Below are 72,089 nucleotides of genomic sequence, written 5' to 3'. Positions count from 1 at the left end.
TGTGTGGGATCGATTGATTTGTAGTTATTTATTACAAATACATGTGAAAAAAATATATATTGCAGTTTCAACTTTAACATAGGACGTTTAAGATGATCTTAGTGTTTAGATCACTTTGTAAAACGGGGCCTAGTAGGTGGAAAAGTTTTTTAGGATCGGCGAAAATAGCGAAACAAATTAGGGTCGATCGAGTAACGTATTTTTTATTTGGCCTAATACATTGTGTATATTTTTCGTGCATACGAAATTATTAGAAAGTAAAAATGATTTGGGCTATTCAAAACATTAGAACGACAACAAACACATTGTTTCTACAGATACTGACATTTTAAACAGAAAAATATCTTTAATATACAATTTTAGTAATTAAAAAAGAATCTGTTAGTCATAAACATAATGCAATGGAGGTAAACTCAGGACAGTCCCTTTAAAACATTTCTGGCGTCTAAAACTGTTTTCTATCAGTTTAGCAAAGAGTACTGTTTAACGCTGACGTATAGTGTTGTGTTTTTTCTACACCTGCAAAACCGAAGTGCAACAACCAAGTAGCACTCATGGTTAGCAATTATCCATCTGTGTATAATTTATCATGAACGTTCACGAGTATGACAGGGACTCCCGGTAACGGAGAAATGCCCGGTGTTTGTAAGCGAACAGGTAAGAGACAGGTTATGTTGTACCGAAACAGAGTTTCGAGGGGGCACTTTAGAAATACACATCGACTATCAGTCGACCAACTGAATTATATAAACACACACACACACACACACACACACACACACACACACATACACACACAGATACACACACACACACACACACACACAGAGACACACACAGGGGCACACACACACAGAAACACACACAGATACACACACACAGACACACACACAGACACACACAGACACACACACACTCGCAGACACACACACACACACACAGACACACAGACACACACACACACACATAGACAGATACACACATACAGACACACACACACATACACACACACATACACACACAGACACACACACACACACACACATAGAGACACACACACACACATACACAGACACACACACAGACACACACACATACACACACATACACACACGCACACACATACACACATACACACAGAGACACACACACACACACACACACACACACACAGACACACACACACACATACACAGACACACACACACATATACACATACACACACACACACACACACACACAGACACACACACAGACACACATACACACACACAAAGTAGAATCTCGTTGGGTCGAACTCGGAAGGCAACGCTCGAACCAAAACGAAGTCCCGAGTTACACTTATACGATTTTGACCGTATGGTTGGGTCGAACTACCCGTTCACCTATATCATATAATCACATATGTGTGTGTATGTGTGTGCATGCGTATGCGTGTTTGAGTGTGCGTGTGTGTGTGAGTATGTGTGTGCGCGTGTGCGTACGTGTGTGAGTATGCGTGCGTGCGTGTGTGTGTGTGTGTGTGTGTGTGTATAATCACCAATAAAACAACGTAAACAGCTGTGAAAGAGAATCATAAAAGAGATAAGTTGCGTTGTAGCAACTCAGAGTTCGAGTCAAAGTTCAAGCTGCACTTCAAATAGTTATGGAATGAATGAATAAACGAATGAATGAATGAATGTTTAACCCACACTATGTATGTATGTATGTACGTACGTACGTATTTATGTATGATTTTATAAACTTTAATACAGTTTTTAAAATAAAGTTTGATAAGGGAGGGGGCATGGCCCCCGTGTCCCCACCCACTCCTCCAAAGGGAGGATCATGAGGATCTATCCCCCAAACACATTTCAAGTACCTCCTTTTTTTAACAATTTGTTCACAATGTTTTATTTCACGAATGCCAAACTTTTACTGAAGTGTCCTTTTTCGAAAGTTAAAGTTAAGTTTTGTTTTGTTTACCGACACGACTAGATCACATTGATTTATTGATCATCAGCTATTTGATGTCAAATTTTGGGTATTTTTGGCATATAGTCCTGGAGAGAAAACCCGCTACATTTTACATTAGTAGCAACAGGCCTCTGGAAATTGCGAGAACGGTCGTTTTGTTCGTGCATTGCTCGCGCAAATTTAATTTCGCGTAACCTTTTTTTATTTTGCGCAAAATTTGGAAGACCATTTACATGGATACAACAGGTTACGCAAAAATAAAATGGGTTACATGGATTTATTTCTGCGTAGCCGATAAATAGGTCTGTAGCAAGGATTTTTTTATATGCACAATCCCACAGACAGGATCACACATACCACGGACAGTCGGCATTTGATATACCAATCGTGGTGCACTAGCAAGAGCGAAAAATAACCTAATGGACCCACCGACGAATATCGATCCCAGACTAAACGCGCATCAGGTGAGCGCTTTACCACTGCGCTACGTCCGGCCCCTTTTTCAAACGTTTGTCCATGTACCCTTTTACCCTTGTTCCCCATTTCCTTAAACTTAACACTGGTGAATGTTTGCTGAATTAGCGATTCTCGAGGAAAACCCACGACTATGTTGCCACCCCTGCACCACGACACATGTAAGGGTTAGTACTTACGGATATCTGCCGCCGATTAGTTATACAAATATTATTATCTACAAGATGTAACCGGTTTACGCACAAGGAAGTTCAGATGGGCTGTGCTTATCGTGTACAAGGCTTTGCCCCCAAAATATGACCGCCGTGTAAAGCTCTATCCTAACCGGCCGCGCGCGACGTGAGCGATTATTTTAGAAATCATTGATTTCAATTGCCGTATCCTAACCGCACGCGTGCGACACGACATATAAATCTGTCGCGTCGCGCGCATGCAGTTAGGATGCTTCAATTGAAATCAGTGGTTTCTAAAAAAAATCGCTCGCGTCTCTCGCGTCACACGCGGCCGGTTAGGATGCTCCTTTAGACAGCCTTCCCTTGACCAGTCGGTAGAACGCTCGTCTGAGTTGCTTGCATCGTAGGCTCGAACCACCTCAGTGGACCCATTTTCTAAGGCCGTGGTGTGTGCTATCCTGCCTGTGGAACGTGCATATAAAACATTCCTTGTTGGTAATGGAAAAATGTAGCGGGTTTCCTCTAAGAATACGAGTCAAAAAATTACCTAATGTCTGACATGCAATTAATAAATCAATGTGCTCTAGTGGTGTTGTTAAACAAAACAAATGTTAACTTTATTAGCCGGGTATATACATATTATATAGCTATATTTAGCTACATTTGTGACAAATATGGCAATCTTCACAACGGTTGTAATGACATAATGTGGCATTGGGTAAGTACAAAGAAGGCTGTCGGCAGTACACATCAAAGGAGGTCAGAACGATGGAAAACTATTAAAAAACGGTATTTTTTGCAGGAAGATTAAAAATGAGGTATCACACGTATCAGTTTTATTAAAAAATACTAACTTCATTGGCAAAGGTAATTGATTTGGTTCAACAGAAGTGACAAAACCTATACACAACAAAGTGGGGTGGTAATCACCTGGTTCGAAGTTTCTGCGATCTCTTATTCCTGAAATTGCCTGGAATTCCAAAAATCATATTCCATGCCCTAAAAAATCTTGAAATTTAGTCCTTTGAAAATTAAAAAAAAAGTGAAGAAAGAAAGAAAGCTAGATAGATATTTCATCCGGAGCAACACTGGCTGTCAAGCTTTGGGGTTCCAAAGAAGACTTGATAGAAACAGCGTTTTTTTATCACCACAACCGGACTCCAAATCTAAAGCATGATCAACTATAGCTTGAACGCAGAAGAAGAAGAAGAAGATATTTCATCCTGACTTTAATAAAAGATAACCAGCTCTAAACTTGATTATTTTAACCCAAGCTGGAGTTATAGAATAAGACTAGTTCGAGTATCCTCTAGCCATTTCCTGTCCATATAATGACCCGACATATAAATAGCATAGAGTATTAGAAGACACTCGAGCCAAGGGTAAACTTAGCCGCCTATTATCAACAATCTAGTTTCAGATTTTATGCCAGACTATAATGAGAATCAAGATACTCTAGTTGTGGTGCAAAAAGTCCTCAAAATAGCCGGCCAACGTTATTATCAACTTGAGATTGAATTTCTTTTGCGTTGTTTGGCACACCTTTCCAAACAAACATATTACATTGCATCTGCAGTGTCATAATGACCAGTCAGCTGAAATGAAACAAAATAGCATCAGAAAAGAAATTTAAGGTTAGAACTTGGAACATAATATATCTATACTGAAAAACAAAAAACCCCGAGAATATATATTTTGTTTAACTTTCATGATCAAATTGATTCGGTAAATAAACGATCAAAATGGGCCTAAAAGTTTGTTTGTTTTAGCGACACCACTAGAGCAAATTGATTTATTAATAATCGGCTGTTAGATTTCAAACACTGGATGATTTTGACATATAGTCTTAAAGTAACAAGGGATCATTTATATGTACTATCCTCCCAGACAGGATAGCACATACCACGGGCTTTGATATACCAGTCGTGGTGCACTGGCTGGAACGAAGGCCAAACTAAATAATTGATAATAAATTTAACAAAAGATTATATTCGTGTTCCTTTTATGGTTCAGTATATTCGACCATGAATGTTTCTACGATATGCAATATTGTAGTATACTACTCAGGCCCGTACCCCGGGGATGGGGGTTGCGACGGGTTCGTACGCACCACCAAATTACCAAAGGTCCACATTTTGTTACCCTCGAGTACTAGAGTCCCAATATGTTGGACTCGTGGAGGCCTTGGGGGTGGGTGGGTGGGGTGGGGGGGTATTGCGATTAATCAGTCAACCATTTCTCATGTGCTTACAGCTACCAGATGTTCAAACACGCCTGTCATGGGCTCTCTCCCTCTCTCTGTATCTCTGTCTGTCTTTGTCTGTCTGTCATTCTCTCTCTCTCTCTCTCTCTCTCTCTCTCTCTCTCTCTCTCTCTCTCTCTCTCTCTCAGTTGTCTAGAGAGATAGATGTACTCTTTTGCTGAAACTAATTATAGCACTCGCATTCAAAGAAAGTGTACGCGCAAATAGGTTACTGACCGCTACAGCACGTATTCTAACACATGATTATCGATTACCGGTAGCTGCACCATAATACCGTAAAACCTTGAATACAAACCGGGGGCCTCGGTCTATATTTGGAACCTGACAATTAGTAGCCTATTCGTGACGTTGCTCCAACATCTGGACCGCGTTCAGCCAGACCGAGCAGAAAAACGTCCGCTGGACTGGTTTTTGTACGCTTCACGGTAAACCAAATATGGCCACGTCGGGAACCAATAAAATAATTAGCGAACGTTAGCGAAACCTTTGCTGGCTGAACTTCAGGCTGGGCTGACAGCAGCCTGAATCTACCACATTACTGTCGTTTGTCTTATCAATCACTGCATTACCCGTGAGCTTTACAAACTGTGAATGTTAATTGTGAGTAACTTATACCTCGACATCATTGTTTCTCGTATCTTAGTACAGATCCAGCGAACCTTAGTGTGTCAACAACACACTTAATCTCCTCAATGGCTGTTTCTAGGCCAATGTAATCAGTTAATTCTGACAGGGCCAACAATCTATTAACTCTTACTACTAATACTAGACCACTAAATCATACTACGCCAATAATACACGGACTTTTACTAGTCCAGTAGCTCAGAGAAGCTTACTAAGCAAATAACTAGCTGGATTTGCGAATTGAATCATATTTTACTGATGATAGGTGTGGCTTTTTTTTTTAGGATTTCCTTTAGATCTATCAACTTACTGTAGTATTTTACTGATGATAGGTGTGGCTTTTTTTTTTAGGATTTCCTTTAGATCTATCAACTTACTGTAGTTACAATCTCTAAATCACATTCGAACGCTGTTGTAGTGAAATTTACTTCTTCGATGCAGGGTGCAACCGCCGAATTCCTATATAAAAGATTACTGAAATATATTTCCGAATTTGCCTTATGTATCTTGTTGCCAAACTAACACAGAAAATACACACAATCAATCTCTCTCTCTCTCTCTCTCTCTCTCTCTCTCTCTCTCTCTCTCTCTCTCTCTCTCTCTCTCTCTCTCTCTCTCTCTCTCTCTCTCTCTCTCTTTTACATCACATTCAAACGCAGATGTAGTGAAATTGACACCTTCGTTGTGGATGCAACTGCGGAATGTCTATAAAAGAGATTACTGAACTATATTTTCGAATTTGCCGTCTGCATCCTGTTGCCAAATTGCTATGCAAAATACCCCCATCAAACGCAGTTGTAAAATTGGCACGTTCGTTGTGGGGTGCAACCACAGAATTCCTATATAAGATATTATTGAAATATACTTTCGAATTCGCCTTCTACATTTTTACTTTTCTTCTAGGTCACATTCAAATGCAGTTAAAGTAAAATTGACATCCAATTTGAGGGGTGCAACCGCAGAATTTCTGTATAAGACATTAATGGAATATATTTCCGAATTTGCCTTCTGTACCTTGTTGCCAAACTGTTACAAACAATAACTTTCTTCATTGTTGTATCATTTATATATCTACAGCAATTAAAATAAAACAATGTTTTTAGTTCTAAAATTATTACAGCGAAAACAGACGGGTTTATTAAACCTTTAGATGTGTTTGTATTTTGTATACTAATTAAATCTAGTAGAATATATCTTGTAAGCCTTAAGTATTTTCCACGAAACCAGAAAAAAAACATTATTACAAAAACGAGCGTACAAGATATTTGAAATGTATACATATATACTGAAGAAAAAACCCTACAAAAATGTGTTTTCAAATCAGGTTTTACAAGAAATTTGAAATGCGTAGCGTACATAGATCTAAAAAAAAACATAATTAAGAAAATTAGTTTACAAATCAGGTTTTACAAGAAATTTGAAATGCATACATGAATATACATGAAAAAAATTAACTACCAAAATGAGTTTACAAATCGTGTTTTGCATGAAATTTAAATTGCATACATATAACTGAAATTCACATCATTACCAAAATGAGTACGAATAATTTTTTACAAGAAATCTGAAATGCTTACATATACTATTATTAACGAGGGCAGGCTGACAAGTTCATAGGCCGACTATGAAGGAGTAATGCCAGAGCAATGATACTTTGTCTGTGTTAATTTCAAGTCTTCTGATTACTATCTGTATTCTCTAATCGTATATTAAAACAGGTCACAAGATTTGCTATTAATGAAGAAATAAAAAATAATAATGAAACGAAACGAAAAGAAAAAAAAAGTAAAAAGGTCCCAAATAAAGTTAACTGAACTACTAGTATTTGACTTTGGACACTACGACGCATATTTAACGGAAGACATAAAGACAGACGTCGGTCATAAAAGCGATCCATTTTTCCATTGACCTACATTAGTTGACAGACAGAAGGTTATTTCGCAATATCTTTCTACCTGTCTTATTGACCAAGTTTTCTTGCTCCACTGACCTACACAGCCGACAGGTATTTCGCAATCTCTGCCTCTCACAGCCAGTTTAAACAAAGTGTTAAGTAAACTGAACCCTTAAACTTTGCAACAGGAAGAGAACCCGTTAGATATAGGCCCGTGTACAGTGTATCACTAGTTCATTTTCGTTTGATATAGGCATGTATGTACAGTAAATCTATAATTGCAGTACATTTTGCAGTAGGCCTGTATACAATAAAGCTATGCTTGTTGTAGGTTTGTGTGGAATACATTTATATCTCGGTGTATTATTCTAAGCCTGTGTGCCAAATTTCAGTCCATCTTCCAATAAACCTCTTTACAATAAATTTAATAAAGCTATACTTCAGTTAGTATTGCTTTAGGTCTGTGTACAATGCATTTATATGTCAATATCTTATTGTTAGCATGTGTACAATATTTCAGTCCAATTTCCAGTAGGCCTGTATACAGTAAAGCTATACTTTAATCAATACTGTTTTTGGTCTATGTGCAGTACATTTGTATTTCAATCTCTTGTTATACGCACCTAGCACATAAAATAGTGTAGATACAAATATTGCAAATATAAAACCAACTTGTATTTTAAAAAAAATTCTGCAGACATGCATTCAATAAACATTCATTTCCATATATTTGGATATTCTTGGTTTTTGTTTTTGTTTTGTTTTGTTGTTTTGTTGTTTTTTGGTGTTTTCTTTCTTTGTTTGTGTGTTTTTATGTGTTTTCTTAATATATATTTTTTATACCATAAACATATGTTCAGTAATATATTGAATTACTAAACAGTTCAGAATCGACGACTACTTTTATTACTTGTTCTGCGGATTACATCCAACGTAATAAAGCGAAGAATGGCGCATCACAGGTACAATGAATTGGTGATCTTTAATTATTAGGACTATTTTATAAACTACTCTAGATGACCTAGGAAAAAGAAACTGGCCTGTACCTGCTTGATTATAAACTTGTTAAAAATATTTTGAAGACACATATGGAAAAACAAGTTACAAAAAACGCCACGACATACATTTTCCTGATTTTGGAACAGTTAATATAATTTTAATATTATTACGAACTTTAAACTAGCAGATGTACACTCAGACTGACACATGTACTATTACTAATACCAGGAAGTCCTACGTTATCCTAACTTCGGATCGCTCCTAATTGACGTTAATATACAGACTTCCTTCACATACTTGCTTAACATGTTTGCTTGACACATAACACTGGCTATAACAATATAATTTATGAAATTCGGTCGGTAAATTTGAAAGTAACAGGTTCAGTTTCAAACCAGCTCATTTTTCCATTGTTTTTGCCCGAACACCAAAATTTGCTCCACCACTGGGAGGGGGGGGGGGTCTATCCCCCCTTCCCGACTTATAACGCACTAGGTTCACATAAGCCTGTAAACCAGTATGCGTAATAGGTACTGTTTAAATGATGCAACTGAACAAAATTGCAAAATGCATTTGAATTACACAAACACATGTTGATCTAGATCAATTTTTACTTTTGATATCATATAACACTAGCCTGAGTTCGTTCACATCTCAGCACATTTTAAACTTCGACTATTTGATGCCTAACATATGGTTGTTTCGACATTTGGTCGATAGACAGAGGAGGAAACCCGTTGTCTCCACATGGACTGCTATGCACTTCCCCACAGGCAAGACAGTAGGTCTACATATCACGATCTTTGGTGAACTAGTCGTGGGGAACAGGTTGTAACGAGAAGAAAACAACAACCCGAGTCCATTGACGGCGATCGATCCTGCGACCTATCTAACACCAAGCGAGCGCTCTTCTACAGAGTTACATCCCATCCCCAATGTAAAGAAAGAAATGTTTTATTTAACGACGCACTCAACACATTTTATTTACGGTTTTATGGCGTCAGACATATGGTTGAGAGAGGAAATCTGCTGTCTCCACTTCATGGGCTATTCTTTTCGATTAACAGCATGGGATCTTTATATGCACCATACCACAGACAGGGTAGTACATACCACGGCCTTTGATATACCAGTCGTGGTGCACTGGCTGGAACGAGAAATAGCCCAATGGGCCCACCGACGGGGATCGATCCTAGACCGACCGCGCATCAGGCGTGCACTTTACCACTGGGCTACGTCCCGCCCCAAGAAGGAAAAAAAAAGAAAAAAACAACAACAGGAAAAAAAAACCCACTCCGAGTTCATTGAGGGCGATCGATCCTGCGACTTATCTCACCTCAAGCGAGCGCTCTTCTATTGAGATACATCCCATCCCCTATGTAAGTCAAGTTTTAAACAATTGTATTATAGGGCATCTTGACATTGAATATTATTAAACTGAAGAGTCTTCAACCACCCCCCGAGCTAGAAATAGAAGGTTTGGACGGTGATAAACTTCAAAATGTCATATTTATGATACTTATTTTCGGTACTGAGGTCTATTTTTAGAGTTACAGCCTGCTCCGGGAAGTTAAGACAGGTTTGTTTTAGGCCAACTTTATAAACCTATTTTATGTCCACCCATTATTTTAGTAGTTGTTAAAAGGTAGTGGTTAACATATTACCCTCCCGCTCCACTCCAGGGAAACAAACCCCCCCCCCCCCAACCCCCCCCCCCCCCAAAAAAAAACCCAACAACACACACACAAAAAAACCAACAACAAACAAACAACAACAACAAACAACAACAAACAACAACAATAAAAAAACAAAAACAATAATAAAAACATACAAAAAGAAATATTAAACATAAGTAGCTAACACGAATCGAAGAATCAAACGTTAAGCGAAATTTAAAAAACAAAAAGACAGTTTATTCTATTTAGCAAACATATTATTGCAGTTTTAATTAGAATATATACATAAAATATACATGTAATAGAAAGAAAAAAAATATTACCAACCGATCTGCTATTAAAAGGACTGTTTAGGTTACAATAAACCTTTTTTTTTTCTCTTCTTTTTTTCTGGCCTTAAGCTTGTGTAAATTTTATCAACACTTTTTGACAAGCATTCAAGGGACCCATGAGTAAGCGCTAATTACGCTGCCAGCTATAACAAAGACGTGGACTTGTAAGTCAAGTTCTTTTTAAGCTTTCCAGAAATAAACTTTTAACTTTATTGTTTCGGACTGTGCGGTTGGTCGTTTTGTTACTAAAAATGTTATACGTAAAGAATGTTATCGCAAATGTCTAAAAGTAACTTTCAAAGTAGAGTAACTTGTTGAGGCGCTACAAATTGCTGACTCCGCCGTATTTTTCCGTTTTAAATTCGGTGTTTTCTGATATATACAGATATAGATATAAATATAGATATATAAATACAGTGTACGTGTATAAATTTATGCAAATGGGTGGGTTAGAATAATCGTTCTACTAAAATTACTCGATTAAATACATAAATGAATGAATGAATGAATGAATGAATGATTGAATACATAAATAGATGAATGAATGAATAGACGAATAGATGAATTAATGAATGAATGAGTGAATGAAGAGAACATGCATATTTAATAGAAAGAAATGTTTTATTTAACGACGCACTCAACACATTCTATTTACGTTTATATGGTGTCAGACATATGGTTAAGGACCACACAGATATTGAGAGAGGAAACCCGCTGTCGCCACTTCATGGGCTACTCTTTTCGATTAGCAGCAAGGGATCTTTTAAATGCACCATCCCACAGACAGGATAGTACATACCACGGCTTTTGTTACACCAGTTGTGGAGCACTGGCTGGAACGAGAAATAGCCCAATGGACCCACCGACGGGGATCGATCCTAGACCGACCGCGCATCGTGCGAGCGCTATACCACTGGGCTACGTCCCGCCCCTTGCATATTTAATAGATAAACTTGATTTATTATATGGGTTAGTGAAATAATGGATTGACTATAAGGATAAATTTACTATCGATCAGAGACCAATCCAGGACAATCAAAAAGAGACCTTTGAATCTTTGAAGTTATTTAGACCACATTTGGTAATGATAAAATACAATAGTAAATAGTTTGTGAATGTATTGCAATATTAAACCTCGATGTAGGGTGTGGGGTGTAGACACCGCGCCGTGGTCACAGGTACCCCCAAGCAGAAACCCGAGTACTAATACTATAGTTGCGTATGTGTACTCTTTATAATATAGCATAACTATAGTACCCTCGACGTTATTGGTTGGGGGTACCTGTGTCCCTGGTTATATATATAACGATATGATAGATCTGTGGATGAAACACTGTATAATCGCAAACTGTAACAATTTACAATCCTCTCAATACGCCTTTAGAGCATGCGAAATTCATCAGAATATGTATAGGTCTATTATATGATTTAAGTGCAAGGTATGAAGGCATAGTTTTAATTAATATTAAACTGATACGAAAGTTTACTTGTTAATTTAAAAGTGCAATTTGTTTTTAGCTTGAGAAGACTATATATTACTGTGCCCTATTTCTTTTGTTACTGCCCCTCCCATATTTCTTTGTTATTGTCTCCCCACCCCCAGCTTGTTATTTTATGTTACACGTGACCCGTCTTTCCACATTGCATCATCAGTCAGATAACATCCGTGAAAACATTTCTTTATAAGAGTCCTACTCCGATACCGTTCCTTATATACGAGGACGTAAACAAGTCTACGATAGACGTACATTGTAACTGCGTCCTGCTTACGTCGGGAATGTTTTGACGTGTATGTTGCGTAGGTCTGCGCGCGCAGGAAGATCGCAGAGTTCCGAGAGAAATGGCTGTAACAAAAATAGAAGGGAAAAAACATAGCGCGTTCTACTAATATTATCATCATTGGCAAGGGATTTTCTCAAAATCTTCTCGCATACCGGAACATAATTATACACATTGCTTCACTATATATATATATATATATATATATATATATATATATATATATAGACAGATTTTTATATACATTTATTTATTCATTCATTCATTTTATATTTGCCACCCACAACTTTCATTAAAAGTTTAACTTGGTTTTCTTGCTTATATCCAGTTAAGGTTTAAGCACGCTGTGCTAGACACGCATCTCAGTTATCTGGGGTTAATAGTTGAGAGAGAAACCGATATGATTGCTTTGCATAATACCTTGACACGGTAAAAGCCTGTGTGGAATTCGAACCCAGTACCCATTAGACTTAAGTCTGATGGTCAAACAACTACGTCTCCAAGGTCCATTTTTAAAGGGACATTCCTGAGTTGGCTGCAATTTGTAAGATGTTATCGACTAACAGATACTTTTTAACGATTGTAATTACATATTAAATATATTTTTCTGCATAAAACATTAGCGGCTGTATATTAAACGTGTTTGTGATCGTTCTAATATTTGTACTAGGTTAAATTTCATTTTATTTCCTAAAATATTTTTTTTTCGTACGTACGAAATTATTGAAGACAAAATCCAGTTTGGGCTTCTTACAAATTTTAAGACGACCAGAAACACAATGAATATATAGACACTGATATATTAAACAAGAAAATATATTTAATATGTAAGTTTAATCGTAGAAATATTTTATTAGTCGGAAACATCTTACAATGCAGCAAACTCAGGAATGCCCCTTTAAGACACTGGCGTGAACAAGCTTTTGTATTATAACTGGTTGGGTAATCCGTATTAAGAACTTAAATTTATTTTGTTTAACGACATCAACAGAGCTAACTGATTAGACCCAAGTAGTAATCGGCCATCAGATGACACGTAGTCTTTAAAGGAACAATCGATACATTTTGCCACAGATAATGAGAAAGGAAACCCGCTGCCGCCACTCCATGGGCTACTCTTTTTCGATTAGCAGCAAAGGATCTTTTAAGTGCATCACTGCACAGGCAGGATAGTACATAACACAGCCTTTGTTACACTAGTTGTAGAGCACTGGCTGGAACGAGACATAGTCCAATTGGCCCATCGATGGGGATCGAATGTAGACGGACCACACATGAAGCTCGACTAGTATAAGGCGTGTTTGCGTCGTAGGATCGAACCACCTTGCAGTGGATCCTTTCTCTGGTTCGGGTTTTCCCGTCCCAGCCAGTGTCCCACGACTGGTATATCAAAGGCCGTGGTATGTGCTGTCCTGTCTGTGGGAAAGTGCATTTAAAAGATCCCTTGCTGCTGATGACAAAACATGTAATGGGTTTCTTCCAAAGGCTACGAGTCAAAATTACCAAATGTTCGACATCCACTAGCCGATTATTAAAAAAATCAATGTGCTCTAGTGGTGTCGTTAAACAGAGAAAACTTTAACTTTACAACTGGGAACTTACACTCCGCTCCTATAAAAACGTGTATATGATTTAAAGTAGCATATTAGTGCCAATTCTTCATTCCAGGAATTCCCACAGCAGTTCTATTAGCCAGATAGCATGGCAAAGGGATGTTCCGGGTAATGGGGAGGGATGGGGCGTGGGGGCTGGTGGGGATGGATAGCGGGAGGCACCGTAATTACTATTTTATATCTGGTGGGTTTATTACAGGCTTTTTTAATGCAAAGGCCTGTATGATTTAAAAAAAAAAAAACATTTGCTGGTGGTGTTTAGGCCTATACAAAAGACAAAAGCCTCCCTCCCTTGATCATTTCTTGAACAGACCTAAATTGAAAAGCTCTAAATAGGCTAATAACGTTAAACAACTAAAGACACAGGAACGATTAAAGTTATAGCGTATCATGTAATTATATTCAGTCAAGCGATGAATAATAGATCAAAGTTTAGTGGTGATTAAAGCGATTCACATTCTTTGTACATACACCTTGTAACTTGTAACACTGTGTGTTTACGTTCAGTTATAGTCTATCACATTCTTTGTACATACACCTTGTAACTTGTAACACTGTGTGTTTACGTTCAGTTATAGTCTATCACATTCTTTGTACATACACCTTGTAACTTGTAACACTGTGTGTTTACGTTCAGTTATAGTCTATCACATTCTTTGTACATACACCTTGTAACTTGTAACACTGTGTGTTTACGTTCAGTTATAGTCTATCACATTCTTTGTACATACACCTTGTAACTTGTAACACTGTGTGTTTACGTTCAGTTATAGTCTATCACATTCTTTGTACATACACCTTGTAACTTGTAACACTGTGTGTTTACGTTCAGTTATAGTCTATCACATTCTTTGTACATACACCTTGTAACTTGTAACACTGTGTGTTTACGTTCAGTTATAGTCTATCACATTCTTTGTACATACACCTTGTAACTTGTAACACTGTGTGTTTACGTTCAGTTATAGTCTATCACATTCTTTGTACATACACCTTGTAACTTGTAACACTGTGTGTTTACGTTCAGTTATAGTCTATCACATTCTTTGTACATACACCTTGTAACTTGTAACACTGTGTGTTTACGTTCAGTTATAGTCTATCACATTCTTTGTACATACACCTTGTAACTTGTAACACTGTGTGTTTACGTTCAGTTATAGTCTATCACATTCTTTGTACATACACCTTGTAACTTGTAACACTGTGTGTTTACGTTCAGTTATAGTCTATCACATTCTTTGTACATACACCTTGTAACTTGTAACACTGTGTGTTTACGTTCAGTTATAGTCTATCACATTCTTTGTACATACACCTTGTAACTTGTAACACTGTGTGTTTACGTTCAGTTATAGTCTATCACATTCTTTGTACATACACCTTGTAACTTGTAACACTGTGTGTTTACGTTCAGTTATAGTCTATCACATTCTTTGTACATACACCTTGTAACTTGTAACACTGTGTGTTTACGTTCAGTTATAGTCTATCACATTCTTTGTACATACACCTTGTAACTTGTAACACTGTGTGTTTACGTTCAGTTATAGTCTATCACATTCTTTGTGCATACACCTTGTAACTTGTAACACTGTGTGTTTACGTTCAGTTATAGTCTATCACATTCTTTGTGCATACACCTTGTAACTTGTAACACTGTGTGTTTACGTTCAGTTATAGTCTATCACATTCTTTGTGCATACACCTTGTAACTTGTAACACTGTGTGTTTACGTTCAGTTATAGTCTATCACATTCTTTGTGCATACACCTTGTAACTTGTAACACTGTGTGTTTACGTTCAGTTATAGTCTATCACATTCTTTGTGCATACACCTTGTAACTTGTAACACTGTGTGTTTACGTTCAGTTATAGTCTATCACATTCTTTGTGCATACACCTTGTAACTTGTAACACTGTGTGTTTACGTTCAGTTATAGTCTATCACATTCTTTGTGCATACACCTTGTAACTTGTAACACTGTGTGTTTACGTTCAGTTATAGTCTATCACATTCTTTGTACATACACCTTGTAACTTGTAACACTGTGTGTTTACGTTCAGTTATAGTCTATCACATTCTTTGTACATACACCTTGTAACTTGTAACACTGTGTGTTTACGTTCAGTTATAGTCTATCACATTCTTTGTACATACACCTTGTAACTTGTAACACTGTGTGTTTACGTTCAGTTATAGTCTATCACATTCTTTGTACATACACCTTGTAACTTGTAACACTGTGTGTTTACGTTCAGTTATAGTCTATCACATTCTTTGTACATACACCTTGTAACTTGTAACACTGTGTGTTTACGTTCAGTTATAGTCTATCACATTCTTTGTACATACACCTTGTAACTTGTAACACTGTGTGTTTACGTTCAGTTATAGTCTATCACATTCTTTGTACATACACCTTGTAACTTGTAACACTGTGTGTTTACGTTCAGTTATAGTCTATCACATTCTTTGTACATACACCTTGTAACTTGTAACACTGTGTGTTTACGTTCAGTTATAGTCTATCACATTCTTTGTACATACACCTTGTAACTTGTAACACTGTGTGTTTACGTTCAGTTATAGTCTATCACATTCTTTGTACATACACCTTGTAACTTGTAACACTGTGTGTTTACGTTCAGTTATAGTCTATCACATTCTTTGTACATACACCTTGTAACTTGTAACACTGTGTGTTTACGTTCAGTTATAGTCTATCACATTCTTTGTACATACACCTTGTAACTTGTAACACTGTGTGTTTACGTTCAGTTATAGTCTATCACATTCTTTGTACATACACCTTGTAACTTGTAACACTGTGTGTTTACGTTCAGTTATAGTCTATCACATTCTTTGTACATACACCTTGTAACTTGTAACACTGTGTGTTTACGTTCAGTTATAGTCTATCACATTCTTTGTACATACACCTTGTAACTTGTAACACTGTGTGTTTACGTTCAGTTATAGTCTATCACATTCTTTGTACATACACCTTGTAACTTGTAACACTGTGTGTTTACGTTCAGTTATAGTCTATCACATTCTTTGTACATACACCTTGTAACTTGTAACACTGTGTGTTTACGTTCAGTTATAGTCTATCACATTCTTTGTACATACACCTTGTAACTTGTAACACTGTGTGTTTACGTTCAGTTATAGTCTATCACATTCTTTGTACATACACCTTGTAACTTGTAACACTGTGTGTTTACGTTCAGTTATAGTCTATCACATTCTTTGTACATACACCTTGTAACTTGTAACACTGTGTGTTTACGTTCAGTTATAGTCTATCACATTCTTTGTACATACACCTTGTAACTTGTAACACTGTGTGTTTACGTTCAGTTATAGTCTATCACATTCTTTGTACATACACCTTGTAACTTGTAACACTGTGTGTTTACGTTCAGTTATAGTCTATCACATTCTTTGTACATACACCTTGTAACTTGTAACACTGTGTGTTTACGTTCAGTTATAGTCTATCACATTCTTTGTACATACACCTTGTAACTTGTAACACTGTGTGTTTACGTTCAGTTATAGTCTATCACATTCTTTGTACATACACCTTGTAACTTGTAACACTGTGTGTTTACGTTCAGTTATAGTCTATCACATTCTTTGTACATACACCTTGTAACTTGTAACACTGTGTGTTTACGTTCAGTTATAGTCTATCACATTCTTTGTACATACACCTTGTAACTTGTAACACTGTGTGTTTACGTTCAGTTATAGTCTATCACATTCTTTGTACATACACCTTGTAACTTGTAACACTGTGTGTTTACGTTCAGTTATAGTCTATCACATTCTTTGTACATACACCTTGTAACTTGTAACACTGTGTGTTTACGTTCAGTTATAGTCTATCACATTCTTTGTACATACACCTTGTAACTTGTAACACTGTGTGTTTACGTTCAGTTATAGTCTATCACATTCTTTGTACATACACCTTGTAACTTGTAACACTGTGTGTTTACGTTCAGTTATAGTCTATCACATTCTTTGTACATACACCTTGTAACTTGTAACACTGTGTGTTTACGTTCAGTTATAGTCTATCACATTCTTTGTACATACACCTTGTAACTTGTAACACTGTGTGTTTACGTTCAGTTATAGTCTATCACATTCTTTGTACATACACCTTGTAACTTGTAACACTGTGTGTTTACGTTCAGTTATAGTCTATCACATTCTTTGTACATACACCTTGTAACTTGTAACACTGTGTGTTTACGTTCAGTTATAGTCTATCACATTCTTTGTACATACACCTTGTAACTTGTAACACTGTGTGTTTACGTTCAGTTATAGTCTATCACATTCTTTGTACATACACCTTGTAACTTGTAACACTGTGTGTTTACGTTCAGTTATAGTCTATCACATTCTTTGTACATACACCTTGTAACTTGTAACACTGTGTGTTTACGTTCAGTTATAGTCTATCACATTCTTTGTACATACACCTTGTAACTTGTAACACTGTGTGTTTACGTTCAGTTATAGTCTATCACATTCTTTGTACATACACCTTGTAACTTGTAACACTGTGTGTTTACGTTCAGTTGTAGTCTATCCATAACAAGATACAATTATTATTATTGTTTAAAAACTAATGTTAAATAATTTATATGAATTGCACACACTAAAATGAAAAGATGCATATGTTTTCCTTCACGATTGACAAGAAGAAAGTCTATTTATGCCATTCGCGTCAACTGATACTGATTAATTTGCCATTTGGAAAGAAAGAAAGTTTTTTTTTTTTTTTAAATAAACAAATATTGCAAACTCAGATTATTGGCGTGTATACAGTGCATTCTAATGCGTGTGGTACTGTAAATTAACTTGAAGCCAAAAATTAGTAATCACATTAGCATCTTAAAAAGTAAACACTTCACTAATGAGCGCAATATAAGGCAGGACTATTTTAGTTCACGACTAACTCAGCACCTTTTAATTACGTCGAAGAAAGTGAAATATTGCATTTCATTTAAAAATTAAAGTTGGCTTTGTTTAATAACACTACTAGAGCACATTGGTTAATTAATCATCGACTATTGGATGTCTTAACATTTTGTAATTTTGAATATACAAAACGACGTAACGACAGGGCAGTTACACGTTACCTGATGATCGCTCATAGCGTGAAACTTTAAGTTGTAACAAAAGCTGTAACGGTATATATATATATATATATATATATATATATATATATATATATATATATAGTTTGCCGTATTGCATGCTCGTTGGAGAGAATTTTGAACTAGGGTTGCGGGTGTGTGTGTTGGGGGGGGGGGGGGGGTAGGGTGGATGGGGTACGTTTATGCCTACACATGTAAAATCATTAATATTAATAACATATTGCCGTCAGTAACTTTTGAGTTTTCATATGCTTGCGTTATAGGATCCAATATCCAATATAAATTTGTTTTTAAGAGTACAATTAGATGCTTTTGTCGGCTAATTTTAATCTGATTTTCTATTATTTTAAAAGGGGTGGAAAGTAAAAGTAGAGATTATAATACCTAGTCCCCCCCAACATTATGCTCCGACGACCTAGTATTAATAAAAATAAAAAACAAAGGTTGTTTAGTTTGTTTAACAACATCACTAGATCACACTGATGCATTAATCATAGGCTATTGGATGTCAAATATTTGATATTCTGACATATAATCTTAGAGGAAACCCGCTAGATTTTTCAACAATGAATCTCTTATATGGACAGGATAGCACATACCGCGGCCTTTGATATACCAGTCGTGTGTCACTGGTTAGGGTTCGTCGACGAAGTTCGATCCTACGTCCGAAGCACCACAGTCGAGTGATCTACCCACTCGGCTAAATCCCGGACTTACGTATCGAATCGGATGCTTCTGTGGATTATCTTGACTGCTTTTCTGTTATTTTAAAAGGGGCGGTGAATAAAAGTAGAGATTATTCCCAGCCCCACTCTTACTCTCTGACTGCCCAGCATTGATGAAAGCCAGTTATTCGGTATAATCGTGTTGCAATACTCGGACATGCTCTATTATGGCGATATGGTAAAATACCAAGGCCGTTGAACATTCCACGGTATCCATTATACGGAGTAAGGTACCAGGTGCACACCTGTGGTGAGCTCTCACCTTTTTGTTTTCTACCTGTTCCGAGGGAATGTGTCAAAACAAAATCTTGGAAAGTAGTGTGGAAACACGTTCCAGATATACACATAAATATTGGCTGTCTCATAAGGAGTTTTGCACGTCCAATAACACAAGATATATTTTTTTTCTGGAACTTATCGATTACAACAGAGTGAGTGAGCGAGAGAGAGAGAGAGAGAGAGAGAGAGAGAGAGAGAGAGAGAGAGAGAGAGAGAGAGAGAGAGAGAGAGAGAGGGGGGGGGGGTAAAACAGACCGATGATAGATAGATACTAGATAGATAGATAGATAGATAGACAACCAGACGAGTGGTTGGAGGGAGGAAGGGAAGGGGAAGGAAGGAAAGAAATATTTTATTTAACGACGCACTCAACACATTTTATTTACGGCTATATGGCGTCAGTAAAGGGAAAGAGAGAGAGAGAGAGAGAGAGAGAGAGAGAGAGAGAGAGAGAGAGAGAGAGAGAGAGAGAGAGAGAGAGAGAGATGGGGGTAGAAAGGTAGACAGAGGCAGGTAGAACAATCACAAATGTAACAGCTTGTGCCCTATTATTTTCTGTCAATCTGGGCTGCCTATTCAGGAGAGAGGTTACATGGGTTAGTAATAAATGGTTATAGCACAGTGGCCTCGGCGGGTCTCACACCTCCACAACGGGCTGTTAAAACCATTAAAACTCGCTTTGGGCCACCTAGCCCGGTTATTGCGTTTATGGATTTTAATAAACATGTATCTGTAAATAAAATCTTGGTTATCTCACTCCTGTGCGAGTGTTGCTTCCACTCTGTCTTATCACAGCTCTGTGTGAAGATAATAAACCTGTTTTACAGTGTTACTAAACTGACACGAAATAGCGAAAAATCATTATTAATTAAAGGTAAAGTTTGCTTTGTTAAACAACACTACTAGAGCACGTTAATCACCAGATATTGAATGTCAAACATTTGGTAATTTTGACATATAGTCTTAGAGAGGAAACCCACTACTTTTTTTCCATTAGTAGCAAGGGATCTTTTATATGCACCACCCCAGAGAGGGTAGCACATGCAATGGCCTTTGATATACCAGTCGTGGTGCATTTGCTGAAACGAGAAAAATCATTGTTAGTGATAGCATTCAAATTCAAAAATCGTTTATGTTTATTTGTGAGTTTTACATGTAAAATCACAATAAGCTATATAGAAGTTTATTCAGGAAATACTTATGACGTGCTGGGTTCACGAACGTCCGTAAAATGCATGTGTAATATGCATCCGCCTCAGAGATGCCACTCGCTGACACACACGTCATCCGGCTTGAAAAACTTACAGTTATACAGACTGTCCAGAGTGTGCAACCATTGTAAGATCTTTCCAACAGTCTTCTGACGACTAAAATTACATATTAAATACATTATCATTTTTAGAATATCAATGACTGTATATCCAGTGCGATTGCTGTCATGTAAAAATGTTTGTAGCAGTTATTTTTCATTTTACTTCGTAATATTATTGGAAGGTAAAATGCGGTTTCGGCTACTACAAACATTGTGACAACAAACAGTTCTTCTTCTTTTCTTTTTCGTTATACAGTCACTGATATTCTAATTAAACAAGAAAATATCTTTGGGACTATATGTCAGAATTACCAAATGTTTCACATCCAATAGCAGATGATTGAACCACCTCTCCGGATCCATTCTTGATTAGAACCCCCCCCCCCCCCCCCCCCCCGTCCCGACCTGTGCCCCACGACTGGTATATCAAATACCGTGGTATGTGCTGTCCTGCCTGTGGGGAATGTACATTCAAAAGATATCTTGCAACTAGTTGAAAACTGTAGCGGCTTTTTTTCTGAATATTACGAGTCAAAATTACTAAATGTTGGATATCCAATAGCCGATGATTAATAAATCAACGTGCTCTAGTGGTGTCGTTAAACAAAACAAACTTTAACTTTATCTGTTTAAACAATATCAGCAAACTCACTATAGTCCCTTTAACGTTAGGAACATATGGCTCGTTGAGTGCGCCGCTCGGATAGTTTACTACATGTTGTGCATAACAATCAAACGGTCGCACGCACGCGCGTAATAACAAGAACAACAACAACAAACAAACAAAAAACCACATACCACATTCATGCATGTAAATGTAGGGAGTCGGTAAGCTTATATTCATGTTGTCAAAGTAAAATGTGTCTAGTAAAGTAGTTAATTTGAAAATATGAACACTTAGTGTACTTTTTACAGGAGTTTTATTGCAAGTACACGACGCCTAGGGCCAATAAATAGTGTAGGTCACCAACACTGGCTACAGGCTGATGTCTAGGTTCTGATAATATCATGTTAGATAAAATATCTGTACTTTCAAATTATTACTGCCAGTGATTTGACGAATGAGTGAGAGTGTGAGTGAGTGAATGGATGAATGATTGATTAATTGAACGAACGAATGAATGATGAATTACTGAACGAATGAATGGATGGGTGAATGAATGGACGAATGAATGAATGAATAAATGGACGAATGAAGGAACAAGCAAATGAACGAACTAACGAATGCATGGATGAATGAATAAATGAACGGACGAACGAACGAACGAACAAACGTACGAATGGATGAATTTGTGAATGCATGAGTCCATAAATCAATGACTGGCTGGATGAATGAATAGGCGCGCGCGTGCATGCGTGCGGGAGCGTCTGTGAGTGAGTAACTGAGTCAATAAAAATGAAATGCCTGTTGAAATACACCTCTGCACACTATTTAGTCAGCACGCGCAATTACTAATGATGTCAAGAATATCAGTGAAGAAACACACTGCCGCCACATAAGTTACTATTTTTAACAGCAATCTATCTTTTATATACACGTTCTTATAGAAGATAGCATATCACGACTTTTGGTATACCAATATATAGTGCGCGTTTGAAACGTAACTGAATGTAAGCATGAAGATATCAGTGAAACAATGAATGAACGAACGACGGAACGAACGAACGAAGTGCACAATAAGAAATAATTAGCCTACCACCCTCGACCGACAAACAGTGTGTAGCACACAAAGTGGACCTATAAATAGTTTAATGGTTTTGTATTTGAAATAAAATGATTACTGGCAGGCTAAATAATGCATATTCCTTATAAAAATATGCAGTCTGTCTTTGGTATTATATATAATGATTGAATGAATATACAAAAATCTAACCTATTATTGTTGTGTTTCGTACAAAGAAACGAAAGTTTTGGTTGATGTTATAGCTCATTTGCATTTTTATGTCATGGGTAGGCCTACTTTACATAATTATATACCGGAATATGAGATTTATGTCATGAGTTTATGTTTGACCTGTTAGTTACACAATAAAGATACCGGTACATCAGACATATTTGACCTTCTTCTTCTCTCTTTCTCTCTCTGTCTCTCGCTCTCTGTCTCTCACTCTGTCTCTCGCTGTCTCTCTTTAATAATTTGGTGAAGCATTGAATTGAATTAACAACTTAACGACACCCCAGCACGAAAAACACACAGGCTTTTGGGTATTAAAAGGTACCATTAACACAGAAATTATCAATAAAACAGTGTTACAAGCAGCTGCCAAGGAATCATATTCATGAAAGACACAATAACGATATCAACATAACATGTCAAAAATAAAATCTTCATAAATTACCCAAGACAAACGTTACATGATCAAACCACGGACTCAGTGTATGGAACTGTAAACATGACGGTGTTGATATTGAAAAACACACTAAGAAGCGTGTGTTTGCTGTGCAGGCGCGTGTCCTATGGACAGGTTTTGGGGGTCGAAACCTCCAGCTGAAAAAGATAATTCTATTTGTTTTTACTGCTATGCATTTTGAATAAAGTCCCTTGAGGGCAGTTGTTTTGTTATACATTATTGATGCCTTCCACAATCTTGACCAAACCCCTGCAAAACTCGCTCTCAAAACACACACACACACACACACACACCTGTTGGCCTGTTAACATTTTGACTTGTAAAGCATTCAATGGCATTTTATATTTAACATATGTTTGAGTAAAATACCAAGATGGGCACAATATATTATTGTGGTAGTGCTGGTGACGGTGTGTGTGCGGGAGGGGTTTGTAGGGGTAATTTAAGGTATAATTTTTACATTTTAATGAAAAATTAATAATTGAGATTGCCCTTTTAATACCGAGATGAGTAGCTATCTGTACTGTCTTTCCAGGACAGTGAGTTAGTGGTTTGTTTGTTTGCTAGTGGTTTGTTTGTTAGTAGTTAGTGAGAGAGAAGTTGGTATAGTGGCCTTACACACACACACTTTGTTGTTAATCTCGCTCTGTTTGGGAGCCGGTTCCAGAAGGCGAACCCAGTACCTATTAGCCTTATGTCCGATGCAGTGGCGTAGGAAGGTACCAAAATGTGTGTGTGTGTTGGGGGGGGGGGGGGGGGGGTGTTACACTTTTATATTTACACACTTTTACACTATTATAAAGCAAATATAAAGCAAAATATCTGAAAAGTGGGGAGGGGGGCACATGCCCCCCTTGCCCCCACCCCCGCTTCCTACGCCAGTGGCCAATGGCTTAACCAGTATAGAACTGAGGCCGGTATTTAGTTTTTTTTAAATTATTATTGCAGGTGCTTTTCTAAATGCATTCGGCAACATTTAAAAATAGAAACATGGGTATCGGAAATGTGTGTGTGGGGGGGGGGGGGGCGGAGGGGGGCTCATTGCACTTCATCTCTAAAGATATTGCATTGCCCCCAGTCTGACTGAAATCATCTCCGATGGTCTATAACTACTGGTAGATCAGTAAAACTCATTTCAATCATATTGCATTGCCCTCCCCCCGGCCTAGTTGAAACGCGAATCAATAAAGTGATAGCCCCCCCCCCCCCTCCCCCATCCGATGTTGCTTTCATCTTTGGACGCCGATGCCGAGATAATAAAAAGTAAGAGCACATTCTGGCGTTTATCCAAGAATCTCTTACAAAATCAGTATAAGGGAAACAACTCATACCACGTTCCACCAGACTCAAAACAACTAGTTTTGTCTGTCTGTCTGTATGATGGAAATAACTAATTATTTCAAGGCTCGGAATTTATTTTCTTGAGTGTGAAACTATCTTTGCTTCTCAAATTTTAATTTGGAAACACGTGTTACAAATTGCGAAGCAGATCCAAAAAGCAGTCTGGAAATAGACAACTTGTTAGATTTATAGTTAGTTCATCTACAGTCCATTAAAAAAAAAAACATTTTAAAATCTATTGGACCTCCGGCACAGCAATAAAAATCACAATAATAAATATCGTGCCGGAGACGTTTATCTTGATGAACTAATTTATAGTGTGACGCTTTACAACAGCGATGCGGACAACTTAAGACAAACGCGAATAAAAAAAAAACAACTTATGATCTATACTATCATGCACTGCTGAAAATGAGAATCACTGGATATATCTGGAATACTGTTAAAATATTGTGGAAAGCAAAAGCTGTTTTTGAGCCTATTGTCATATAATCAAGTTTAATTTGTACAGTGACATTATTAAACATTTTTAAATAACTTGTTTGTCTGTCTTTCTGTCTGTCTGTCCTCCCCCTCCCCTTCTCTCTCTCTCTCTCTCTCTCTCTCTCTCTCTCTCTCTCTCTCTCTCTCTCTCTCTCTCTCTCTCTCTCTCACACACACACACACACACACACACACACACATTTATTATTTACAAAATATATATACGTATGTACTCTTAAATTCACTTTAATTAAAGAAAAAAGTGTCCGGAGAAAGTACGAAGTAGGATACTTATTTTTCTTCCTGTTGTTCGTCTTTTAATATTTTTTTTAATGAATTAAATCAATGAATAAAATAAAAATAAAACAAAACAAAACAAAACAAAACAAAACAAAACATAAATAAATAAATAAATAAATAAATAAATAAATAAATAAATGCAATTTCGATTTCATTTGTTGTTGGTGTATAAATAATAATAATTTAAAATACTTAAAAAACAAAAACAATAAACGACAAACAACATGTCGTCATGTCACATGTGACACCTCATATTCTTGTGTTTTGAGTATAATTTGGCAGATAGGTGACACAGTTTAGTCAAGATGTCCACATTCGGCAGAGAAGTAAAAGGTTATTTTTATCTCTTATCTGAAAATTTAATGCCTTTTGTAAACAAAGTGTCGATTGATAGTAGGTACAGGTCGGACCACTCAGGTGTAATTCTATATTTGAAAATTCGTAACTATGTCAAAGGTAAAGGACTATGGAAATTCAATAATTCATTACTTAATAACAAATGTTACGTTGATTCTATTAAAGAAACAATACAAAATGTTAAATGTCAGTACGCTCTACCGGTATATAACCTCAAAAATATAGATGTTATTCCAAATGAAAGTATTCAATACACGGTTAATGATCAGCTTTTCTTAGAAGTTTTGCTAATGGAAATTCGATGGAAAACTATTGTGTACTCTACTTATAAAAACAAATCTGAAGAGAAACTGGAATTGAATCTTATTGACGAAAAAAAAAATATTAGAAGAAAATGAAGATAATATTAATTCAGACTTGTTAGAAAGTAAGAGAAATCAATTAATAGAAATAAGAAGAAATAAGTTAAAGGGTAAACTCATTCGATCTAGAGCAAAATGGATAGAAGAAGGTGAAAAGCCCACTAAACATTTCTGCAATTTGGAAAACCGAAATTATTATAGTAAATTTATCTCTAGACTAGAATTAGATGATGGCAATGTAGTAACCGAACAAAATAAAATTTTAGAAGAAACAAAACAATTTTATGAAAAATTATACTCAAAAAGAAACCCACGAAAAATTAGAAAAATTAGAAATATTAATAATATTGTTGTAAATAAATTAACAGATGCAGAAGTGGAAGAACTAGAAGGACAAATTGAATACAGTGAGGCATTGGAATTTCTTAAAAACATGAAACACGACAAAAGTCCTGGCTCAGACGGTTTTTCAGCTGAATTTTTAAAGTTTTTTGGGATAGACCTAGGCCATTTCATTATTAGATCACTAAATTATAGTTATGAGATAAGAGAAATGTCTAATACACAAAAACTAGGTATTATTACGTGTATACCAAAAATAAATAACCCAAACAGTTTTTAAAAAATTGGCGCCCAATTACCTTACTAAATTGTATATATAAGATAGCTTCAGGATGTATTGCTAACAGAATTAAAAAGGTAGTAGATAGGTGAAAATATACGATTAATATATGATATAATGTATTATACTGAGGTACAAAAAATACCAGGAATGTTGGTATTAATTAATTTCGAAAAAGCATTTGGTTCAGTTTCCTGGGATTTTACTGAACAAACTCTGGATATATTTAACTTTAAAAGTTCATTTAAAAATTGGATCAGAACTCTTTATAATAATTCAGTGTCGCGTATATTACAAAATGGTTTTTTGTCCGAGAGTTTTAAATTAGAAAGAGGTTGTCGACAAGGTGATCCACTCTCTCCGTATATTTTTATTATCTGTGCAGAAATTTTAGCAACACTAATTAGAAACTCTAATGATATTAAAGGGATAAGTATAAATGGGAAAGAATGTGTTTTATCTCAATACAGTACTTTAACAATACAAGATATGTATGCTGATGCTTCTGGCTTGAAAATAAATTATTCAAAATCACATATTATTTGGATAGGAAGTAAAAAGTTTTCAAAAGAGGTTTTCCATCCAGCAAAGTGGAAGCTAGCTTGAGGAGCTGATCAGGTCATGTTATCAGGAGTAATATTTATGCTGAATATGGAACAGATGGTTGCTCAAAATTACGAATCTAAAATTTTGGAAATGAAAAATTTGATGAATCAATGGTTAACACGGAAGATAACAGTGTTGGGTAGAATCACAGTAGTGAAAACACAAGTAATCCCCAAAATCACTCATTTATTAATTTCACTACCCAACCCCCCCCCCCCCCCCCCCCCCCCCCCGAGAAGTTATTAAAACAAATAAATACTATGTTTTTCAATTTTATATGGCAAAACAAACCAGCTAGAATTAAAAGAGCAGTTTTAGTGCAAGATTATAAATATGGAGGTATCAAAATGGTAGATATTACAAATTTTGCAATAGCATTAAAACTGACCTGGATTAGAAGACTTTTGATATCGAATTCAAAATGGGCAACTCTCTTCTATTCTTTGACTGGTTTAACAATGAAAGATTAAAAAATTTATGGGGATCACTTTATTCAGTTAAAGACAAGACAAATAAAAACCTTATTTTGGAAAGATGTACTAAATAATTGGATTTTACTGCAACGTAAACAAACATTCGTCAATACAGAAGACATTCTATGTTCAAACATTTGGTATAATAACAATATTACTATAGATAAAAAGCCTGCAGTATTTAGAAATTACATCAAAAAAGGGATTTTATTTATACAAGACTTACTTAATAACCAAGGACAGTTTATAGATTATGACACTTTCAGCTTAAAGTATAATATAAAATCAAATTTTCTAGAATTTGCTTCTTTATTAAAGGCTATATACAAGTTTTTATAGCAAGAAAGCGTTCCAAAGCATCCCATTTTACCAGTTAAAATAAAACCCTTTTTGAAAAATAAATCTGGAAGTAAAGAAATCTATAAACTACTCAACGACACGAATATACTTCCTACTTCGCAGATTAAATACTCTGCTGAAGGATTTGCCTTTTCCCCTTCAGAGTGGGCGAAGTATTATAGCCTGCCATTTAAGATTTTGAAAGACCCAACACTGTTATGGTTCCAATACCACACAGAATTACAGCAACGAATACTTTCTTATATAAAATAAAATATGTTGATTCAAATCTCTACAATTTCTGTCATCGCCATCGGATCACTTGTTTTATGCTTGCCCCAAAGTCGTCGAACTCTGGAATCTTATAGAACAATGGTTGCAACAAACAGGTGAAGACTTCCAGTTTGACAAAACTATGATTTTATTTGGTGATATAAATAAGGAAAACAATTTCGTAAATTGGTTAATTATAAATGTAAAGTATACTCAACAACGAAAGTTTAGCAACTATATTTTATGACGTCTAAATTTGCCATGGTTGAATAAACTTAAAACAAAACCAGCTCCTCCTGTTGTGTTATAGCAAAGGTTGATGAGTTTATGTTGTTTGTAAATGGTAAGCATTTTAGATGTGAATACTAATTAATGAAAATAGGTTAATTTATAAATATTATGTCATTTGTTTTAACATTAGCTAAACTTTCGTTGTTGAGTATATTATATTTACAAAACAAAATTACAGCACACCACATTCAATAAAACTGGCTTCAAACATTATATTGAAGATAAGCTATTATTAGAAAAATATATGTATTACAAGAATTGTTTACATAAAGAAATCGACGAAAAAAAAGAAAGAATTTTTTTTTAAAGTTTGCTTTGTTTGGTTTATTAATCATGTCAAAAATCTGGTAATTATAATACATAACCCGTTAACTTTTAAAAATTAGTAACACGGAATCTTTTATATGCACCATCCAACAGACAGGATAACACAAACCACAGCCTTTGATATACAAGTCGTGGTGCACTGGCTGGAACGAGAAATAGCCCAATGCCCCACAGACGGGGGTCGATCATAGACCGACCGCGTATTAGGCGATTGCTTTACCACTGGGCTACGTCCCTACTCGTCACAAAGTTCTGTCCTAGACATCGTATTCAATGAAAAATGTCACTAATTTAATATTATTATTAACTTGATGGACTCATGTAATCAATTTGGTATGGTTTATTTGAAAATATTGGGAATTGGTTTGCTGTAAGAGACCCTGAAATACAAACATCCGTTGTTACCAAAACTAATTATATTGACCTTGTCCTTTCCCCAAGCTTCAGCCTTCAACTTCCGGAAAGCCACATTGACACGTCCGGCATGTGAATAAAAATGGGAACTTTGACAGAAACGATTGAACAATTGAAAAATGCAATAGATCGCAACCGTACAGATATTATTTGTACGGTTATTTCAACATGGCAGAAAAGTAAAGTTTCTATAATAATTATGCAATATTACGAATGGTACCATGGTTTTTAATTGAATACTTTTGATTATGAACCATCTCTAAGTGACTCTTAGATACGATAACGTAGTGCTGACATCGACACGGTCTTCTGACCGAGACGTAGGCAAAAGTTTCCGTTACAATACCGTAACTGAGTGACTCTAAGACTAAGGTCTATGGTTGACGATAGTAACTTTTCGCATTTTCGCACCATTGTTTTGGCTTCATACACAATTGTGAGGTTTTTTGATTGGGAAATGGGGTTTTTTATTGTAAATATTGTAATGCGGGTTTTTGGTATATTTACACTCCAAAAAACGTCACTAAAGCAATAGCTATTGTTCGAAACACACCTGTTCATTATTTCGTATAGTACAATCCCGAAAGCTGCTTATCCAATACGTGTTTTGGGTGTATTTCGGGGGTATCTTGGGGGTAAATAGTCGGACCCTAAAATCAGTCCTGTTCCGCATTTTACAAACAAGGCGGAAACGGATGTATGCATATGTTTAGGTCTCACAACAATATTTGTGCTTCATGTAAATTGTAAATCATATAATATTGATAAACTGTCAATAAAGTATATAAAAAACCCTTGTTGAATACGATTTTGGCAGAATTATGGTTTTTGTGAGGTTTTGTGATTGCGAAAAGGTTTTTTGATTGTAAATTGTAAATATTTCGGGTGACCGGTCATAACGGCCCCAGTACTAAACGGCCTTAATAATAAGTCAAAGTCAAAACGGCCCTTAATAAAAAGTCAAAACAGCCAAATTAAAAAAGTCAGAACGGCCCTTGAAAAAAAGCCTTTGATATAATACTTTAAAAATGTATTTCATCTACACAAAGATAATGGTATAAATCAGTTTTAAGTTATAGTTACATCATCCTTTTACGAGAGATTCGTCTAGTTAGACCACGGTTATTGTGGCGGTTGAGTGACACAATAACCGTGGTCTAACTAGACAAATCTCGAGTGATGAATGAATGTGTAACCCATCCTCGAAAAGTTGAAGTGCCCCGGAAAAAAAAAAAATGTTTAGCAGGTGAATACAATGCATTTATTGGTTTTTAGTGGGGAATGTAATATCTTGCTCAAAATCAAAGTCAAAGGGACCGACACCAAAGCGTGGTACAATAATTATTAAATTAATTGGGGATAGGCAAGTTGTGGCCACTAAGAACTTGTTCAGGCAATATGCACTCACTCGGAGGGTCTATATGGTCCACTACCCACTTTTTTCTTTTGATGATTGAATTATTAAAATAATAAATTACAGGGCGGGCACGCAGGCCCCCCCCCCCCCCCCCCCCCCTCCGACGAGTAGCTCCACTTGGAACTCATCCAGGGGGCACGGCCGGGTCGGGCTATCAGTGTTGTTAAATAAAATGTTAATTGGTGGTCTTAATTGCGTTGTGTAGGCTAATAAATTGTTACCAGTGATTCCGTTGTTTTGGTTGTTTTTATATATATTTTTGAACTGCCTGTGATATAGGCTATATTGATTACTAATTATTACTAATGGGACCGTTCTGACCATTTTCTTTGGCCGTTTTAACTTTTTTCTTTGGCCGTTTTGACTTTTTTCTTTGGCCGTTTTGACTTACATGTTCAGGGCCGTTTTATTATGGGGCCGTTTTGACCGCATACCACAATAAATATATCATATCTTACTGTAATTTCACTAGAAATCAATATTTCGTAAAACCAAAAGGTACAATTTTTTAATCACAAGATTTTCTTCAAACACATTCAGTAACATTAGACTGATGATTAAGGTCAACGACAGTCACTTTTCGCACCATTGTTTTGGGTTCGTACACAATAAATATAGCATATCTTACCGTAATTTCACTTGAAATCCATATTTTGTAAAAGTATTCAAATTGACATCATTCAAATTCAAAATTAGCTATATTATTACAGTGCTTCGCCACATTAAAATAAAAACTGGTCTACTACCTTGACCCCTGTCAAATTTCTATAACAAGTGAACAACGTTGTTTACAGGTTGGTATTTTGTTATTTTTCATAATTCTGGACAAAATATTAATTTTAAGTTTCGAAAGATGAAAAAAATAAAAAGTACCTTTTGTCAAATATATCATATAAAAAAATTACCGTTGGATATGTTTTATTTACTGTGTATGAAGCCAAAACAAGGGTGCTAAAAGTGACTGTCGTTGACCGTAGTAAATCTTCAACAACAAAAAAATTCAATAGCAATTTTGCATTGGAATTTTTCCAGTATTCTTAAAACAGAAACATCATGTACCCAGATAGGCAGTATGTTCATATCAGTAAATAGTTTGTACAATATAAATGTTCAGATATTTACATGAATTTCAGGCCTCTGTAAATTGTGAGAATGATCATTTTGTTCACGCTAATCTAATTTAACGTATCCTATTTTCCGTTTGCACCTTAAATTTAGGACATTATTTACATGGACATAATGGGTTACGCAAAAAAAAAGAGGGGGCATGAGTTCCAGTAGTTATTATTCGGGTAGTTTTAGGTATAGGGTTAGGGTTAGTCTTTAGAGCCTTTGATAAAATGGGTTACCTGAATTTATATTTGTTTAACTGATAAATGGTTCATGCAAGTATTCAATTCTCAGAGGCCTGTATTTACAACTGTACGGAATGGATGATGCCTACTTTTTTCTACTGTACATAGGGAAAGAAAACTGCAAATTAAATCCAAAAATAAATGTGAAAGCATTTAAAAAATATATGATTTGGCTTTGTTGATTGGATCATGTGACATCATATGGAATGCTAATTCAACATCCTACTTTTTAATGCAATTTCTACCAGTAAAGTGGAACCAATACTGACAATTTAAAGAAACAAACAAAAAGACATTTTAAAAATTAATGGTTTTAAGGTTTTGTTACTTGTTTAAATTTAATTTCTGATGAAAAAATTAAAACCACTTTCAGTTTCAGTGTTTCATCTGTGTTTCCAAAATTTGTAACTGTAGTGGTAAGACTAATACATAGGGAATAACTGATTACTGTCTTAAGATATCGGCTTTATCCTGCGAAGGTTAGAATGATGAATGCAGCGAGGCTCTGCGGAGCTGCATTCACCATTCGACCTGAGCAGGATAAAGCCGATATCTTAAGACAGTAACCAGTTATTTATTTTATCCTGCAACCCCACAGGAATAGTCGGAAAATCATTATTTAATCCATTTTTATGTACACAAATCGAGTATCTAGCAAGGCTTTTGCAGTATCACGTCATACAAGATACATGACGTTATTCTTTTGTAAGACGCTAGCTACATTCGTCACACTGAAAAAGCATTTCTAAACTCTAATTCATAAATAAATATACAAGTTTGGTATTGTTATCTTAAAACTTAAAGGGACACACCCTAGTTACGTTTATTTGTTAACCATTACGGCGTTGTTTTTCGCTGTTAAACCCATTTTTCACAAATAAAATTGCACTTTACTTACATTTTATTATTTAGAATACACATTTCCATTCACCTGAAGTGCTTTTTGGTAATCCTGATGTTTGTAAAACCACGAAATCCATTTTTTGCATTTTTTCACAAGACGTGTTGTCGAGAAAAAAACGTTAAGCAAGCGAGGTCCAATCTATTTTTAGAGGGGATATTTCCATTTCAATGTCACAGACGTTGGTATATCACGTGACCGTTATCATTTTGGTTCGGTTTGTTTTCTCGTGCACGGTTCGCGCAATCAACATCCGATTTGTTGTTGTTCATTTGTGAGATTTTTCTTCACAGTTCGTGAACATTTTCAGTAACAAAAAAGTTCAGACAAGTAAGTGTCTCAATACAAAACGTTACAAACCCTTAAAACCAATAATTTTGCTAAGTCTTACGATATCTGGAGAGGGGATACAACCAGGACAGAACAGTTGGAACATGTCCAGGAGAGGTGAAACGAACGCACCCCAAGTCTGTGAAATTTGTCGTGACGTAGGCATTGTTGTGCTTCGAGCGACATCTACCGGTGACATCAGAATACTAACTTTCAAAATTATTTCAAGCAATTGGGACATAGGGATTCCCATCGTATTTATCGATATAAAACCTGCTTTTTCACTCCATTTGATAAAAACGTAATCTAAGTGTGTTACAGGTTTGTAGATTAACCAAATTATAATTTATTTTCGCTGGATGGAACTAGGGTGTGCGGCTTTAGGTAGTACTAAACCAAATAACTTCCGGCTGGGTCAAAGTGCGAGGTGCACCGAACTTTTGATAGAGAAGTGAACAACACAAGTCCTGTGATTGGTTATAAATGTGAGAGTGTTGGTTGTAAAAAATAATAGTTTCATCTGGGTAAAAAAAAATTGCAATTTTATTTCATCTACGGTAGTACCAATGTGTCAAGTAGCCTTGTGCTTGAAACATGTATGGGGTACCTGTAAAAAAAAAGTACTCGAATTTTGTGCGAAACTAGGGTAGTCATAGACGCTACCCGTTATCTCAGAAACGAGCAGCTTGACCCACATTTTTTTCTGATTCACTTTAAATGTAAGGGGTGGTAGTATTTATATCCGTGGTGTTTATGTCGGTTGATACGTTGCAGGTAAGAGTTTTAGCCACATATGTTACTATTGTCGTCTATGGGATTTGATTTGGTAGTATACACCCTTTAAAAGTTATTTGTATTTACTGTACTAAAACAAATGATTAAATAGTATGTTTATTGAAAATCTAGTCTGAAATACTCGAGTCCAGTCGGGCTGATGTCACGTGACCTATATTTTTGGTCAGTGACCAAAAATATAGAGATTTATCTAGTCATCATATCTTGCCGGTGAATACAGTGATTGCAGGATAAAGTATGTTACTTGTAGGTTTATGACTACTATTATTGCAGGTGCAACTGATTCGGATTTGCTGCAGCACTGCTTGGATGAACCACACGTAGAAGATGGAACACTGCTACATTATGCAACACGGGTACGCATACAGCAAGTGATGTTGACAGCAGGGCTCAAACTTAAGAAGTTGTCTCCCACGGCAATTTAAAAAGAAAATTGCTGTGAGAGAAATGGACCATCGACAGCAATTTAAAGCCTGACCATGGCAACTGAAAAAAAGAAAATACTTTTGCAGCAAATAAGGTTATTTTGCTGTATGTAGACATATTTTCAGTGTACTAATGTTATATACTGGCAGGTAATGTACACCAGGTGTAAACATTTTGCCATTATTGAGGAGCTTTACCAACGGCATTTATTGTGCCATCGGTGATGTTCCCGGCCTATGGCAGTTTATATCTCAATGACAGCAATTACTGTTGGTGCCGATGTTAAGTTCGAGCTCTGTGACAGTCATCAAGCCGTAGATTTTCCACGTATTGTAATAAATGCAGTTATGTTATTGAGAAGATTTATGTTAAAACAGCTTTTTGGATTTCAGTTTACACTGAAATAAAATACTAGTGGCTAACTACAGATACAATGACACTCCTTTTTAAACTGGACACCTACAGGACTGTCACTATGTAAAAAGTCTGGTTTAAGGTGTGTTTGATTTAGAAAAGTACCATGAAAACATCTTGGTTTGCAGGAATTTAGTTTTTCTGTGTGGCCAGTGTTTTGTTAAATTAATCAAATCAATTTATGGCAGTAAAACCAGAATTAACCAATTAGAAATTGTAGGGATTAACTAAGAGCTAATTTAATATTTCTATGCCACATTTCATGCTTTGTGTCACCAATAAAGCTCACTTTGTGCCAGTAAAAGTTGTGTTAACATCTGCAAATAGTTGGTTACATCATATTTTATTCCCCTTAATTTTAATTGTTTTCTTTTCAGCTGGAGAGACATGACATTGTCCGAGCGTTGCTAGCGAGTGGAGCAGACCCGTGTGTTCAAGACAGTCAGGGAAGACTCCCGTTAGACCTCGCCAATGACCACATCAGATCAGTTTACAACGAGGAGCTTCTCCAGGCCACGGCTCAGTCTAAGTAGGTCATTTCTCCTTTTTACTTCTGTGTTGAAAGGAAAGTAGTGTTTTTCTCAAACCGGCCTCAGTAATCTTCTGTTAGACCTCGCAACTGACATTATTTTTTCATTAAGTAATGTAGCGGGGTGCCATCTTCTGTATGCGGTTCATCCAAGCAGTACTGCATTAGAGAACTGTTCGGGGCGGGGCGGGGCGGAGCCCAGTGGTAAAATGTTTGCCTGATACACCTGTCGGTTTGGGATTGATCCCTGTCAATGGGCCCATTGGATTATTTTTTGCTCCAGCCAGTGAACCATGACTGGTATATCAAAGGCTGTGGTATGTGCTATCCTTTCTATAGGATGGTGCATATAAGAGGTCCCTTGCTACTAACAGATAAATTCCCACGACAGGCAAAATTGGTGTTATTTAAAATAAATCAATCTAATGGTAACTGCACAGGTACCTTTGTTTGAGCCAGATGAGGCTGTGTATTGACAAGCTTTGACAGTCACAAAGTTAATTATAGTGATCATTTTATCCAACTCTAGCAGTAGGTATAGTCGTATTCCAATTGGCTTAGGCCTATTCCGATTGGCTTGAAATAGCGGTTATAGAGATTTTCATGATACCCGTCTATAATTTTGTAAACATATTTGGTTTTCATCAGTGTCATATGTTGGTGGTGTGCTAACACAGGTAGCATTTTATAACAAAAGTAGACCATGGTCGTGAAGGAAGTAGCTGGACACGTTGAATGATTGAGAAATAGCTGGTTAGAACATTACCATCAAGCACATATCATGTACATCTAGGTCAGGGATATCCCATTGCACACAGTTTTCCAAAACATTGATGATATTAGTCAACACGTTTGTTTGGATTTTCTAACGAGTGATTACAGCTTTTGCATGAACAATCTATTGTTTATGTTAATCTTGGTATTGCAGTATTTTTCTCACACCGGCAATGTAGCCTTATTTTCATCCCAAAACAGCCACTTTGATTAAAAAAAAATTGTCAAGATTTTTTGACGAACGATTACAGCTTTTGCATGAACAATCTGTCCTTTTATGTTGATATTGGTTTTGCATAACCGACAGACGAGTGACAAAATCGTGTGTGCCAAATTTTATGCCCTGAAGTTTTATCAGTGAACTGTTCTCACATTTTCACACAGAGTTGACATAATCATTTCTGGTTGTTAGCCATTGATATGTTCGGTGTGCAGTAAATCTGACAAAATGTTGGGGGTGGGATCAGTTCTCCTGAGATGCTTAGGTTGAAGGATCGATTCTCCTTGGTAGACCCATTCTCTGATTAGGTTCTTCCCCCAAGCCTTCTAGAATGTTTACAAAATCCACTAGCCATGATCAAAAATTCAGTAGTCCTAATTTACTTAATGCAAATTTGCTAATAGTAATAATTTGATAATATTATGTTACTTAAAGAGATTAAAAACACCACTATTGTGGGCGGGGTTGGGGACAGCATATTCATATTTACAAAATAGACTTAAATGCAGCATTTGACAATGTGTTTTATCTAGTCGTTGGGCATGGTAATAGTAGTTATTTACTAGCTCAACATTGAACGTCACTAACCATGGGAGTGTGGCTACCATAATCTAGAAGCCCTGTTCCCCTGTCTCAACAAATGTTCCACGAATGGTATATCAAAGTATGTGCTGTGTAAAAGATGCCTTGCTGCTAATGGACAAATGTTGTGAGTTTCCTCTGAAGACGTGTCATAATTACCAAATGTCTGACATCCAATGATTTACAAAACAAACTTTTGCTTACAAAGTAGTTGAAAGCACTACCTAAGTATAACTTTCTTAATACTGTTTATAGCATGGTTTTATTTAATATCAGGATTGTTAAGCATGTTCCACTGATTTGTCTTACAGTGTAGGCCGAGTCTGTCAGCTATTGGCTGCGGGTGTAGATATCAATCTGATTGACAGTGTGGAAACCAAGAACACACCACTACACTGGGCAGTGTGTTACGGCTCTCGGGACGTCGTCCAGGGTTTGGCATGTGAGTATTCACTAACACAGTACTTGTCAATCGGAGAGTGGATGAGTCAAGACAAATTTGTCTGGATATTTTAATGCTGAAATTGGTATAAAAATGCTTAATTTCCTCTCTTTAATTGTTTCCCTTCAACCAATATTCTATGACTGATATATATAGCTGTATCAACTGTGGTATGTAATGTTCAGCTTCTGACTATGGGAAAGTACATATAAATGATCCTTTGCTGCTTTTCAGTAGAAGTAGACTGTATAGCGGCAACATGTTACCTCCTCCCCTCTTTCTCTCTCCCTTTTTTGTCTCTCTCTCTCTCTCTCTCTCTCTCTCTCTCTCTCTCTCTCTCTCTCTCTCTCTCTCTCTCTCTCTCTCTCTCTCTCTCTCTCTCTCTCTCTCTCTCTCTCTCTCTTGTCTCTCTCTCTCTCTCTCTCTCTCTCTCTCTCTCTCTCTCTCTCTCTCTCTCTCCTCCCTCTCTCTCGAGCTGTATCTCTTGTTTAGACCAATTAACCAATGTCTAAAAATCATGCGTTAGGCACCAAATAACCATAGTTTAAAATGTGCTGATAAGTGTAGTAGAACAACTATTCCTCTTTCCTTTGTTTACATGTGAACAGCGCGCGGTGCGGACGTGAACCGTGTGAATGCCGCAGGACACACCCCTCTCCACGATGCTATAGTGCGAGGTGACCGGGGCATTGTGGAGGAACTGCTGCTCAATGGAGCCACTGTACCACAGGACAGTGGAGATGGGTAACAGCTTGATTTTCATTCATTTCAACTTATTTTCGTGCTTATGTCCAATTAAGGTTCAAGCATGCTGTCCTGGGCACACACCTCATCTATCTAGGCTGTCTATCCGGCACAGTGGGTCAGTGGTTAGTGAGAGAAAAAAGGGTGTAGTGGTTCTACCCATTGAGTCGTTAAAATTCGCTCTGAGTTGGAGCTAGTACCGGCCTGTGAACCCAGTACCTACCAGCCTTATGTTCTGGCTTAACCAGCTTGATTATGTTATGTGTATTATATACAACATATTATTGGTCAGACTTAAATCATGTGTTTTCCACTTCAGACATTTGATCTTTGTCATATTTGTTTTTGCAAAGACATAAATGTGTACAGTAGGGTATGTATTTCAGGTCAAACAATCTACAGAGTCTGATGGAACTTGCGGCGGGTAACGAGGAAATTGTACAGCTTCTGAAGTCACCGCCAAAACATCTTGAAACCCTGCCCGCTCTGCTACAACATAAAAACCATATTCTAGGTTTGTAGCTCCATTACAGCTGAAAAACCACTTAGTAAAACAAAGTTTAATGAGAATGTTCAGATCTCACTGTTTAAGGGTAGTTATTACTCTGGCTCCCCAGCACTCCCTTGAGACTAGTTCAAGGAGAGTGATTTTTAGCTCCCATTAGCATGTGAATAATAAAAAAAAGTATTACAAAATAATTAAATATTATTTGCTAAAAAATAAAAAGATCTTAAATGGCTCCCTATAATCTATGTTTGGGGAGAAATTAATACATCTCCCAAGTATTTTCACAACATCTTCTATAGGTCTTAATATTCCTTACAAAATCAACATTTTTGATGGATACTTTTAGGAGGAAGGAGGGTAGCAAAAATGAGTATGCTTTGTACATTTGTGAAAGTGTAAATGATTGTGAATGTTCCCTTTTTTGTCTTCTTCTTCTTTATTTGTATGGTCACAACTGTTTTAGGCTAGGACAAGATGTACTGTTATTTTTGTATGCTGTAGATTCTAGACGGAACTTGGTACACTTTGACAGCACAGCTTCTATAGAGAGCCTCACTGAACCGGAGATGGTGAATGGAACTTCGGAAACCAATGGCATTAATTCAACTGAACCACAGCTTTCTTCACCAACTTTCAAGGTGTGCAATGTACATTTTAGTTATTTATTTGATCTTTTTTAGTATTTTCAGACTACATGGAGTTATTTGGCACAGTAAGCAATGCATTGCAAAAATGAGTGAAACATACACAAAAAACATAATACAAAGTACTATCTTGAAAAGTTAGAGGCATCTTGCAAGAAGTAGGCAGCTTTATTTGCTTTTGGCTATAGCATGAAATGTAGACAGCAGTCATGCCAGGAATAGCAGCCAAAAATCACCACCACCACATTTAATTAAGTGTTTGGGGGGGCACATTTTGTAGTTTTATATTTGACAGAGTTAGGTTGTGGGTGGAGGTGCTTTACACTTCTGGGTTCTTGGATAATATTGTTGTATAAATTTATGATTGCTATTTTTAGAAGAGGACTGCCCTGTTTGATGAGCTGAACATCGCACCACTGAAGCCTGTATTGACAGAAGAGAAACTCAACCTACTGTGGCCGCAGCCTCAGAGTATCGTACAGGGCGGGGGCAAACCATTTGTCATCAAGGACAACTTGACAGTGTTTGTAGCCGGCGGCCCATTCTGCAGTACGTCAGTCTGTTGTTAGATAGATATTGTATAAATAAGGGGAGGTCATCAGAGTATTGTACAGGGCGGGGGCAAGCAATTTGTCATAAAGGACAACTTGACAGTGTTCGTAGCAGGCATCCCATTCTGCAGTATGTCAGTCTGTATTTAGATAAAGATATACTGTAAATGAGGGAAGTTGTGACAGAATCGGCGAAGTATCGTTGGAGAGAGAGGGGCTTGATATAGCTCAGTGGTAGTAAAGTACTCACCTGAGGTGCCATGGCTTTCAGGATAATTCGCCTTCAATGGACTCGTGACTTTCTCCACCACAACCAGTGTCCCATGGCTGAGGTGTCCTTAAACAAATATTTCTTTCCTTTCTATTGGAGAGCCACATTTTACGCAGTTTGTTCTGTGACTGTTATGTTCTGTTTTGGGGTTTTTTATAGGTACTCTGTAGAATAATTGCCTCTCTAGTCTGTCCCAGACATCTAAAGGAAATAAATACTGTGGGTGTTTTTATTTAAATGTCATTCAGGACCTTAACTAAATTATAAAAGGACAAAACGCTGATGAATTATGAATAACAGCAGACCTGTAGAGTGCAGTGGACTAATACTAGTCACAAGATGTCCTTTGTGTTGTATGCTTTGGGATAAAAACAGAATCAATTACAAATGTAGTAAAGATATTAAATGACTTTAATTAGTTTTAAATAAACACACCTTTTTGATGAACATTGAAAATTTATTGTCATTAAATTCTTAATTAAGTTGTTGCTTAGCACATTGTATAAAATCCATAAAAAAATGGATTCTAATGGTTTTTGTCATAAAAACTTGCAAGAATCCTAATGCATTCTGATTGATTTTGATGAAAAAATTAGGCTTACTTTATATTGGGGGGAACCACTAATACTAATAAGCCAGGAAGAATGTTGTCTTCTTAAAAAAATATAATGTTTTTGTTTTTCCCTGACTCATTTATCACTGTGACATTTTTAATGAATTGATTTTTCCAGGCCACTCTGAAATAATCTCCGTATGGGACGTGCGTCGGTCGTGTTTCCAGTCTCTGCATGTGAACATTGTCGTGGACGTTCTCACCTCACTGAATACCAGCGACAGTCCTCATGTTGTGTGTCACGTGAATACTCGTCTCTGTCCAGGCAAGGGAAGCTACAAACTGACTATCACACCTAAACAGGTAATTTGGATACAGTTGCTTTTGCAAATTCGTAGCATCATGCATGTTCATAACGTAAATTTCACAAAAAATTGTTATGGTCTGCAGTGCATATCTGCAATGAAAATAATTTGTGCGTATAAATTTTGCGATGTGAGGTTTGTTACGAATAACGCGAAATTTATAAGCACACATTTTTTTCCAGGTTTACAGTAGTTCATTGATAATTTTTACCATAAGAGTATGAACTCGTGGAGTTGCTGCCCTTTGATAGGTTCAGACTTTTTTTTTGTGTAAAGGTCCTGAATAAACACACCTGCTTTTTCTAAGAGCATTCATTAAAAATGTTGATTTTGTAAGGAATATTTTTATTAATATTTTCGTTTCTTTTAAAAGTGTACACTCATTTACCCCAAGTGTATTGTGTTATTATCAACAGTATTAGATATTTAGAGGGAATGAAAAAACAAATAATAAAAAAAACCCCAACAAAACAACTAATTATCACTTACTTATTTTTTCTTTAAGATATATATGAGGAGTTCAGGCGCAAAACCCAGTAAGTCCATCTGACTTTGTTTGTTTTAAAATGAAGATTTTTACCTGATGGTAATTTTAATTCTCACTAATTCCACTTTTCGTGTCATGAAGGTTATGGAGCAATGAACAAGAAATATGAATGTAAAAAATGAACCTTTATTCAAAAACTTGGTAATTACCAAAATGTGATTGATTTTTCTGCAAAACCAAGTAAGTCCACCTTCGGTTTCTTTGCGAAACTCATTAAGTCCATTTCTGGAGACTAGTCTTATGGAAATGTTGCAGAATCAAACAACAGACAATTAGAAACATCTTAAAAGTGAAGGTTGAATTAAATATTTACAAAAGAAGAACTTTACTTGTCCATGGATATACCAACTTTTGGCAATTGCTGGCCTTTTGTTCCTAGCCTTCACAAAGCGTTAAAACTGACACTTGTTTAAAACGATTGTGCCATCCCAGTGTAATAACAATGACAGTAACATACTCACTCTAGAATTATAATTATGGAAAGATGATTGGAAAATAATGCCAGTTGGGTCACAACATACTCCATCCCCCATTGGAAGTCATCAAAAGATTAGACGAAAGTTCAGTCAGTCATCTCGCCCCCTCCCCAATTTGAACACACATCCATGGATTTATTAAAATTGGGCTAGTGAGTGTTAAAGTAATTTTTCACAATATTGAACAAACTGGCATACCACATAATTCCTGGTCACATGTGCGCATGTTACATGAGGAATCAAACCTTCACCACTGTAGCGAGCTGTTTTGGCTATAGAACGGGCCGAACTTCGTGACCGACGCCGTTTACGCTTTCCTGTTGGTGATAACATCACAGGTTCGTCAACTTCATCATAAGTTTCCATAACTAGCGTGGATAAATTGGCCAAAATCAGAAGGAATTATATGAATTCAGCGCAAAAAAATGCTTATCATGATTGGCAGTCTACAAACTACGTGGTTCTGCAGACAAACTCAGATGGCATTTCCGAGGTTCTGCAAAGAAATCGTATTCTAGTTTGGATTTAGAATGGGACTAACAGGCTTTTGAAGCAAAATGTATTTGCTCATCGGGTACCAGGGACAGAAGGTTTGTCTCCAACGGTTATCTCAATTTTCATGGATGTGGCGTTTACAAGGTTTTGCGCCTGAACTCCTCATATGTTGTCACAGTGTGTCAAAGTGTTGTTATTTATGCTGTAAGAGATTATTTATGCTGTAAGATATTTATGTTTATCTACCAGTGTATTATGTTCACAGCTGAAGATAGTGTGTGGTAGTGTTGAGAGTCTTCATTACGCTCTGTCCACTCTTCTCCAATTGCTGTCTCTTTACCAGACAGAGGACAGCATCAGTGTGCCCACCCTACTGGTAAGTGTTTCAGGTGTGTTGTTGTTATGCCTTGTTAAACAATTTAGCTAAAAGTTTCCAATGAAAACAGCAAATTATTATAATATTAAAAAAAAAAAAAAATGTTGTAGGCAAAGATTACAGAATCTGATGGGACCAACTGACAGTTTTATGTTCCTGGCTAGAGATGTTCAAAGCTATCTTAGCGCTGTGATTTCGTGAAAGCGCTGTAAGCTATGACGTCACCATAACACATGTCATAGTGACATCATAGCCTACAATGATATAGTAGCGCTAAGATAGTTTTGGAAATCTGGGCCCTGATCTCTTGTGCTAAATTGTTCAATTTACATAATTAAAACAATTTATGAGGTATATTTCTTTGGTTTGTTATTTGTAAAAATTATTCTATTTAATAATAATAATACACACATGTATCATCTTCTTGTTTTTTACGAACACTAAATTATACAATGTATTATCATTAATTTTAATTAGGGATAGCAACTGACTGAGTCTAAAACCAGTACAGTTTTAATAAATTCATGTGTTTTCACTAGTTATTCTCTATGTATTGATACAAAGTACATGTCTGCTGCCATTTTTAAACTGAAAAAATATCTCACCTTTTGAACATTTAAGTAATGAACACTAATAATATATTTGTACTTGACATAGATTATATAAACTATAGCTAATGGATGACCTGTCACAAGACAATAATTACTGTGAATGATCTGTTATAAATATAAATATTAAATAATATACTCAAAAATATGTCCTGTTCTAATGGTATTCATCAAGAGCAAACTTGTTTTTATTTATAGATTGATGACTGGCCGGAGCTCTCATACAGAGGGATTCTTCTAGATTTCTCCCAGGGTCGGATTCCAAACATGGTACTGTGGCAGTCCATTCAGTCGACTATATGTACATAATAGAACCAGTTTGCCATGCTTGTTTTGTTTTTGTTTATACCAAGATGAACATGAAAGAAATAACTGACAATCCTTATAATTAATATTACTAAAAACACAAACAAGATCATATTTTATTTTTAATTCTTTTATTTTGATTCTTGAACAATAACAGTCAATAAAGTGACATAATCAGATATGGTGTACCCTGACGTCATTTTTACGTTACTATGGCCAGACCAATGGAATGTCTTTTAATTTGTAATATATATAACGAAATATTAATTATTTGTTGTTGAATTTAAAAATAAGAATAAAACTTTCATGTATTTCAAATTGTGTCGTGTTACATTTTTACAGGAAACTCTGAAGGAAGTGCTGGATCAGTTATCACTACTGAAGATTAATCATGTAGGTTCACAAATAATTGTAGCAGACAGTATATTGACACAGTCCACGTTGGTTCAGAATCATTCAATGTATATCTGGCAGACAGTATAGTGACACAGTCCACGTTGGTTCAGAATCATTCAATGTATATCTGGCAGACAGTATAGTGACACAGTCCACATTGGTTCAGAATCATTCAATGTATATCTGGCAGACAGTATAGTGACAGTCCACATTGGTGCAGAATCATTCAGTGTATATCTGGCAGACAGTATAGTGACACAGTCCACGTTAGTTCAGAATCATTCAATGTATATCTGGCAGACAGTATAGTGACACAGTCCACGATGGTTCAGAATCATTCAATGTATATCTGGCAGACAGTATAGTGACACAGTCCACGTTGGTGCAGAATCATTCAGTGTATATCTGGCAGACAGTATAGTGACACAGTCCACGTTGGTTCAGAATCATTCAGTGTATATCTGGCAGACAGTATAGTGACACAGTCCACGTTGGTTCAGAATCATTCAGTGTATATCTGTCGGACAGTATAGTGACACAGTCCATGTTGGTGCAGAATCATTCAGTGTATATCTGGCAGACAGTATAGTGACACAGTCCACGTTGGTGCAGAATCATTCAGTGTATATCTGGCAGACAGTATAGTGACACAGTCCACGTTGGTGCAGAATCATTCAGTGTATATCTAGAGTAAATGTATAAAGCTACAGTGTGTTATTCTCATTATATTTAATTTTGAGCTTTTCATTTTGCTTTTTGTTGAAATCTGTTTAGTAAACTAGACATGAATTATACAGAAGTCATAAACATCTCTGGCATAGTTACTTTTGTTCACCTACAGGTTAACATAAATTGTTAAATGCTAATTTTCCTTCTGTTTGTTAAAGGTAGATATGAACTGTAATTTTCCTTTCCTTTGTAATAGTAAATGGGTTTTTAAATGTAAAGAGTAAGTAAAAATGTGGTAAAAACTTTTAAAAGGTATTTTGTGGACCGAAAAATTAGTTTGATACTAAATGGTGGTTTCGGCTACATTTAGAGTCTACACTTTGTACCACACAATGATTCCTTTCAGATGAGCATTTGGTTTATTTTCAGATATATCTGTACACACGATTTCTAGCAAAGCATTCGCAAACTTGGCAGTTTTGTTTCACTCGAAGGTTAGTGTTATTAGTTCAACTGGGGGGGACAATTGGGTTTTTTCTCCATCTGTCTATACACGTATGTCCGTGAAGAAGTTGAGATATATTGATAATGTTAGATACTGTCAGTAAAAGAAGTGTCATTTGCACGTAACCTCAGTTTCAAGAATGTATGTGCACACCAGGGCTTCTAGAATGTTCATCAAATCCACTAGCCATGGGATCAGTGATTTAGACAATTTACTAGCCACAATTAAAAATTCACTAGCCCTACTTTACTTTAAGTTCATACAATTTTACTAAATAATAGTAATAATCAGATATGTTGCCTAAAGAGAGCTTAAGAACACTAACATTTGGGACTTGGGGTGGAGGCAGAGTATTCATATTTACAAAATAGATTTAACTGCAACATTTGACAAAAACAAAATTCACTAGCCATCAGGCATGGCAATAGTAGCTATTTACTAGCCCAACATTGAATATCACTAGCCATAGGAGTGTGGCTACCATAATCTAGAATCCCTGCACACATTAGTTTCATTGTAGATACACATTACAGATGCTAACAGTTGTTAGCCAAGTTTACACATGCATATTTGCAGAATTTACACAGGTGCGTATTTGCGAATAACAACATAGCACAATATTTACAGTATAGCTGATTAGGTTAGAGAAGAGCAATGCCTAATAAACATTTATGATATACATGTATGTGCGTGAATCTTATTACAAATCTTATTTTCCTTGCAGTGATCTGCTTGAACTGGACATGTTTTGTAAAGTGCGAGGCCTTCAACTTATTCCCGTGTTGGATATCGCACCCAAAGTTCAGTTTGAGGACATTTCCAGTCTGTATGCTGTGTTCCAAGACTATGTCACATGTTTCTCTAATGCTGAGTAAGGTTATATTTGAGCTTTTTTATTGTTAATTTACACTACTTGTTCGAATTATTAATTTTGGCAAGTCCAACATGTTTCTGGTCGTCCTGGTGTTAGTAGTAGCTCCAAGTTAATTTTATGCGAAATGAAAAAGGTACCTGGAAAAGTAGGATAGGCGGCTTTATTTGATTTGAATAAAACACTCATTATAATGTATCTTAATCATTTATTTAAAACACTCATCACATTAATTACTAATTCTGCCCTCCCAACTGGTACTGATGTGTTGGGTACTTGTATTGTTCTAGTACTGTATGTTAAACAATTTATTTTTTCCAGAATTTTAGAATTTTTTAAATTGATGTTCAGTCATTTTTTTACCATAGTTTGACACCCATCAGCCATGCTGGGGTGTTGTTCAACCATTCATTCATTCATCCATCCATCCATTCATCCATCCATCCATCCATCCATCCATCCATCCATCCATCCATCCATCCATCCATCCATCCATCCATCCATCCATCCATCTATCCATCCATAGTGTATGTAAATTTGATGAAAGATTACTTATGTAAATGAAAATTCTTTCACAGATCTATGTTAGCAGATATTTTCCTGTCTTGTCAGTGACACTGTGAGCTCTGGGTACATGATAATATTAATTATTCAGGTTTGTTAGTGTCGGACCACGACTCAGCAGTTTTGTCCTCGACACGTCTGATGAGAACGTCATCATGGATGACTCGACCAAGTTCCTCCCTTCAGGCTCAGAGAAAACTCTACAGCTGTGTAGTTACCCTCTCCATGACCTCGCCACTAACCTCCTGCAGCAGCTACCACCACACATCATCTTTAATGAGTATGGGGTGGAGGTATGTTATATTTAATATTATACACCCATTTGACGGAACATTGTGTGAGATTGAGATAAGTTAATATTACTCAGTCACCCATTTAACGGAACATTGTGTGAGATTGAAATAAGTTAATATTACACCCTCACCCATTTAACGGAACATTGTGTGAGATTAGGGGTGGGACATAGTCCATTGGTAAAATGTTCACGTGATGCGCAGTCAGTCTAGGATCGATCCCAGTCGGTGGGCCCATTGGGCTATTTCTCCTTCCAGCCAGTGCACCACGACTGGTATATCAAAGGCTGGGATTCTGTATATAAAAGATCCTTTGCTGCTAATCAAAAAGAGTAGCTCATGAAGTGGCGACAGTGGGTTTCCTCTTTCAATATCTGTGTGGTCCTTAACCATATGTCCGATGCCATATAACCGTCAGTAAAATGTGTTGAGTGCGTTGTTAAATAAAACATTTCCTTCCTTCCTTCTTTGTGTGAGATTAAGATATGTTAATATTACACAGTCACCCATTTGACAGAACATTGTGTGTGAGATTGAGATATAGAGGTTATTACCAGAGTGTTTTTCGGTATCGTCAATATCATATATTAGGAATACAAATTGTATTATGTGAGCCTCTGGCGAGCATAATACATTATTTTTATTCCTAATATATGATATTGACGATACCGAAATTCACGAGGGTAATAATCTCTTTATCATATAAGCTCAAGCTTAATACATGTTTTTGTAAACTGTACACACAACTTTAATTCCAGTCCGCCATTACTAGATATTCAAAAGACGTAAGAATATGTGGCGCGGTGTATTTTTGAATGGAAATGACGTCAAACTCGAATGACGTTATTTTGGATGTCCTTACATCAAAATGAAGTTATGCCTAACGTTTTTTGTTTTCTGAACGCTGGACAGCTTTCAGTGTCAAATTGCCATTGAAATGTTTTTATTTGATGACTATGAATGCATATGTCAATCATGGAGTGTCACCCAAGTACGTTTGCTTAAATGTCAATAAACCTAGTGCCGAGACCTCGACTAATTTACATCTAATTTGCAAAGTTATCAAATTCTTAAAGTATGTGATCTGAAAATGTAAGATATTATATGATAAAAGTTAATATTACACAGTCACCTATTTGAGAGCACACTGTCTTGGATTTATAAGATAAGTTAATATTACAGTCACCCATTTGAGAGAATATTGTGTGAGATTTATGATACAAGTTAATATTACACAGTCACCCATTTGAGAGAACACTGTGAGATTTATGAAATAAGTTAATATTACATAGTCACCCATTTGAGAGAACACTGTGTGAGATTTATGAAATAAGTTAATATTACACACCCATGGAGAGAAACTCTGAGAGATTTATTTTGTATGTTAATAAATATAAACTCATTTGAGAGAAACGTTTTGAGATTTATGAGGTCAGTTAATACTACACACCCATTGAGAGAAACTCTGTGAGATTTATAAGTTATGTTAACATTATAAACTTTATGAGATCAATTAATGTCTGTTGCTGTGTTTACATTAAAAGACATACGAAACTGATTTCACAAATTGGTGTGTACAGATTGGTTTCTGATCACATCCTGTATGAATTGAGAAAAGTGTCCAGTCACAGCAAATAGTGTTAATTTTAAAATTTGTGTTGCTATTTTCCTGTACAAAACAAATTGTTTACTGAATCTCAGTTATTATTTTCGCTATTTAATATTTGATTTTTCAGGCTGATCATGACTTCACAAAATTCTCTTCACCTATGGCTGATTTAGGGTAGGTATCAACCCACATCTTACATAAGTAATAATTCTTGTGGAATATCCGATTCATACATTTGTGATTTGTGCAGTAAGTTATCTCTTGAAGTGTCTATGTATTACAGGATGATGGATGTAATAATCACAAGTGGGAGACCACAATCCAAGAACACATTTTGTCTGGTTAATATTTAAATTACATGCTTTTGAATATTAATGGCAGATGTGAACCTCAGAGTGGACTGTTCTTAAAATGCAACCAGCATAATAGTTACTTAACCAACTTCGGTTTTGTCGTGGTTATGCCATCGGACATAATGCTGGTAGGTACCGTCTCCCACCCAGAGCGAGTTTTAACGACTCAGTGGATAGATGTAAGACCACTACACCCTCTTCTCTCTATATATAGTAGGGATAGAATTTTTTTGTATATGTAAATACACGTTAAGTGGCAATAAATTTGTCATATACTCTTCAAAAGAAGAAACGCAAAACCACATTGTCGTAACATTTGGAGAATTGATTTAATTATTGAATGGTGAGTCCGATAATTACCAAATGTTGCAGGATTGTTCACAATTCACTCTAGTCCATTGTGAGTAAGTGATAGGACACACCACCAAGGTTAAGGTCATCTGGAGTCAATACCGGGTGTGGCCTCCGTGTGTGTTGACAACTGCCTGGCACCGCCTGCCCATTGAAGCAACCAGAGTACGGATGACGTCCCGGGGGATGGTGGCCCACTCGGCCTGCAAGGCTGCTGCCAGCTCGGGCAGGGTCTGGGGCTGTGGTTGTCACTGTCGGAGGCGTCGGTCCAACTCGTCCCATAGATGCTCAATTGGGTTCAAATCCGGTGATATCGATGGCCAAGGAAGGACATTAATGTTGTTGTTCTGTAGGAAAGCCGTTGTGAGACGTGCTGTGTGAGGCTTTGGTGTTGTCATGTTGGAACACTGCGTTGGCGTTGGCCATAACTGGAACGATGTGTGGCCGGAGGATCTGGTCAATGTAGCCCTGTGCATTCAGGTTGCCCTGCACGTGGACCAGGTCAGTTCTGCCAGTGTGTGAGATGGCTGCCCACACCATGACACTACCCCCGCCGAATCTGTCCACTTCCTGCACGCAGTTTGCCGCATAACGTTCACCACAACGCCTATACACGCGACATCTTCCATCATGACGTCGGAGCAGAAATCGGGACTCGTCACTGAACCACACCTGTCTCCATCGCAGTTGAGGCCATTGTCGATGAATCTGGCACCACTGCAGTCGGAGTCGACGGTGTTGTGGTGTTAAGATGACACCTCGAACTGGACGTCTGGCACGAATTCCTACCTCACGTAGGCGGTTCCGTACGGTCTGGTCGGATATCCTGCGCAAACCTGGTATTGCTGCGGCTGTGGAGGTGGCAGTAGTCAATCGTTCCCGAAGGTGGCGTACCCGGATGTAGCGGTCCTGCCCGGGGGTAGTGACCCGTGGTCGACCGGATCTAGGGAGGTCACGTGTTGATCCATGTTGCTGGTAACGGTCCCACAGTCTGGAGATGGTGCTTGGGGACACATGGAATGCCCTGGCAACGGCCGTTCTGGATTCGCCTGCGTCTAGTCGGCCGATGGCATTGTTTCTCTGCGGTTCACTGAGACGTGGCATGTCCTGGATTGTCAACTGTCGGCCAGATACAGAGGCCAGGCAAGCGAACACCCTGCACTTTTATACTGTCGGTGTTCATGTTGCACGTGCAGACAACGCACGTGCAGTGGTGACATGGTTTGCACGTGGCTGCGTTTTTGCGAATATTCACATTTTGGAACTTTATTGTACAGTAGCTGCGTTTTATCGAATGTAACCGTGGGAATGTGTTTGGGACATGCAATGACCTTATATTCACAAAGCATGAACCGGTAGGAAACATAAAATCGGAGTTATAACCCATTTGTACCCTTTTGCGTTTCTTTTTTTGAAGAGTATATATGAAGAGAGTATCAGCAAAATATTGAGGAAATATATCAAGTTTACCGATATACAATTTTTATTTTTTTTATTTTTTTTATTCATGTATACACTGTCAAATGCCTGTACGGTAAGTTTTATATACTGATTATTGAGTAATGAGTTTTGAAAAATATTTTTTTGTCTTGGAAAAAGTCTGGAATGTTTTTGTTTCCAAGGTGTATGAAGTCAGAACCCTGTAACCCACTGTCCTGAACAGACAGCCCAAATAACTAAGGTGTGTGCCTAGGACAGGGTGCTTGAACCTTAATTGGATATATAATCACGAAAATAAATTAAAATGCAAATGGTTACTTACCTGTCTTCACCAAAGTCAAGGTGAGCTGAAGATCACTCTCCTGAAATGGTGCTAGGTGAGCAGTCAGATGAAGTTTCAAATAAAATGTATTAAATGTTTTATTGCATTATTTGCATTATTAAAGGATTGATTCCCGCCCAAGCCTCCCCGATTCTTGTTCTCTGTGCGATGCGCTAAGGGAAAAAGGAGTTACAGTCACGTGATAAGTACTAGAGGGAGCATGAAGTTTTAAATAAAATGTATTAAATGTTTTATTGCAAGGTGATCAGTTTGCCACTATCCAGGTGAGTGGAGGTGAGCAGGAGTGATCACTCACCTTGCCTGACAAAGAATGTCTTAAAGTCAAGGAATATCTTTGTGCTAATATTAAAGACAATAATGAATAATATATACTTTTTTTTATTTTAGAATTCACTTTTTTGTCTGCCCAGGAACTGCTGCTTGGAACAGGTAATCTTAAAAATTTTCAGATATGCATACCATATGGATATGGAAATAATAACCGTTACTTATTAAGTTAAAGTTACCTTTGTTTGACACCCATTACCCATGTATTTTTTTTCGTGCTTGGGTATCATTAAACATTCATTCATTCATACCGGCCTCATTGGCGTCGTGGTTAGGCCATCGGTCTACAGGCTGGTAGGTACTGGGTTCGGATACCAGTCGAGGCATGGGATTTTTAATCCAGATACCGACTCCGAACCCTGAGTCGGTGCTCCGCAAGGCTCAATGGGTAGGTGTAAACCACTTACACCGACCAATGATCCATAACTGGTTCAACAAAGGCCATGGTTTGTGCTATCCTGCCTGTGGGAAGCGCAAATGCAAGATCCCTTGCTGCTAATCAGAAAGAGTAGCCCATGTAGTGGCGACAGCAGGTTTCCTCTCAAAATCTGTGTGGTCCTTAACCATATGTTTGACGCCATATAACCGTAAATAAAATGTGTTGAGTGCGTCGTTAAATAAAACATTTCTTTCATTCATTCATTCTATTTTTTATTTTAATTCACATTTATCACATTGCAGCACACACTGTAACTAGCAGCCTGTATCTATAGTGGTGAACTCTTGTCTCTTTCAGTCTGGCTGGCTGCCCGGAAGCTGCTCTTAAAAACATCTACAATGCCATAAAGAGTGCCAGCACCCAGGGTGCACTGGGGCTGGTGGCATGCAACTGGACGGGGAGAGGTCACATGACACATCTTCCGTTCTGCTGGCCAGGCTTCTTGATGGCGGCAGGTCTCAGTTGGAATTCTGACTGTCACTGGGTGATTATTGGTTTGGTTTTTTCAAAATAGAGAATCAAACTTTCAAAATCAAAATGACAGAGCTTTGTTTGCGTTTAAAATGGCGTCTCTGTACAATAATATAGTCCAAGGGATATTTTACTCAAATGGTCACAACCCACAAATCACTGTGAAAATGTGGCCATATTTATCGGTCACCTGACAAACCTACAAAATGTGGTCTGTGAGCAGATACCACTTGCTATAAAACTCAATCTAATTAAAATTAGCTCCACTATTACATGTGGATCTAAAGACAGCCAGTTGGAGCTCATGTCCACCAATCAAAACCTTACTTGCAGAATCCTGCCAGTGATTTAAAAATAATTTGAAAACATTCCGAATTATCCTGAGGGTATACGACTTGTTTCGTGTGAATTACGAATGCCTTAAAACATGTTTTATTTTATAAAATAAATAATTTGTAATGTAAAACTGAAGACTGATTTAGTTGGGTTTTTTTTATATAAATAAATAAATAATTTTTAATGTAAAATTGAAGACTGATAACCCACCCCGTACGTATTGATATGGTTCGCTGTACTGCAGCCACTAAAATAGACTCGCCCGATATTTTTAGAATTTGTATGCTCCCAAATAACGTTATAAAAGGCGAAGTGTGATTGGTCAATATTTAAATTATTATTTACAGACAAAATGTTACCTGGACATTGGGGACTACGCAGTGTTGTTAGTTTTAAATCACTGGCAGGATTCTGCAAGTAAGGTTTTGATTGGTGGACATGAGCTCCAACTGGCTGTCTTTAGATCCACATGTAATAGTGGAGCTAATTTTAATTAGATTGTATAAAACTGCACTTTTCACTAAGGAAGACTTCTGCTTGCAACACTTTCATAATAATGGACATCTCAGATGGTTATTATATGAATCTGTTATAAGGTATACTTCTGAAGTCGACTTTAGTGAAAAGTGCAGTTGCAAGTGGCATTTGCTCACAGACCACATTTTGTAGGTAAACTTGTTTAACTGCATTTTAATTGGTAAACATTACATAATTGACTTATTAGAGAAATTTACTGCAATCATTAGATCATTTGCGTAAACTGTTTGGGTCATAGGATTCAACTTTCTCAGTGGACCAATTTGGTTTTTTCCCATTCCTAACCATTGCCTCACAACTGGTGTATCAAAGGCCATGGTATGAACTGTCCTGTCTATTGAAAAATCATAATAAAAGGTCCCTTGCTTCCAATGGAAAAATGAGCAGGTTTCCTGAACAGACTATATCAGAATTGCCAAATGTTGAACGTAGTAGCCAATTATTAATTAATGCATTAATGGTGGTGTTGTTAAATAAAACAAACTTCAACTTTTTCGCTTATCTTAATGTCCCACGACTGGCATATAAAAAGATACCTTGCGGTTAATGGAAAAAGTGTAGTGGGTTTTTTTTCTGAAGACTAATTGTCAGAATTCAATTTAATTACTAAATGTTTGACATCCAATACCCAATGATTATTAAATCAATGCACTCTAGTGGTGTCATCAAACAAAATAAACTTTTAACTTTTTAACCATGTTTAAATTGTGCTTGTCCTTAGCAATTCCACATGTCTAGGCTAGGAAGTGAGTGTTAGTTTTAACCCCTGCCCTACACATATCTAAACTATTTATTGAAGCCATTGGCTGGTTCTTAAGTAAAATGCTGTTTGCTATTCTTGGGTGTACAATTTGTTTTCGTTTTACATTTATAAGATTGTTGACATGTTTTAGGATTTCTTGCTGGCCAATCTGGCTGACCTGTTGAATGAGCATGTGTTTCTCGATGAGGAGCAAGTGGTGGGACAGACCGTGGTGGAGCTGGGTCGAGCTGAAACCTACCTCCTGAGATGTTCAAGAAACCAAGCAGGTAGGCTTGTCTCTATCGGTAAAAGTTCTCGAATCCATTAGGTCTAGTAAATATGTAATTAAAAGTGTTTTAAAACTTCAAATGGATGATGTTTATCTTAGCCAGATAAATATTATGAAAACTATTCTACTTGTGTTCATATTAAATATTTTTTTTATTTTTTTTGGTAATGAAATTGATTAAACAGATTTACAGAGTTACTTAATTTGTTGGTTTGGGGGGGGTGTGTTTTTGTTTTGTTTATTGTGACAGTGACATTTATTCATTAAACACTGAGATACATGTCCATCCATCTTCCTTCTAGCCTGCCCTTCCATCCATCCATTCCATCCATCCATCCATCCATCCATCCATCCATTCAGTGCATCCCATCTATCTATCCATTCAGTCCATCTTACCATCCATTCGATCCATCCATCCATGCAACCTTCCATCCACCACTTAATCCATCCATCCACCTACTTGTTCCTTCCATCCAATCCATCCATACATTTAATCCATCATCCATTAAATGCAGCCATTAATTTAATCCATCCATCCATCCATCCAATTCATCTATCTATTTAATCCATCCAATCTATCCATCCATTCAATGCAGCCATCAATCCCATTCAATCCATTCAATCCATTCATCCGTCCGTCCATCCAACTCATTCATCCATGTCATTGATCTATCCATCCATTCAATCCATCTATCCATCTGTCCAAGCATGTGGTAAGAGTGTATTATTTAAATTTATTTGTCTCAGGAGACGACTGTCATAATTTGACTGGTGAGCATGGCTCTCTACTGTTTCGTTTTCTCCTCCACCCTGATGATGTGCCTCTAGAATTCCTCACAGCTGATCATATACAGGTAATATATCTTCTGGTTCACTTTCTCCTTCACCCTGATGACGTGCCTTTAGAATTCCTCACAACTGATCATATACAGGTAATATATCTACCATTTCGTTTTCTCCTCCACCCTGATGTCGTGCCTCTAGAATTCCTCACAGCTGATCATATACAGGTAATATATCTTCTGGTTCACTTTCTCCTTCACCCTGATGACGTGCCTTTAGAATTCCTCACAACTGATCATATACAGGTAATATATCTTCTGGTTCGCTTTCTCCTTCACCCTGATGACGTGCCTCTAGAATTCCTCACAGCTGATCATATACAGGTAATATATCTTCTGGTTCGCTTTCTCCTTCACCCTGATGACGTGCCTCTAGAATTCCTCACAGCTGATCATATACAGGTAATATATCTTCTGGTTCGCTTTCTCCTTCACCCTGATGACGTGCCTCTAGAATTCCTCACAGCTGATCATATACAGGTAATATATCTTCTGGTTCGCTTTCTCCTTCACCCTGATGACGTGCCTCTAGAATTCCTCACAGCTGATCATATACAGGTAATATATCTTCTGGTTCGCTTTCTCCTTCACCCTGATGACGTGCCTCTAGAATTCCTCACAGCTGATCATATACAGGTAATATATCTTCTGGTTCCCTTTCTCCTTTACCCTGATGACGTGCCTTTAGAATTCCTCACAACTGATCATATACAGGTAATATATCTTCTGGTTCGCTTTCTCCTTCACTCTGATGACGTGCCTCTAGAATTCCTCACAGCTGATCATATACAGGTAATATATCTTCTGGTTCACTTTCTCCTTCACCCTGATGACGTGCCTTTAGAATTCCTCACAACTGATCATATACAGGTAATATATATACCGTTTCGTTTTCTCCTCCACCCTGATGTCGTGCCTCTAGAATTCCTCACAGCTGATCATATACAGGTAATATATCTTCTGGTTCGCTTTCTCCTTCACCCTGATGACGTGCCTCTAGAATTCCTCACAGCTGATCATATACAGGTAATATATCTTCTGGTTCCCTTTCTCCTTTACCCTGATGACGTGCCTTTAGAATTCCTCACAACTGATCATATACAGGTAATATATCTTCTGGTTCGCTTTCTCCTTCACCCTGATGACGTGCCTCTAGAATTCCTCACAGCTGATCATATACAGGTAATATATCTTCTGGTTCACTTTCTCCTTCACCCTGATGACGTGCCTTTAGAATTCCTCACAACTGATCATATACAGGTAATATATATACCGTTTCGTTTTCTCCTCCACCCTGATGTCGTGCCTCTAGAATTCCTCACAGCTGATCATATACAGGTAATATATCTTCTGGTTCGCTTTCTCCTTCACCCTGATGACGTGCCTCTAGAATTCCTCACAGCTGATCATATACAGGTAATATATCTTCTGGTTCGCTTTCTCCTTCACCCTGATGACGTGCCTCTAGAATTCCTCACAGCTGATCATATACAGGTAATATATCTTCTGGTTCGCTTTCTCCTTCACCCTGATGACGTGCCTCTAGAATTCCTCACAGCTGATCATATACAGGTAATATATCTTCTGGTTCGCTTTCTCCTTCACCCTGATGACGTGCCTCTAGAATTCCTCACAGCTGATCATATACAGGTAATATATCTTCTGGTTCCCTTTCTCCTTTACCCTGATGACGTGCCTTTAGAATTCCTCACAACTGATCATATACAGGTAATATATCTTCTGGTTCGCTTTCTCCTTCACTCTGATGACGTGCCTCTAGAATTCCTCACAGCATATCATATACAGGTAATATATCTTCTGGTTCGCTTTTTCCTCCACCCTGATGACGTGCCTTTAGAATTCCTCACAGCTGATCATATACAGGTAATATATTAATTGTGTGGCTGATAGATGGACTTACTTACGATTATAAACAGGTAGTAAATATATCATTTGAAGAATGTTCTTACAAAACAAGTCCAAAACTGGGGGAAATGGAAATAATCACATAAATTGTTTCTTTGGTTTATTGAGCAAGGTTGAAACTTAAAACACTGTGTTTTGTTAAATTAATATGTCATGGACGTAAGTCAAAACAAGTTTGGTAAAAGCACTTTTCAGTTTGGTCTGATAGCTGTAATTCACTTGTGCTGGTGCTGTTAATGTTGATTAAAAAAATTCAAAAAATTCTGGTATTCAAATAATCAAGATCATTTGTTGTCGATGGTCAGTTTTAATTTATAGAACTAATGATGCATTTATTAACCAATTTATTGTTTTGTATGAATTACAAACAGTAATAACAGTGTGCACTGAAGGATAAATGGTGGATAACAAGGGATCTGTTTGTTTTAGCGGTGTATGCGCCACGTGAAGAAGTGTCAGGGAGTTTTAGCGAAGGCTTCGCTTGTGTGTGCTCAGTCGAGTGAGATACTACAGGAGTTACAACTCACCTGTGATGTCATGTGCTTTGCTGCTAAGTAAGATTTTACTTGTCACACTACTCATCAGTTCATCTAGGTCTTTTATTTAATATTTATAGGTCTGTGGGATGGTGCATATAAAAGATCCCTTGCTGCTAATCGAAAAGAGTAATCCATGAAGTGGCGACAGCGGGTTTCCTCTCAATATCTGTGTGGTCCTTAACCATATGTCAGATGCCATATAACCGTAAATAAAATGTGTTGAGTGTGTCGTTAAATAAAACATTTCCTTTAAAAATGTGCATTATCATAGCTGCAAGTGTCATATTTTGCTGTTTTTGCAAAATATAGCTATCACTTTATCAGTCAGGGCTTTAAATTGCACCAGATTCGAGGTGATAAACGTTCGAAAAATAATGATGTCCAAAATAAGCAAGCTCAAATTAAAATACTAACATGCTGAGCTTAAAAACATTTCACCTGAAACCCAGTGAGATGTTAAGCTGTAATTAGATTAAAATATCTTAAAATCATTTCTGAATATCTACAAATCTTTACCACCTGTTAATAACATTACTGCAGTAAAAAGACCTTGATGTGCTCGGAACAGATTGAAAAAAAACCCTGTTGTGCCCAGATAAGTTAGATTTAAAACCCTGTCAGGAAACGGTATTAACTTTTGTATTCAGCTCTGTCAGTGCAGAAGATCGATCTCTGTCAGTGGGCCCATTGGGCTATTTCTTACTCCAGCCAGTGCACTACAACTGGTATATCAAAGGCCATGGTACATGTATATGTTATCCTATGGGATGGTGCATATAAAAGATCCCTTGCTGCTAATCAAAGAAAGAGTAGCCCATGAAGTGGCGACAGTGGGTTTCCTCTCTCAATATCTGTGTGGTCCTTAACACCATATGTCTGATGCCAATAACCATAAATAAAATGTGTTGAGTGCATCATTAAATAAAACATTTCCTTCCTTCCTGTTTGTTAAAATAGGAAAAAAGTTGTCAGTGTGCATTAAGACAACTTTCCTCCTGTTTATCAAGCAACATGAATTAAAAAAGAAAGAAATGTTTTATTTAATGACACATTCATTACATTTTAATTTATGGGTATATGGTGTCGGACCTATGATTCAAGACCACACGGATAATGAGAGAGGAAACCCACTTTTGCCACTCAGTGGGCTATTTTTTTTAATTAGCCGTAAGGGATCTTTATATGCACCATTCCACAGACAGGATGGTACATACCCCAGCCTTTGTTATACCAGCTGTGGAGCATTGGCTCAAGAAATAGCCCGATTAGCCTACCAACTAAGATTGATCCTAGACTGATTGTGGATATGTCGAACGCTTTACTACTGGGCTACATACATGTACATCTACTACACAACTCTGAGAGAAGCCAATTCTGGCTGCATGGAACAGATCTACATCAGAAGCTCTGGGAATCCAGGGAGGACCTGCAAACAACTGCTCAATTCATGACTCAGATCGGAATATCTGTATGAGACAATTTTTACAAATTTGAATGAAGAAGAAGTACCACCCTAAGCATGCATTTAGACAACTTTTCCATTGTATAATAATTATGTAATTTTTGTTGTTCAAAAGGCCATTAGTCATAAACATCTTTACAATGGCATTTTAAACTAAGAATAGTTCTTTTAAACTAAGATGTGTTTCTTGATTAACAGGGTGGCTAGATCTCTGGTGCTGGCAGGAAGAAAACCCAACCTCAGGGAGACTGGTTACAATGTGGTCAACTTCGGCATTGCCAATCTGACTCCAACAACCAGAACTGACTTAGCAAACAGGTATCTATTTATTTGCACCTGTATCAGGTTATATTTAAATTAATAATAATATTGTTTTGTAACATTTTTAAATGTCACTGACTTCTGTTTCTGAGATATATACATTTTTTGTTTCGCATAAAAATGCATTTGGAGCTGTTACTACACTACAAACACTAGAATGACCAGGCTCCGTATTCATAAATGTACTTAAGTCAATGTATGATACCTAAATACATACCTAAAGTACATAAATAAGTATCATACATTGACTTAAACACATTTATGAATACGGAGCCTGGGCTCCATTTTATGAAGTGATCTTAGTGCTATGATCATCTTAAGTGTATAACTACCTAATACACTTTAGGTGATCTTAGCGCTAAGATCGCTTCATAAAACAGGGCCCTGAAACATGAGATTTGTACTTAATTGATAATTTGAAGTTACAAGCTAGCCTCTCCATATTATAACATTAATGCTTTGACTATGTATTTCATTCCCGTTCACAGATAATTCTCAAAAACTAAAGTGCTATTTATTCTGTTAAAAAAATCTATAATGAATTATATTAAAATAACATTTTATTGCAAAATTTAATAATGAAAATAGAGAGGCATAAATGTAAACTGTTTAAATTATGTAACATCATTTGTGTGTTTGCCAGATCATGATGACTTCATATTTAGTACCAACAAGGTCATTGGTGCCAAACTGTCCAATAATATTTTACATTACACCAATGCATAATAATTTCCCCAGTTGTGAGTACCCGTTGGTGAAATACACAATGATTAAATGGATCTATTTTTTTTTTTTTTGGATCATTTCATTAGTCATCTTCTTTGCAGCCTTGCTTTTGACAAGAAGGTTGTAATATTTCTCTTAAAGTAGGTGACTTTAATTTCAACCCATGAAAATGGACACTAACTTTCAGGGCTTGAAACTCACTAAAAAATATGGTTGCCCAACAAATAATAATGGATGTTTGCAAATTACCACGAGCAAGATTTTAATGTGGAATACAAATATTAATTAGACATTGGTCGCATTTGGCTACCTGGCCACAGGCTGTTTCGAGCCCTGAGTTTACAAACCTGTAACACATTTAGATAAAGTTACAATAGAGTGAAGCAAGAATCTGTGACATTCAATGTATAAAAGATTCATTGAAACAGGGAAATACCATTAAAAAGTAGACTGGAGCTCATCTCCATAACGGTTACAGGTACATGCTTTTTTTTAAATATGAAAAATGAATTTCGTGGTGTTAGAAATACCAGGATGATCAGAAACACTTCAGAAATAGACGGAAATGGATAGAAATGGATAATCTAAACAACAAAATCTAATTAGTGTCTGAATTCAGTTCTAAAAAATGGCTCGCAGAATGAAAAAATATGCTGTTGTGTTTAAAGTGACAGACCCTAGTTTTTAAAGACTACAACGTTTGTATCACTATTAAAGCCGTTTTTGATAATTATTTCAATTAGAAGTATTGACATTTTATTATTTATAATATTCATTTCTGTACACCTGAAATAGTTCTGTTCATCCAGGTTTTTGTAATACCCCAAAATGCATTTTTCATAATTCTAAAAACACACGTTTGTCTGAGAAGTGATGGTTATTGAGACTAGCTCTAGTAATTTTTAGACAATATTTCCCAGTTTAAACATCACTGATTTTAGCTTCTCTCTGTTATAACCTTATCCAAATATGTTACATGTTTGTAGATTAGTTAAACTTAGTGTCCATTTTCATGGGCTGAAACTAGAGTCTGCTCCTTTAACTACTAGGGTGTGTCACTTTAACAAAGAGGTTGTTGTGTTTCAGGTTACTGGAGTTACTGGAAGTGTATGAGGTTGTGTGGGACAAGCGCTATCTACCTCAACGAGGCAAACAAGACTCGTTAAGCCAGTTACAGAACCTGCTGACTCTACTGGTGCCAGGGCAGTCGACGGAAAATCTTACTAGCTCATCTGAGGCCTCGTAACTGCTGGAAACCAGTAAATTCTCTTCTTTACATGGGTTGTGAAGGATCCAACGCAGAGAACAACAATGGCCATTCACGGCCATTTGGAAATCTTAGCTTCAGGAAACCAATGAACTTATTATTGTTGTTAAAGAGATTGTCCTGAGTGTGCATCCATTGTAAGATGTTTTCGATGAATAGAGCCTTTTTAATGAATGAAATTACATAATAAAAGTGCTATATTTATATCATAGATACAAGTGCCATATTTTGCCGTTTTATATATTTTTTTAAAATTATAAATAACTACAAATTAATCAATCCTAAGCATAATCTTTGTATAAATAACTGAGAACATCAAAATAGTAATGTGTTTATATACCCTGTTAACAGAGTTGACAGCATTATGGAGTGTCTGCCTCACTTGAACATATCCAAATCTGCTGGTCGTCAACTAAAGGTACACATGTATTCCAATAAAAAAGAAAGAAATTATTTAGTTGTAATTTGTACGGTATAATGCTGATATATTTGTGGATATCCTTACGTTTGTAGTAGACCAAACTTGATTTTATCTCCCAGTAATTTCATACATATAGTATATAATATATTATAAAATATATATTAGGAAGTAAAATGAATTTTGAGCCACTACACACACTAAGACAACCAGAAAAACATTGAATGTATATACAGACATAAATATTACAAAGAAAGTAGACAGTTATTTTTCTTCATACATAACCTGACCTCTGACATCTGACCTATGGTATCCCTCCCCCCTCACTCCCATGGACTGGCCCAAAGGTCAGAGGTCATGTCAAGCATTCATGAAAAGAGAAAACAATCCAAGTTTTCTTTATTTTAGTCATCCAAGTCTCTAATAGTTGGAAATATCTTAAAATTGCAAGGGCCTCGGAGTCCCTTTAACTTCAAGCTCTACATTGCTTAGAAAGAATGGGTTCCAGTGAGCATCAAATCTCAGCCATTTGGAGATTTTTAGCTGCATAAAACCGATGAACTTGTTATTATTTGTGGGTTATTTTTTTACATTGGTTATTATGGAAGATGAAATACTGTATTGCGATTTTAACATGACATATTATTTCACAAAATATTATTATTATTATTTATACACATAAATTATGAAATTACAGACCATATTGTTTCTGCTTAGATATTTTAAGTTTTACATACGTCTACATGTATATAAAAAAAATGAACCATCACATGGGAAAACCTTCAACTAATATATAAATAAAATATAAAATATTTTTGGATATTTTTATTTTTTTTACAAAAACATCTGATAACATCAGCCATTGGGCTGTCTCTTGTTCCAGCTAGTGCACCATGACTGGTATATCAAAGGCTGTGGTATGTGCTATCCTTTCCTTTGATGACTGTGTCAGAATTATCAAATGTTTGACATCCAATAGCCAGTGATTAACTAATCAATGTGCACTAGTGGTGTCGTTAAACAAACTTTTAACTGATAACCTTAATTGTTTTGTTTATATTCAGGTATTATCGTCCTGTCTTTTATATGTTGTAAAAATAAAGAGTTAACAATGTCAACTTTGAGACAGGTTTACACATGTCACATTAGTCTGCGCGGCACAAAAGTCTGTGTATGTTAATTACGTTACATTAAGTCTTGAAACAAGTTGGGCTATGTTTGTAAACAAACAAACAACATTAATTTAATTCATAAAACAATTGTTAAAACAACACATCTTGATTGTGAATATATGTATAAAACTGATAACAGTTTGATTGAAAAAAAACCCTTTAAATTAATGCACTAAAAGTATACTTTTGCCAGCCTCGATCAACATGTTTTTGTATCACCTGTCAATACCTGTCTGTCACTACTGTAATGATCAACCTTGTATATCAACTTACACAAGTTTACATAGAAGTTTCAATACATACAGTATTATATTTTATGAATCCATAAATCAAATAAATGTTTTATTTTATTAGTTAACGTAAACATCTTTAATTTCCCTCCGAGTGACACAACACAACCAATATGGCTGTCGAAACTATAAAGCTTACAGCATGGCCTATTTTTAGCCATAGTCTGTTTCATAATTATCATTGATTATACTATATGGCTAACGAACACTATTTGTGCTCATTTACACAGTTAATAACAGACAACTTTTGTTGAATAATGAAAATAAATTTTGACATTGGCATTTTTTATATTGTCATTTTGTGATATTCAAACTAAGGAGGATGGAACACTATTTAAATTCATCTTATTTGCAATAATCTAAATTAAACTGAAACAAACTATCATAGAAAGTGCTTGTTGTCTTGAACTTGCGAAAACTCTGATCCATTTGCCTGTTTGTTGTTTCTATGAACAGTAGCGACAGAAGTGGTTGTTTTAATGTTTGCCGTATAAACTTATGTGCCATCATGCAGGCCAGTAAATACAGTGGGGTGCCACAAAAAAATTGCTCACTACTTAAGTTTAAAATTAAAAAAAAAATTGTATCATGTTTATTGTTCCATTGTACTGTAGCAGTGAAACAAATATTTTTAAAGAAAAAATTTAACTTTAAAAGATAACACAAATGCTTAGGTGCACAGACTTACGGTGCCACCAGTGTTCTTGGTTTCTGATGTTAAGCTAAGTTGTAGCTTTTGGTGTGTGATGGCTCATATTAATATTATTATTATATGAATAAGCTATTATATTTTCCCCTGTGCAGTATGATACATAGTTTTGTTTATAGGTGTTTAAGAAAATAATTTGGTGGACATTTATTATTTATTGTTCATTTGTTTTATGTTACTTCTTTGTTAAAATCAAGTTATGGTTAAAGCTCGCAGTCCTGGACACATTTCAGCACGTCTGTCCAGGTTAGTAGGTTAATGGTTAGTTGTTTGTGATTAGTAAGACAGAAGTCAGATTAGTTGGGGATTTAGATTGCGCCAAAAACAAGGCCATAAATGTTGTGCCCAAAATACATATGCCCCAAATAATTGCACCCATATTGAGTACAAACATGCTGACGTCAAAACATTTCACCTAAAAAACACTGAAATGTTAAGCTTTAATTAGTTTAAAGGAACATAAAGTGCATTTCTGAATACTGTAGATCCTAAAATTAGTGCGATCATTAATATTAATGCGAAAAATGCGAGTTTGCATTATTTGCATTAATAATATTACGCATTTATTTCTACATGCGTATGTTTTGTATATGTGTCCCACGTTATTAAAACATAACCCCTCCCCAAAAATATTAAGTAAAATAAAATTCTAATATATTTATAAAACAGAACTGGAAAACAATTCATTGTAGGCGAGACAGACTAATTGTCAAATAGTCCAGCAAGTTATATGTCACACGCTATTGAAACAAACAAACAAAATTCTAATACATTATTTTATAAAACAACTGGAGCACAATTCATCGTAGATGAGATAGACAAATTGTCCAATAGTCCAGCAAGCTGCCAGCCACATTTGACGATTGCAGGGTCTTTGGCAACCCTGTCAAAAGCTGCCACGATCCATCACATGTAAATGGGTTTTAGCACACTAATATTGCAGTTGATCTTTTCTTTATCTTTACTGTTCAAGTTCCCTGCAGCTGTGTTGGCATACAGTTGTAATGGTACATGTATGCTAATGTTTAGTCAGATTTAGGTCACTATACATGTTACGTAAATGATAGCAGCAAAAATATGCTATGAGTTGATATCACCAAAAACAATAGGAACTAAACATGATGTGTATACAGACATGTTAACAAGTTGATCTCATTGAAGACACCTGTAACTGATTTAACCAAAAAGTACACAGACGTGTGGTGTTAGGAAAGATAATATTTCAAAGGGAGGCCATTCACATTAATTTCATGTCACATTTTAGTCTGCCCACCATCACTCGCATTAATTAACTCCTCGGTAGATGCTAATAATATTAATGCACTAAAAACACCTTGCCACATTCAGAACACCAAAAAAAAATCTGTTTGTCAAAATTGGTGAGATCTAAAGCTTTGGTAGTGGCCATAACCTTCTCATTGACCCATTAAAACACATTGTGTTTGGTAGTGGCCATAACCTCCTCATTGACCCATTAAAACACATTGTGTTCGGTAGTGGCCTCAACCTCCCCATTGACCCATTAAAACTCATTGTGTTTAGTAGTGGCTTCAACCTCCCCATTACCGGCCTCGGTGGCGTTGTGGTTAGGCCATCGGTCTACAGGCTGGTAGGTACTGGGTTCGGATCCCAGTCAAGGCATGGGATTTTTAATCCAGATACTGACTCCAAACCCTGAGTGAGTGCTCCGCAAGGCTCAATGGGTAGGTGTAAACCACTTGCACTGACCAGTGGTCCATAACTGGTTCAATAAAGGCCATGGTTTGTGCTATCCTGCCTGTGGGAAGTGCAAATAAAAGATCCCTTGCTGCTAATTGGAAAGAGTAGCCCATGTAGTGGAGACAGCGGGTTTCCTCTCACAATCTGTGTGGTCCTTAACCATGTGTCTGACGCCATATAACCGTAAATAAAATGTGTTGAGTGTGTCGTTAAATAAAACATTTCTTTCTTTTTTTCAACCTTTCTTTGACCCATTAAAACCCATTGTGTTTGGTAGTGGACTTAACCTCCCCATTGACCCATTAAAACTCATTGTTTGGGACCAATGCTGAAATGCTGAACCCAGTATCTGCCAGTCTTAACCATTACATTACTGTGGTCAGTTGGTATATTGTCTCTTTGTACAGAGTATTAAATGTTATAAGAGTTGATATGGGATAAAAACTTAATAATATGTTTTTATACAAGTTTAATGAATATTAATCTATTTTGTACAAAAATATTACAAGAGTTGTTATGGGTTTAAAACTTAATATGTTTTTATATGAGTATAAGTGTGATGTAGTTTATTGTTATATAGCCAGTTCATTGTTTTCTTTTATTTGACACAAACAGATTATAGTTGTTACTGAAAATTATGCCACCTGTCCATTTCTTGACCTTGAGATAGCCTGAACTGGCAAGATAACAGAGGTTGAAATAACGACATTTGACTGTATATTTGTAATACATATTGGGATACAGGGTACCTATATCATATATATATGTGTCTATATATCTATCTATATATCTATCATATACATATACATATACATATATATATATATATATATATATATATATATATATATATACATATACATGAAAATTGTCATAATACCCATTCCTAATATTTAGGAATATTTATTTAATGAAATATATACAGAAGCCCATATATGTCAATCCGATCCTCTTCTTTATGTTTTGTTTTTTATGGGCTCTTGTTTTTTTCTTGTGGACTCACAAGATCACTTAAATTTTTTACAAAATGTTTGGAGATAATACAATTAAAAATATATTTCACATCAGTTACTGAATCGATGTCACATAAATATTATTTAAAGCAGAAATGTTTTGCCAGAAATGAGAAAACAGGTGTTTTTTTAAAATAAAATTTGATTTAATTACCTTATTCTGGTCTGCCATCAAACATTCTTTCTCTGTTGGAAAATTGCAATCTTGAGAATGATTTGAGAGTTTTGAATAGAACAGGGACAAGTGCATTTTCTGTTGTTTTAAAACAAACTTTTAAAGGTTGAGAATTTATGTTTTGCAATATAATGTGAAATAATTAAAAATGTGGTATATTTATGATTATGTAACAGTAAAATTAGCATGTCTCCTTTCTGCAAATGAAAAGTAGTCTTAATCTTGTACAGAATGGTGACATTTGGCACATAGCCATTTTAATAGTTTTATAGATGTACACTTACTTACAAATTGAAGATTATACTAGTTTCTTTTTGTGAACAAAATAAAATATTGATAACTGAAACAGGTTTAGTAACAAAGTGTGATATTTACCGCACATGTACATTTTGCATATAACCAATTAGCTATATAAATAAAACAAGACAACTATTATGATGAATAATAAGATAATATCAAACTTAATATATTAAGTACTAGAAAGTTACAAATGATTAACAAACTCCTCTCTTTGTTTTTGTTTCATCACATATATACCATGCCGTTTTCTTTCTTGTCACTCAGAGCAAAATGTTAGATTATAAATGAATGAATGAACATTTAATGACACCCCAGCACGAAAAATACATCGGCTATTGGGTGTCAAACTATGGTAAATGCTAAACATGAAGTGATGATCAACATCAATATAAAAATGCAAGATTTAAATAAAACAGTGTAAAGAACTGTGCAAAAATATAAATATCACAGATACATGTAGATACTGACTTTTACTCAAAATTTCAATTTTGTGCTGTATTGGCCATTCTCAAAGAGAATGTTACACCCCTGCACCACGGTGAGGTTAAAGCACGTGCAGGGGTGTTAGATTATAAAGACAGTTTTTGCTTATAGCATAGCTCTCCAACAAGGGAGCATGGCATTGCTAAAACAGCTTGCAAATCAAAGGTTTCTACATGGTAACCCTTATCTTTGTCTTTGCTCTTCACTGGATTCATTTGTGCAAGTCTAGTGTTCTCTGTGTGGTTTTTCTGTGTCTTCATCCATAGTCTGCCTTGGCCTTTTCATTTCATACAAGCTGCACATAGAGCATTGGTCTTTTTTAGGTTTGAAAAATGACAAATTGTAATTCTCAAAAAATACTTGCCAATATTTGCCTTCCTTCACAGGTAGAATATTATCTGTGTTGCAGGTCACCAAATACAATTCATACATTTTCTTTATATTAAAATTTCGAACCAGATCCTCTTTTTGTGAATCTTTTCTTGAATAGTGGGCCTCCATTCTGGAAAAAGATTCATTGTGCTTCTTGATATGTTGGATAATCTTGTCATCCAGCTTGTTTCCTAGTTTGTTTCTACCTCTTTGGTCATGACCATCAAACACACCATATTGTGAGTGCTTTTTGCTTTGATTTATGTAACCTTGGTGGCATTTTAAAAACTTGAATGACTAAGGATATATTCATATCAAACACGGATGCACATCTTTAGACATTTTCCATTCATCATCATCTGAAAATTATATCAATTATTACACGACTTGTGATAAATAACCATTCGAGACTGGACAGCAACAGTTAGCTTTTTGTTGTCCATTTTGGTAGGCCTACCTAAACCTTGAAAGGATATAACCACGTTAAAACAGTTTAAGTCAAGTCATCCATTTTCTTTCAGTGAGAGGTAATATTGGTATTAAAAATAGTGCATGCATGATGCAGTCGGTGATGTGCTATGTTTTAAGAAATTTTCCAGCTTCCTTTCAAAACGTAACGGACAAAGTAATTTTATTTCCGTACGCATATACACAGTCGAGTGGGCTCCCTTGACCGATGAGCTATGCAAATAACCTACACAGTAAACCGTACTTACATTAAAAACAGTTATTTTGCAATGGCTGTAATAAGAAGGAAATGTTTTATTTAATGTTGCACTCAACACATTTTATTTACAGTTATATGGTTAAGGACCACACAGATATAGAGAGGAAACCTGCTGTCACCACTTCATGGGCTGCTCTTTTCAATAGCAGCAAGGGATCTTTTATATGCACCATCCCACAGACAGAATAACACATACCACAGCCTTTGATATATGTTGTGGTGCACTGGCTGGAGTGAGAAATAGCCCAATGGGCCCACCAACGGGGATCGATCCCAGATCGACTGTGCATCAAGCAAACACTTTACCACTGAGCTACGTCCCGCTCTGGCTGCAATAACTGCCATTAAAAAATAGTGCATGCATGATTCATGACATGCAGTGGGTGACGTGCCATGTAGGCTACATCCATGTTTAGTATGACTGCAGACCCTAAATGTAATTTCTCTATCAGTATCTGATGTGTCTAATTTTGGAGGGTTGACACCATCAGCTGTGCGATCCTATGTGGACTACATGAGTCTGAATCATTTCGTCATCGTCACTTTCACCTGTAGATCCAAATATTTTTGCAAGTAATTCAGAATTACAGCTGGAATTTAAAGGTTTCTAGTGCAGATGACTTACCGGGTAAGTTTTTTTAGTGGGAGGAAGAACCACTGGCAAATGGTTTTCATCAGAAATCCTGATGTTTGTGATGTAGAACTGAAAGTAGCTTCATTTTTGTTTTTGTATATAAATCCCCAATGGTACTACTGTTGTCAGTTTTCATATCTTGAGAATTCTCTGTTCTAAAACAGAACTCTTCAGTTTATCCAGTTTGTTTTGTCAATCAAGGAAAAACAAGTCCTTTTCAATGTCAATTAAAACTTGCTTTTTACAGTTTTTGTGTGAATATTGTTATTTCTCCACCCTTTTTTTCTTTGATTGTGCACATGACATTTTAAAAACATTTTTAATGAACTCCTTGACACAAACAAGGGAATTGTTTAAGATTACAGAACTGTATTAAATGTTTGACAGTTAATTGTCTGTAATTTAAGTAGTTTGTAAAGTCTCCCAATGTAATTATCATGCCCCACATGTCATTGATATTTTTGTGTGTAACTGAATTATGGCTACTTTTTTTTGAGTTTAACCTAATGGTAGTTGTCAAAAATGTGCACAAAAACTCAGAAAACATTTGAATATTATTATTAATTATTAAAAAGATTTTTATTTAATGTTGAAGCTACCAAGTCAGGACTCCATTTAAAACCACCAACTTACATTTGGAACCACAGATGTTGTGTTTTGGTGCATACATTATTTGAAATTGCCCTGCTTGTAAAACAACCACCGTTTTTTTCTTGTTCAGTATTACATCTAATGCAACTGGGCTGGCATTGACAATCAGTTGTGTTTCCATCTTTGTACCAAAGTACATCATGACAGTGTCACTTGCCATATCCTGTTTCAGTTTATCAAAAGTTTTCTGTTGTGCTTCAGTCCAGTTGAACTTAACATTTTGCTTTGTCAACACTCTCAGTGGATCTGTGGTTGTCAAATAGTTTTTAATAAATCCACAAACGTAAGTTGTCATTCAAAGGAAACATCTCATTTCACCAATATTGCTTGAAAGGGCTGCATTTTTAATCACTGAAAAATCCATCATTGCTGAATATACATTATCAGAAAATACGTAACCATAAAACACCAATTGTGATTTGTTGAAGTCACACTTACACTTGTTTAGTGTCAAATTCCTTTTCTTAAGACAGGCAAATGTGGCTTCTAACCTTCTATTAAAATTTTCGTCTCGTATACGAACAAATACAATGATGTCATCATTCATGTTCTGTACATCATCTAGTCCTTCTGATGTTCGGAGTGAGCTTTGACAAATTTCAGCAAGTCCAGTGTGTGTAGTGAATGTACCCAGAATTCTCACAGTTGTAACTGGTGATAAGCTCCATTCAGATCAAAGTTTGAGAATTTTTTAGCACTATTCATATCTACTACCCCGTCGGTGGGCCTATTGGGCTATTTCTCTTTCCAGCCAGTGCACCACGACTGGTATATCAAAGTCTGTGGTATTTACTACCTTGTCTGTGGGATGGTGCATATAAAAGATCCCTTGCTGCTAATTGAAAAGAGTAGTCCATGAAGTGGCGACAGCGGGTTTACTCTCTCATTATCTGTGTAATCCTTAACAAATATAATGGTTTGAGTGCGTTGTTAAATAAAACATTTCTTTCTTTCTTTCTTTCATATTTACTATCATGTTGTCCGTAGGATGAGTAATGTCATTCATGCTGTACTGCCTTGCTTGGTGCATGCATTTCACCACAGATGTAAATCTCACCTGGTCTTTATGGCCCAAAGGGTACAATAAATGGTGAAATTCATGGTTTTGGTCTCAGATTTAAAAAAAAATATGTTGGGGTGATGTGTGTGGAGGGTCATTTGTGAGCTTTAAGGGCCCAAAGTGCCAGATTCCTTTTGGGAGATCCAGTATCATTTAGTGTTTCTTCAGAAGCCTTTTCTTGCATTCTGGGTAAAGTTACTGACTAGAAGTTTTATTGGGAAATGTCCCATTCGGCTTGAATAGGATAAAGCCAATATCCTACGTCATTAACTAGTTGTTTTTTTTTTTTTTTTTT

General features: G+C 36.3%; 1 protein-coding gene across 1 annotated transcript; it reads left to right on the top strand.

Annotated features, from left to right (window-relative positions):
- The first annotated feature begins 29,872 nt into the window (after nt 1-29,872).
- Nucleotides 29,873-63,303, top strand: LOC121370371. The gene is made up of 23 exons (XM_041495540.1): nt 29,873-30,003; nt 34,896-34,978; nt 35,840-35,991; nt 37,879-38,009; nt 38,618-38,753; nt 39,140-39,267; nt 39,763-39,899; nt 40,283-40,454; nt 41,459-41,643; nt 43,429-43,539; nt 44,346-44,417; nt 44,796-44,846; nt 45,948-46,012; nt 46,748-46,894; nt 47,550-47,751; nt 49,488-49,534; nt 52,235-52,276; nt 52,911-53,097; nt 54,851-54,986; nt 55,736-55,842; nt 58,186-58,310; nt 59,956-60,075; nt 61,891-63,303. The coding sequence occupies exons 1-23, from the start codon at nt 29,907-29,909 to the stop codon at nt 62,048-62,050; spliced, it is 2,793 nt and encodes a 930-aa protein (XP_041351474.1). The 5' UTR covers nt 29,873-29,906; the 3' UTR covers nt 62,051-63,303.
- The last annotated feature ends 8,786 nt before the right edge of the window (nt 63,304-72,089 follow it).

This window comes from Gigantopelta aegis, chromosome 4, assembly GCF_016097555.1.
Source record: "Gigantopelta aegis isolate Gae_Host chromosome 4, Gae_host_genome, whole genome shotgun sequence".
NCBI lineage: Eukaryota > Metazoa > Mollusca > Gastropoda > Neomphalida > Peltospiridae > Gigantopelta > Gigantopelta aegis.
Note: the sequence above shows the minus strand (reverse complement) of the source record. Positions and strands in the feature narration are given on the sequence as shown.

What these genes read in the sequence shown, in the direction of transcription:
- LOC121370371 (XM_041495540.1), top strand. Translation starts at nt 29,907, where the DNA reads ATGGGAACTTTGACAGAAACGATTGAACAATTGAAAAATGCAATAGAT. An exon ending in TATTTCAACATGGCAGAAAA is followed by an intron (nt 30,004 to 34,895) that starts GTAAAGTTTCTA and finishes CTATTATTGCAG; the next exon opens with GTGCAACTGATTCGGATTTG. An exon ending in CAGGCCACGGCTCAGTCTAA is followed by an intron (nt 35,992 to 37,878) that starts GTAGGTCATTTC and finishes TTTGTCTTACAG; the next exon opens with TGTAGGCCGAGTCTGTCAGC.